Source organism: Rattus norvegicus, chromosome 6, assembly GCF_036323735.1.
Source record: "Rattus norvegicus strain BN/NHsdMcwi chromosome 6, GRCr8, whole genome shotgun sequence".
Classification (NCBI taxonomy): domain Eukaryota; kingdom Metazoa; phylum Chordata; class Mammalia; order Rodentia; family Muridae; genus Rattus; species Rattus norvegicus.
This window is the reverse complement of record NC_086024.1, coordinates 12033894-12100519: the sequence shown is the minus strand read 5'-3', so window position 1 is coordinate 12100519 and position 66626 is coordinate 12033894. Positions and strand designations below refer to the sequence as shown.

Below are 66626 nucleotides of genomic sequence, written 5' to 3'. Positions count from 1 at the left end.
AGACTTCTCACAGAGACTAGCACTGAGAGAGCAGTGCTAAGCATAAGAAACGCTCTGAGGTTCTAGGATGGCATCTAGTAGCTGATCCACCCTCAGAGTACAAACAGCCTACTGGGTCCTATCTCTTTATACATGGGTCTGTCCTTTCTTCATTTCTTATTGCTCTGATAGGGTTTCTGGGACCCAAGTGGCTCAGGACTCAGCAGAGGAACCCTGCCTACTTCTGGTATAGCTAACAATCCCTCATGTTTCCTGGTTTGTAAGCACACCATGAAGCCCCCCCCCCCATCTCTTCTTCCTCCTCCTCCTCTTCTTCTTCTTCTTCTTCTTCTTCTTCTTCTTCTTCTTCTTCTTCTTCTTCTTCTTCTTCTTCTTCTTCTTCTTCTTCTTCTCTCTCTCTCTCTCTCTCTCTCTCTCTCTCTCTCTCTCTCTCGCCCTCGCCCTCCCTCTCCCCCCCTCTCTCCACATGACCTCTGTTAGTCAGCTTCAAGTCATTGTGACAAACACTCAGGCTAATCAGCCTATAAAGAGGTGGGGCTTATTTTGGTTCATAGTTCCAAAGTTTTAGTAATGGTCAACTGGCACCATTGCTTGGGCCTCTAACTGCATATCAAGATGGGGACATGTGACAGAAAACAAACCCAAAAAACTGGGTATAGTGTCACATATACCTTTAATCCTATCACTTGGAGGCAGATTAAGATGAATTTCTGTGAGTTCCAGGACAGCATAGTCTATAAAGTGAGTTTCAGGACAGAGTGATTTGGATTGTGCAGGCCTGGCCCAAGAGGTTTCAGAGGAGAAGAATTTTGGTATGTGCTTCAAAGACTGCTTTTATGGTATTTTGGTGAAGAATGTGGCTGCTTTTTGCTCTTGTCTGAAGAGTCTGCCTGAGGCTAAGGTGTAAAGACTCAGATTAATTGCATTGACAAAGGAACTCTCAGAAATGCCCATCTTAGACTTTGTTCTTTGGTTAAGTCTCATGAAGAGCATTTTAATGAAAAAGGGGAGGTTGAGAAAGGAAAATACAAAATATATGGTTCAAGTATTAAAGGGGCACCAGGAAGTGAAATGGAGCTGAATCCTGTGTTCACTAATATTAAATTGAATTAAGGGAGTAATGACCTTGGGACAAGACCCCACTCAGCTAAGTTAGCTCCAGGCAACGTAGTGCAAACCTTTAACCCCAGGAGGCAAAGACAAGTAGATCTCTGAGTTCAAGGCCAGCCTAGAACAAAGCAAGTCCTAGGTGAAGAAAAACTTAAATCCAGGTGTGGTGGTACACACCTTTATCCCAGGAGACAAGCATATGTATCTCTAAATTCAAGGTCAATCTACAGAGCAAGAACCAGGACAGCCAAGTTTAGACAGTGAAAGAGTTAGAAAAGAGGAAGCTAGTGATAATGTAGAAGAACAAGGGGGCCATGTTTCAGATCCTGCAAACAGCAGAACTCAGCAGCTTCAGCCATGTGTCTCTGGCTTTATATTCAAGAGGAGAAGGAAACTCCTGGGACAATTGATGCTGGTTAGCTGGAGCTAAAAGAGATCAGCATCACTGAGGTGAAATCTTCTGGGAAGTGGTTTTTTTGAGAGCTGTGTTCCGGAGATGCCAAGGTTGTACCTTGTGTTGTGTTTGGACTTGGTAGTGTGTAAGAGTCACCCAGGTGGTATTGGTTTTGAAGGCATGCAGGGGTCATGAAGAGCAACTGAGGCTGGGCACTGTGAGAGGCCATGGAAGGCCATTGGTGAAGGTGCAGCCTCAGTTGCAATTGATGGCCCAGGACTGAAGGGGTCACACAAAGGAGTTGAGGCTTGGCACCATGATGAGCGCCAAGGAGAGGCTACTGGTGAGGCCTAGATGCAATGGAAGACCCGCGTGTATTGGAGACACCAGTACCATGGGATGGTCACCAAGAACAGCAACAGTGTAGTGTGGATTAACCTGAAGCTAAACTGCTACAGAGGGCAGAGGTGGAGAAGTGAAGCCAGCCCTTTGGAGGATCATGTGTGGATCCCAGACATGGAAACAAGTTGTAACATTGAAGCTGCCTTGGAGACCCAAAGATGTTAAAGATGCCAGAGTCACAGACTGTGTGCTGAGGAAAACTGCTAACAGGGAGTGGAACCAGCTCAGGAGAACGAAGTTTGTTACAGTCAACAAAGATGAAAAAGGAGTTGAAGATCTGAAGGCCGCTTTGACATCAGACGTGGAGATGGCGGAGTGTGAAGTTTGCCCAGCTGGTTGCCTGTCTTCATTCAGGGATTGCAGTTAGGTGATTGGATGGATCTCAGAAGAGACTGAACTTTGGACTTTTAACAGCGTTGATACTACTATAGACTGTGGGGACTCTGGAAGTTGGACTAAATGTTCTTTTTTATTATATTATGTTTAGGTATGGCCTCCATAGACTCATGCATTTAAACAAGCCTATGGAGGCCAGGGAGTGGAATGTGATGGTTTGCATATGCTTGGCCCAGGGAGTGGCACTTCTAGAAGCTGTGGCCTTGTTGGAGGAAGTGTGTCACTGTGGGGTGGGCTTGGATACCCTCCTCTAGCTGCCTGAGGATGCTCAGTCTGTTCCTGGCTTCCTTGGGAGAACTCAGCTCCTCCTGCACCATGCCTGCCTGGATGCTGCCATTCTGCTACCTTGATGATAATGGACTGAGCCTCTTGACCTGTAAGCCAGCCCCAGTTAAATGTTGTCCTTTATAAAACTTACATTGATCATGGTGTCTGTTCACAGTAATAAAACACTAGCTAAGACAGAAACTATTGCTGAGTTCACAGACTGGAGTTCCAGGAAGGAAGGGCTGAGTAGGGGTGAAGGTGCAAGACAAACCCTCTGAAGGTGTTTGCTAGTGTGTGAATGACTCTTCGGAAGGGAGTCTGGGCCTTTGGAAGGGCAGCTCTCAGTTGCCTTTAAGCTTTAGGCATCTTCAAAGACAGCTCGGGTATTGCTAAGGATCAAATATATCTGGGTTGTGCTATCGATGTCACCAGACTCCTGTTCAAATGGCATAAGGTAAGGGTAAGATGTAAAGTCATCACCAGGGAGGAATGCCTCTGTGTGATGGGTCTCAAGGGACGGCACTGTGGTGGCTGATAGAAGAGCAGCTCCTTAGGCTCATGTATTAGAGTGCTTAGTCAGCAGGGAGTGGCACTGGTTGGGAAGGTTAAGGAGGTGCGGCCTTGTTGGAGGAGACACGTCACCAGGGGTGCCAGGCCCAGTGTCAGTCTCTCTCACACTCTGCTTACAGACCAGGATGTGGTTCCCAGCTTCCACTCCAGTGCCTGCCTTCATGCTGTGCGCTCCCCACCACGGTGATCATGGACTAAACTGTAAAGCAAGGTTCTGATGCTAACCCTGTTCCCCAATTGGTTGTTGATTTGTCAATAAAGAAATCGGGGGTGGGGTCAATTGCTGGGCAGAAGGTACAGGTGGGACTTCCGAGTTCCAGGAGGAAGAGGCAGACACAAGAAAGGAGAAAGTTTGTTTGTTTGTTTGTGTGTCTTTTTCTGCCATGCTTTGGAGGAAGAAGAACGCAACATCATGTAAGGCCTTGGGGGAAGTTAGGGCCTGCGGTCTCCGCTTCAGGCAGGTGGTCAAGGATGTTTGGCAGGGCTAGGCAGACCAAACAACTAAATTTAGGGCAGAGGGAGAGACAGAGATGATGAATTGGTAAGGACACGCCTGTCCAGGTGGGAGATATCTGTGCCCGCAATTGTGCCTCGTAGGCAAGTTATAAAGTAACAAGGCTGAGTGTGTCTTCAAGGGCCTCAGGAGTGGGCTGGTAACTTGGTCACCTCCTGGAGCTAAGCGGGGTTGGACAAAGGGGAAGATGGGAGGAGCCAGAGTGAAGTCCGATCCTGGGCAAAGGCTTTTTAAAACTACATGTAACGCTAAACCTCTGAGACTGTAAGCAAGCCCCCAATTAAATAAATGCTTTCTTTCATAAGAGTGGCCATGGTTCTGATGTCTCTTTATAGCAATAGAACGGTGACTGAGACACATGTAGAATTATCTCTCTCTGAGAACATGTGGCCTCGTGTGTGTGTGTGTGTGTGTGTGTGTGTGTGTGTGTGTGTGTGTGTGTGTGTGGTGTGTTAGAGATAAAACTCAGGGCTTTGTACATGTTAAGCAAGTGCTTTACCCCTAAGCAGTACCTCAGCTCTTGTCTCCTGTTTGAGGGTGTCTGAGACTAATTCATTGAGATAAATGTGGCGGCTTCTGAGTCTCTCTTTTCAGTAATGGTAAAGGGGAAAGGAAAGTGGGAACCAGAGAGGTAAAGAAAGAAAAGGCCAACTTCGATAACTGACCTAATCATGCTGACCTGATGGCACATGCTTGTAGGCCTAGTCAGTCTGGGATGTGTGGGAACTCATCTTTAAACAAACAAGACTATCCAACTGAAGGACTCGTGGGAGAAGTCAGAGCGAGAATGAGCCTTTGAAAGTGTGACGAGGTCTGAGCATCGCTTTGCCGCTAACTGAAGACTCAGGGCAAATATTTCTAACTCTTCTGTGCCTTGACTTTTGAATATGTAAGTGGGCATTCATTCATTTTGACATTTTGATTCTCACCTTACCTCCTCTCCTCTTCTGTTTTTAAACATTATTTCATTAATCTTTTCCCTCCGTATGGGCGCTCTTCCTGTACACATGCCTGTGGACCACTTGCATGCCCTCAAAGGCCCTGGAATGGACATTGTGAGCCGCCATGTGGGTGCCGGGACTTGAACCCTGGTTCTCTGGCAGAGTGCCTGGTGCTTTTGACTGAGGAAACACCTCTGCTTTTGTTGTTATTTAAAGTCTTGCTATAGCCCCATCTGGCTGTAAGCTCATTACCCTTCTGTTTCTGTCCTCAGGGCTGGGATTGTGTGTGTACCACCACTTGATACTTTGACTTCCAATATTTCTTTCTTTCTTTCTTTCTTTCTTTTTTTTTTTTTTGGTTCTTTTTTTCGGAGCTGGGGATCGAACCCAGGGCCTTGTGCTTCCTAGGCAAGCGCTCTACCACTGAGCTAAATCCCCAACCCCCCAATATTTCTTTCTAAGTTACCCAGAATATGTATTCATATTTTTGATCCCTATTCCTCACATCCACATGCTCCCTCTTGATAAAGAGGCTGCTGTGAGAAACTGAGGTTTCTGGATGAACATTTCAGAGACATTTCAGGCTGCCATAACCAGGAGAGTGAATTTGGGAGATCTGCCCTCTCCAATCAAGTCTGGAGCAAACTATTGCCCCGGACAACAGCCTGGCCCATTACCTTCTGAGAGGCCTTGTGCTAGACAGCAATGAACCTGTTCCCAGGGTTTTGACCAACAGAAATTATGAGATAATGCATGTTTAACTTGGTTTTATGTTCAGAGGGATTTGACATTAAGAAGTAGAGAAGTCCTAGCTGGCTCAGACTCATCTCACAGTGGACGCAGTTTATCCCTAAACTGTGGTTATTTTCCTAGGATTAGAATGCATGCTCAGGATAATTTAGCAGCTAGTGACATTCCCCATTTCGTTTCCTGAGGCGAGGAACAAGGGCTATTATGATAAGAGACAATGGCCATTGTGGATGGCCTCTTGTGAAGCAGCACTCTGAAGACAGTTCTGCATCCCTGGAGGAGTTACCTGAATGGTGCTCTCTAAAGACACAGAGGCCATGACTCCACAAGAGTGTCAGTGTTCTAGGCACACTTTATGTGTGGGGAGTGGGAGACAAACTCCATGGGAGTTCAAGGACTTGCTGCTTTGGTGAAAGTCAAGGGGGTCCAATTATCTGAGGTATGAAGATATTTCTTTTCTCTGGTGACAGTTAAGTTGTTGGACGGAGATTTTCCCACCACTAAGAGGCACAAGGTCTCCTGGGTCTCTTGGGCTTTTGGTGGTAATGTATTTCCCGTTTGGACATTAATCTTTGACTTATTCGCTTAGTGGCTAGAAAATGCCTATTTTGAGTAATGCTCAGAATGAGAGCAGCCCCAGAGCAGGTCAGGCTGCTGCACAAACTGTTCCTCATTTGGGTCACGTGACTCATCAGATAGAACGGTTCTGGAGGTGTAAGGATGGATGCTCTAGGAGTCCTTGGCAGGTTGCTTTGGTGAATCATAACCCAGATCCTTGGAAATGTTTAGTTAAGTGATGCCGCATGCTGAGAATAACCCTTCTTCGGAGAACAAGCTGTGGCCTGCTTCTAGGCCCAACATGGAAAAGCTGTTGCTTACACGGGTGCTGTCTGGCCTTCGGAGGCTGAAGTTGTGAGTGGCTTTGTTGAATGGCTTGGAAGCTTTGAGGGAGACTGGAGTGGGGAAGGCCAAGTTGCAGGAAGAAGTAGGTCAAATGCAAACCCATGCATGGGAGCCAGCCCATGCTACCTGTAGATCTACGATCTCAGTTGACTGTGGGAGAAAATGCTCGAGGCCGGTTTATAATCGGTCCTGATTCGAGGTGTCACCTGAAAGACAGACAGACCACCCTAGAAAGGTGACAGCAGTAAAATGGCAGCCTTCCATTGGACTGGACTTTGAGCAGAGCAATGAAGTGGTTCTCTTTGCCTGAAATGCTGGCTGGCCAGATGTTTTGAGCCACATTAATTCATTGGCTATAGTTAAGGGTTTGTTTAGACAGTCAGGGACTTGGTGGGTACACGACTGGAAAACGGGTGTGTGAGGAAGCAGTATTTATATAGACCTCTCCAAGTGAGCCCAGGGCATGATGGCATTTGTGCATCGTCTGGAAGTCTGGAAAGGGAGGCTCGGACTGTGCACAATGTCAAGCAAGTGAAAAGAAGGTTTCTGTGGACGGCAGCCGTCCTTTCCAGTCACTGCTGGTATTGCCCAGTGAGCGCAAAGCCGGGAAGTCCTGGATGGAGGAAGTACTGAGCTAAACAGCACACTAATGAATACACATTCACCAGCTACGTGGTGGCAAGTTAATTACAGGGGCCTCCTCCTATCAGGAAAAGCCTAGTACTCGTAGAAAGTAGATATGGAGTTGTTTTTACTGTTTGCGAGATCTCTGACCTACCAGTTGTGTCAGACAATTTCATCCCGAGCCATTGTATTTTATATGTCATTGCTTTTGACCACAGAAATTCACTTCCCACAATTCAGTGGGGCCCTGGGCCCGTGCTCGACGCCAGAGCAGTGGAACAGCCTGGGGAGGTTCAGCAATGGCCACCTAGTTGGTGCTGCTGGGAGGATTCCTTGGGTTGTAGCAAATGCTGTCCGCCCATATTTGTGACTGCTGCTCCTTCCTAGCTGGATTCTCGAGCCCAGCAGTGAAGGGGAGAGCAATGGGAGTTTCTGCTCTCGCAGCCATGGTGACATGCAAGCACATGCTTTGTTTACCATGACCTCAATGTTAGGTTGCTGTACTACTCAGGGTTCTCCATCGGGTTAGACCAATAAGAAGAATGTGTGTGTGTGTGTGTGTGTGTATTCACATGGGTACATATATGTATATTCATATATGAATACACACACACACACACACACACACACACACACACACACACACACACAGGAACTCATTAAGGGCTACAGAGGTCGCTCAGTGGTTGAGAGCATTGGCTGAATTCCCATGTCCTACATGGCACTTACGATTCTCTAGGACTCCAGTTCCGGGCGATGCAGCGTTCTCTTCTGGCATCATCCTTGGGCACAAGGCACACAAGTGATGCGCAGACAGATGTGATGGCACAACACCCATGCACATACAATAAAATGTAAAGTTTGTGTGTGTGGGTGTCCTGCCAGCATGTTTGTCTGTGTGCTACATGGGTTCATTGCTCACAGAGTCCAGAAGGCATCGGATACCCTTAACTGTTTCTAAATTTTATTCCTGGGAGATTTAAGCTGTAAAGAGTTCTTGGACTAGAAGCGGTTATAGTTTTCCATTGGCTTACTCTTCTAAAATGTGGATGTATCGGCTGCTGCCTCGAGGGCCTCCTGCGTTTGCCCTGATCTGAGTGACTCCTACAGCAGCACGGCTCAAACATTCCTGCAGTGAAGTTTAGAAACAGGCAAAGGGAACTTCAAGGAACAGCACGAATGGGCACTGGGAGAAAGTAGTTAGCAAGATCAGCCGTGAGCCAGGCTCTGGTGGTGGTGCACACCTTTAATCCCAGGATTGGAGAGGGAGAGACAGACAGATCTCTGTGAGTTCGAGGCCAGTATTGTCTACAGAGCAAGTTTCAAAATAGCCAGGGCCACACACACACACACACACACACACACACACACACACACACACACACAAAACAAGTCTAAACAAAACAAGCAAACACCCAAACGAAGAAAGATCAGCTATGGCCACATCGCAGCTGTAAAAGGAGGATTGTAATAGAATACATTTTCCATACGTTTTCAAATATAGTAAGCAAATATTTTTATTTTCTTTGTTTTCTCATATCCTTTTTTCTTTTTTTAAAAAAGATTTATTTTTATTTATTTACATTTTCTGAGCATCGGTGTTTTGTCTACATGTGTGTCTGTGTGAGGGTGTCTGATCCCCTGGAACCGGAGTTACAGACAGTGTGAGCCACCATGTGGTTGCTGGGAATTGAACCTGGGTCCTCTAGAAGAGCAGTCAGTGCCGAGCTATCTTTTTAGGCCACTTTTCTCATATCTTTATCTAATTCTTGACTTCTATGTTTTTTAAGTTATAATATATATAAGCTGTATATGAATTTGCTTACAGAATGATAAAGATCCACCAAATAATATATATTATATTACTGATATATGATATATGATAATATATAAAATGATAGGATATATGGTAAGTATGTGAACATATTGGATGCTCTTTACCTTTCATATTTATATACATTTTAATATCTTGTAACTTGCAGAGCAACGTAAAGTCAACATCCCATTCTGTCTGATGAGAGAATTACACAAACACAGGAGGTCAGAAACCTATGGTTAGGGCTGCCCACCTGCCTTTGCAGATCGAATTTTGGCGGAACACAGCTATGCTCATGTGTGCATTTACTGCCTATGGCTGTACTGTACGCTGTGCTGAACAGCTGCAATGGAAACTGTATGTTCTGCAAAACCTCAGGTATTTACCATTTGGCCCTGTAAGAAAAGCCTTCTGTTCCTCTGGCCAGTGTGGTTTCTGTTTGAAGTGACAATCGTTCGATGTTAGGCAGAGCACAGATTTCTGATTATTATTGCCTTTATTTAGAGATTGTATACAAAGTCATGTGTAGGTACCCTGCTATCAAGTGATAGACCTTGGTGGCTAACACATCACCCTGGCCAGGCTGAACTGTGTTTCATATTTCTGTATGTTTCCAATTAGGCTGGTCCACCAAATAGAGCCTCACTGGCAATCTGACGAGTGCAGCCGTGCTTGTCTGGGAACTCGCATATGTGGTCTGCTGGCTCTCCTCGACGGTCCTCACAGACTGCAATGGCTTCGTCTTCCCTGGCATCCAGTTTCAGCTTGTCGAACTCAAGATCGAGTGTGTGTCTAGCTTGGAGAGGAAGGGTGAGAAGCAACAGGAAGAGATACAGCTTCCAGACTGTTCTCATCGGCTCCAGCTCGTGTCTGCTCGTCCTGTTTCACAGGCCTCACCTTTGCTGAGGACTTCAAACTCTCGCATCGTTGGATGAAACAGCCACAGCCCTGCAGACTGCACGGAACCAAGAGTCACACAGTATTAGGTAATTTCTAATAGAAGTGTGTGTGTGTGTGTGTGTGTGTGTGTGTGTGTGTGTGTGTGTGTGTGTGCATAAGGGTACATGTGTGTATGTAAGTGTGTTCTTGTGGTTTTGAGTAGATTTTGTTGTGGTTGTTAACCTCTAAGTTTTATAGCATTTTAGTTGATAAATGTATTTCCTGGAGCCAGGTGTCATGTTCTTGTGTGGTATCCACCAGAGACGACCACTCAGACCTGGGTTCAAGCCATTAAAGTGTTTTGTTAGCTGGCCAGCCACCTGAGTAGAGTCCCGAGCCTTTCTCAGGGTGTGCTTTGAAACACAAAAACCACATCCGAGGTTGACATACTTCAGTTAGCAGAACAGTTAGCCAGAATCAGAATTACAGAAGCCTAAAAGCAAAGTGAGTACACTTAGAGAGACTTTCCCAGAACCATGAACTCTGATGGATCGGGGCTTTTTCCTGTTTTGTCATAAGGTAATGCTATACGCTGGGTTCCGTGGCCTGAATCGGTATGTGTGTCATGGTGTCGAGCTTGCTCTATGACTAACATCTTGGGGATTGCTACAGTGCCTGATACTTATGCTCTCAGCACTCGGGAGGCTGAGGCAGGAGGATAGAGAGTTCAAGGCTACTCTGGGCTAAATGGTTTCTCAAACATATCATATATGCATACAAGTGTGCTTGTTTTAACACTTAATATATTTTTGTGTCTGTGTGTTTATGTGTGTAGGCGTGCATGCATGGAGGTCAGAAAACAACTTGTGGAAGTTGGCTCTCTACTTCCCTCACGGGACCTGGGAATTGAACTTACAATTTCAGGCTTGGCAGTAAGCACCTTTACCTTCTGAGCCAATTTGTTGGCCTAGTTTGACAATTTTTAATAAATGTGCTTCATGAAACTCCTTTAACTTATAAACAATTACTTCACGATGGGACTGGAGCTCAGTGACTGAAAGCATTTGCTGCTCTTGTGGAGAACGGAGTTGGGTTCTCAGAATCCCCGCCGGACGGCTTACAAGTACCTGAAAGTCCTTGTCTTAAAGTTCCATTACTGCGAAGAGACACATGGCCACGGCAAGGTATTCTTTATTATAAAAGAAAACATGTAATTGGGGCTGGCTAACAGTTTCAGAGGTTCAGTCCATTATCTTCTTGGTCGACAGCATGGCAGTGTGCAGGCAGGCATGGTGCTGGAGAAGCTGAGAGTTCTACGTCTTGATCTGTAGACAGCAGAAGGAGGCTACGAGCCACACTGGGCATAGCTTGAACATAAGAAACTTTAAAGGGACACATTTCCTTCAATAAGACCACACCCACACCAACAAGGCCACACCCACTCCAACAAGGCCACACCCACTCCAACAAGGTCACACCCCCTAATAGTGCCACTCCCTATGGGCCAAACATTTACACATGAGTCTATGGGGGCTGTAGTACCTATTCAAATCACCACACTTCAGACACACACACACACACACACACACACAAAGGCACACATGCACAGTTTATATACAAATAAAAATATAATCAATCTTTAAAATTTACTCCTTATGAATTAATAAATGATTAATTATAATAACTGTTTTCATATTTCAGAGCAATGTATATGTAATATTTATATAGAGTTGATGTAATATTTTATTATTATAAGTCCTCTATATACTTAGCCTTGTTAATTTTATCTAGTTTAGGAGAAAGGTGTGTTAACATCTATGATAGTTTGTTGACTCATCCTTATAAATTACTGGAAACATTTTTATTTATACATTTTTGAAAACATTGTTAGGTATATAACAACACAGTGTAGGTTCTTGGTACGTAGAGTGTTTTATAGGTATGAAGTCATTTAATGCCTTTGTACATTATCATATGGCATGTTAGCATTGGTCATTCCTAGTAACAACTGACCTAATATATTAAATACCTGGTCTCGTGCCTGGGAGTCAAAAGCGTCAGCAGCAACACCAGAGCTCATGCTGAAATTATCTTTATTGCTGTTCCTGCCGTTGGGATTGCTCTTCTTCTCTTCCTGGGCAGGATTGCTGCTGTCTGCTGGAGACAAAGAGGAAAAGAAGGAACAGAAGGACTTCAGGTGACAGTGGGATAGGGACACAGCTCGGTGATGTGGAGCTTGCCTGGCCTGCTCAGGTCATGGTTTGACCCTCGTCTGAAAGAACAAATCACCTCTCTGACAGCACATAATGCTGCTTAGATCCTTTTTCTTCAAACAAGGTGATGGAAACTCCAGGAAGGAGAGGCCCCAGGCTTGGACAAATCGACAGAGAGCCTGCCAAAAGAAGTCTCCTAGGCAGCCAAGATAATACAACAGAAACAGATTTCTTGTTGGATGATAGCCTTTGTGTTTTTGAGGCCTAGCTGAAATGAGGAGGGGGAAAAAAGCAGAACGAGGCCCAGTCCAGAGGCAGCTGTCTCCTTGCCATTGGGAGGTCAGCATGATCTTTTCAGAGGTCCCCTTGGATTTTGGTTCATGTCCATGAGGGTCATATACACAGCAGTGACCATGCTCCACTACCAAGGAGAGTCTCAACTCTGCCAAACCTGGATATGCTTAACATTCTGGTCTCCCTGCCTCACTCAGCAACTGCCAGTCCATGCTGAGTATGAACACCTTACTATTTTGTTTTGTTTTGTTTTTTTCTCAGAGCTGAGGACTGAACCCAGGGCCTTGCGCTTGCTAGGCAAGCGTTCTACCACTGAGCTAAATCCCCAACCCACACCTTACTGTTTTATTAGATGTTCTTGTTCTAGATGAGATGTTCACTGTAGACTGTCAGTGTAACGTGTGTGTGTGTGTGTACATGTGCTTGTGTCTATGTATTTGTGTGTATGTGTGTACATGTTTGCGTGTGCATTTGTGTGTATATATATATATATATATATATATATGTGTTTGTGTGTATATGTGCGTTTCCGTGTGTCTTAGTCAGGGTTTCTATTCCTGCACAAACATCATGACTAAGAAGCAAGTTGGGGAGGAACTCAAGTGGGTCAGGAAGCAGGAGCTGATGCAGAGGTCATGGAAGGATGTTTTTTACTGGCTTATTTCCCCTGACTTGCTCAGCTTGCTCTCTTATAGAACCCAAGACCACCAGCCCAGGGATGGCACAACCCACAATGGGCTGGGTCCTCCCCCTTGATCACTAATTGAGAAAATGCCTTACAGCTGGGTCTCATGGAGGCATTTCCACAATTGAGGCTCCTTTTTCTGTGATAACTCCAGCTTATGTCAAGTTGACACACAAAACTAGCCAGTATAGTGTGTATGTGTTTGTGTCTATGTATGTGCTTGTATATGTGTGTGTATGTGTATGTTTGTGTGTGCGTTTGTGTGTATGTACGTGTGTGTTTGTGTTTGTGTATATGTATGTACGTATTTGAATGTTGCATTATATGTGTATTTATGTGTTGTAGTTGTGCGTGTGTGTGCAAGCATGGGTGCACGAGCACATGCACATGTAGGTAGGTCTATCTTTGAAAGGAAAATCCTTTGGCCTCCAAATGACTTCCTTCAAAGCTTCACATTCCTCTGAAATGCTTTGCTGACTGTAATCCACAGAACGTTAAGAAATTAAAGCTTAAAGCTGTTTTAGAGATTAACTATCCTTTGCCCCTTGTTTGACTGAAGGCAGAGTTGGAGTTCAGAGAGATGAAGTGAGAATCACAAACTTGTGAGAGGCAAGTAGGGTTGAACTGACCTCAGAGTGACAGTGCCAGGAAGGAGATTCAGCAGTGGGGTGGTAGCAAGGGGAAGTGACTTGGGAATTCAGGATGTAGGATGTCTGAATGAGTCAGCTGGGATACTGTAGTGGTTTGAATATGCTTGGCCAATAGGGAGTGGTACTGTTAGAGGTATGGCCTTGTTGGAGGAAGTGTCACTGTGGGGGTGGGCTTTGAGATGTCCTCCTAGCTACCAGTGAGACAGTCTTTTCCTGGCTTCCTTTGAATGAAAATGTAGAACTTTCAACTCCTCCAGCACCATGCCTGCCTGGATGCTGCCATGCTTCCTGCCATGGTGATAATGGATTGACCCTCAGAACCCGTAAGCCACCCCCCATTAAATGTTGTCTTTATAAGAGTTGCCTTGGTCATGGTGTGTATTCATAGCAATGAAACCCTAACTAAAATAGAAGTTGGTACCAGGGACAGGGGTATTGTTGGGATAGGCTTGACCACGTTTGTGTTTGGAGAATTGTGAATTTTGCAAACTTGGATTTGGAAAGCAGTGAAATACTTTAAGTGGGATTTGAAGGACCATCCTAGTAGGATTCCTAGTAGGAATATGAAAGACATTGGTGCAGAGCGTGATTGGAACTGTGGAGGTCTGGCTGAAGAGGGTTAAGAGAAGAATGTTAGTATGTAGCCTAGAGACTGCTCTTGTGGTATTTTAGTGAATGTGGCTGCTTTTTGCCCCTCTCTGAAGAGTCTGCCTGAGGCTAAGGCTAAGGTGAAGAGACTCAGATTAATTGCATTGGTCAAGGAAGTCTCAGAAAAGCCCAGCATAGACTTTATCCTCTGGTTTACTCTCCTGAGGAGCACTTTGATCAAGTGTAGCAAGCTTAGAAAAGAAAAATACAAAATGTATGGTTCAAGTAATAAGGGGAAACCAGGAAATGAAATGGAGCTGAATCCTGTATTCACAGAGATGAACAGATTGAGGGAGTGATGATCTCAGGGCAGGATCCCACCCAGCTAAGCTTATTGTTTGTGTTTGCAGTTGAACAAGGAATAGTGATGTCATGATAGGTGTTATTACCTGGTTATTGTTTTCTGTTGGATTTTTTAAAAAAAAAATCTGGAATTAGAGTTCAATGTCTGTCTACAAAGCAAGGTTCAGGACAACCAAACTTAGGCAGTGACAGAGTTGGAAAACAGAAAGCTGGTGATGATGTAATAGAACAAGGGGGCCATGTTCCAGCCACAGCAAACAGCAGAACTCAGCAGCTTCAGCCATGTGGTTCTGACCTTAGAGTCAAGAATAGAAGAGGTTACTGGGACAGCTGTTGGTAAGCTGGAGCAAAGAAATTAGTGGTGATTGAGAAGAGACCAGTATCACTGAGGTGAAATCTTCTGGGAAGTGTTTTCTGAGAACACAAAGAATCTGTGTTCCAGAGATAGCCAAGGTTGTACCTCATGCTGCAGCTTTACTTGGTAATGGGTAAGAGTCACCCCAGGTGGTACTGGTTTTGAAGGCCTGAAGGGGTCATGAAGGGCAACTGAGGCTTGGCACTGTGAGAGACCAGAGAAGGTCATTGGTAAAGGTGCAGCCTCAGTTGCAGTTGAGGACCCAGAACTAAGACTGAGGCTTGGCACCATGAAGGGAGCCTATGAGAGACCATTGGTGAAGCCTAGTTGCAGTGGAAGACTCCAGTGCATTGGAGATGGCATGTGGTGGATGATCACCAAGAGCAGCAGCAGCAGTGCATTGGAGTCAACCAGAGGTGCTACAGAGAGAAGTGTTGGGGAAATGACCTAACCCTTTGGAGGAGCCCAGAAGATCATGTGTGGATCCCAGACACTGGAACAAAAAGCTGTAAAGTTGAAGTTGCCTTGAGTACCCCAAGACGTCAGAGGTTCCAGAGCTGTGGGATACCTGCCCAGGAAAGACGCCTACAGGGAGTGGGAGTAGCCAAAGAGAAAGAATTATGTTGCAGTGAACAAAGATAAAAGGAGTTGGAGATCTGAAGAGAGCCTTGAGTTTGGAGTTTGTCCAGATGATTTTCAGTCTTGCTTTGGTTCAGTATTTCCTCACTACGACATTTTGGAATAATAATGAATACATATCCTGTTATATTGGAGATATGTGATCTGCTTTTTTATTTTGATTTTATGGGGGATTACAGTTAAGTGATTAGATGAATCTCAGAAGAGATTTTGAACTTTGGACTTTTAACATTGTTGAGACTGCTACAGATAGACTGTGGGACTTTTAAAGTTGTACTAAATGTGTTCTGCATTATGCTATGGCTAGGTATGGTCTCTATAGATTTAAGTGTTTAAACAAACATGGGGCCAGGGAGTGGAATGTGGTGGTTTGAATATGCTTGGTCCATAGGGTGTAGCACTGTTAGGAGGTGTGGCCTTGTTGGAGGAAGGTATCACTGTGAGGTTGGGCTTTGAGACCCTCCTCCTAGCGGCCAGTAAGACAGTCTTCTTTTGGCTTCCTTTGTATGAAGATGTAGAACTCTCAGCTCCTCCAACACCATGCCTGCCTGGACGATGCCATCTTTCCTACCTTGATGATAATGGACTGAACCTCAGAACCTGTAAGGCAGCCCCAATTAAATGTTGTCCTTTATAAGAGTTGCCTTGGTCACGGTGTCTCTTCGCAGCAGTGGAAACCCTAAGACAAATACCAGGAAGAAGTTGCTTTGGGCAGGATCAATGCAGCATGAAGTCTGAGGAGTCTGGAGAGTTGGAACTGATGGGTTGATAGGTACCAAGTCCACACACCTTTGCAGTCCTGGCCCTGACAAGTAAGCTCCATCTACACCAGCAGCACAGCCATCAATAATGCCAACTCGGATTTACACTGTGTTTAAATCTTCCCATTTGTCTCACAGACAGCTCATATGGATATCAGGAGTTCATTAGTAGCTAATACCGCTATTAGCGTCAACCCCAGCATAAAGAAGTGAAGCCCAGAAACAAGAACAGATGAAAAACACATAAATGTACCGTTGAAGTGTGCTGGGCATTGCTGTCCGTCTTCCAAGTTTTGGGAATGGCTTGGTAGATTTAACAATAATTCTACTACTGCCTTAGCATGAACTGGTTTGAGAATGGGCAAATGGTTGCTACTGTCCCACTGAACATGCCTGAGAGTTGTGTGTGGCATACAGTTTCAGGAAGCCTTCCTTCTCTCTTCTGGGAGAGAAGAGGGAGCCCCTTTTCCTCTTTCATTGGGTAACAATGAAGAACCATGCAGTTCTGACCACTACAAGATTAGGATACAAGCCAGCTTCAGAAGGAAACTGGTGTAAGACAGAAAACCAGAGAAATAGAGTTCATGTCTTCGGAGCTCACAGAGCAAGAGAGGCAGCCCGCCTCAGTGGTGCCTCACAAGCTGGAGGGTAGTTCCTATTGTACCTGAAAGTATCACACAACAGGGAGGCTGAACATCAGGGTTATAAAGAGTAAATTCAGCTTACACACACACACACACACACACACACACACACACACACACACACACACACACACACACAGACACACAGACACACATACACACACATACACACATATACACACACAGACACATACACAGACACACACAGACACACACAGACACACACATACACAGACACATACACAGACACATACACAGACACATACACAGACACATACACAGACACACACAGACACACACACAGACACACACACAGACACACACATACACACAGACACACATACACACACATACACACACATACACACACCACACACACACAGACACACACAGACACACACACGACACATACACAGACACACACACAGACACACACACAGACACACACACAGACACACACATACACAGACACATACAGACACACACACAGACACACACAGACACAGACACACACATATACACACAGACACATACACAGACACACACAGACACACACACGACACATACACAGACACATACACAGACACACACACAGACACACACACAGACACACACATACACAGACACACACACAGACACACACACAGACACACACAGACACAGACACACACATACACACACAGACACACACACACACACACACACCACACACACACACACAGTATAACCCTGGCTGGCCTGGAACTTACAGAGACTTGCCTGCCTCTTCCTCTGGCTGTATAGCTTTTTTTTTTTTTAAATTTATTTATTTATTATATATGAGTACACTGTAGCTGTCTTCAGACACACCAGAAGAGGGCATCAGATCTCATTACAGATGGTCATGAGCCACCATGTGGTTGCTGGGATTTGAACTCAGGACCTTTGGAAGAGCAGTTAGTGCTCTTAACCACTGAGCCATCTCTCCAGCCCTGTATAGCTTTTATATATTCATTAAATGTACTGAGCAAGCTTTCCTGTATGGTCCTTAAAGGATGTCAGCCTTGAATCACATGGTACTCAAACCCTGGCTCTATAACTTGGCTTTAGGCAGGTTACACACCCGTCCCTTCATGTCTCCCTTTCCTCATCCACAGTGGCAGGATCAATAACACTTACACAGTCCTTGAGAGGGCTAAGCCAATTAATAAGCAGGACAAATTTAAGTAAACATGTACTGTTATGGTTGTGTGCAGGCAATATGGGTGTGGGCATGAGTGCATATGTGGAGGTCAGAGGGCGACTTTATGTGGTCTTAGCAGCAGTGTCACGTACCGAAGACTGGCGATCTCGGAAATGCAGCCTCTAGCCTCCAGCCTCCAGCCTCCTGGAGTAGCCACGAGCTCTCATTCAGATTAAAGGAGAGGAAAACTAGACCGCACAGTAAGAGATTAATCCCACTGCCCAAGTGTAAAGTAGGAATCCCATCAAGCTACATTTCTGCTTAAACCAGTCAGTGACCAAGTGTGGCCCTTTAGACGTGGGTCCCCTCTGAGATACCAGAGATAAATGTCCCCAGGTACCTGGACCTTTGAATTTCCAAGGGGTCAGAAACGGAGCGGTGGAAGCAGGAGTATTGATAGTGGTGGATACAGTGGGCGACATGAGACTCAGAAGCCATGCAAGGGCTGGATGCTGCCTGAATCTCAGACGACCTATGTGAAAGGTAGGGACCATCCCAGGGCCTTAAGCCAGTGTAGTCTGTTTAGGAAGGGAGTGGCTTGGTGCTATTTGTATTTTATAAAACTGCTCAAGCTCACCAGTGAACTGTGGCTTCAAAGAGACAGAGTGAGTATGCTGGCTCATGGGGGAGTGATGTTTATGCCCATGCAGAGAGATGATGTTGGGAATGGAGGCTAAGAGGCCACTTGGGGGTTGACACAGAGGAACCATAGAGGAGCACTGTCTAAAAGTCAGGTTTCTTTGTCCTGGCAATGGTGGGTGACTGGGGCTCAGTCAATTCTCCATTCTGCTTTAGACATATTAGGGACCTGTGAGATATCCAAGTAGAGTGTTGTAAGGGCAAGAGCGGAAAGGGCCTGAATTACCACTGCCAGCAGAGTGGGGACATACACACACACACTGCAGGTAATGTGACTGTGTTTCAAAACGGGGAGGGGGGGAGGAGGGGAGAGGAGGATGAGAAGGGAAGGAGGCAGAGGGGGAGGGAGGAGGAGGAGGCAGAGGCAGAGGCAGAGGCAGAGGCAGAGGCAGAGGCAGAGGCAGAGGCAGAGGCAGAGGCAGAGGCAGCTGCGGCTGGGTGTGGTAGCACATGCCTTTAACACGCCTTTAATTCCAGCACCAGGCAGGCAGGTAGACACATGTGGATCTTTGAGTTCAAAGCTAGCCAGTCTGGTGTACATATTGAATTCCAAGCCAGTCAGGGATACATAGTGAGACCCTATGTCAAAATAAACAAAGAAGTTCCTAGGACTGGAGAGATGGCTCGGCAACAGACTGTCCTTCCAGAGGACCTGGGTTCAGTTCCCAGCACCCACATGGTGGCTCACAACCATCTGTAACTCCAGTTTCGGGAGATCTGACAACTTTTCCTGACTTCCGGGGGCACCAGGTATGCACAGGGTACACAGACATAAATGTAGGCAAAGACTTACACATATAAAATAAAATAAAATAATAAATCTTTAAAAGCAGTTCTGGGTGGTGAGCACCCCAGACAGCAATGAAAACACAGCAGAAGGGAAAGGCATTTGGGGGAGCATGGTATCACCAGGCAAGGGGGTGCTGTTTGTGGGAGAAGCTGTAAATGGAATTACTGCTTTAATTAGGGCAATTACAGTCTGCTTTCATAAGACTCAGGAGGATTAAGTGAGATAACACATTATATTTTCTTTTTAATTTCATCGTTGCTTGTCAGTTTTGGGTGATCCCTTCAGCAGGCCCTGAGTTAAAGCCCAGGGCAGAGAGAAGTCACCATGCCCCTTGTGAACCAGTGTCCAGTGTCCCAGCACCTATTGGACCCAAGTTTCTTCCCAGCATCTTATGCATCCAGTGCCAGTGGCCTTTGATCCAGTGTGGCATAACCTGCAGCACCATGACACACTCTGGTGAACATTAAAAAAACAAGAAAGCCCTCAGTGCAAGCATGCTCTCTGTGATGGCTTGTATATGCTTGGCCCAGGGTGTAGCACTATTTGGAGGCGTGGTCTTGTTGGAATAGGTGTGTCACTGTGGGTGTGGGCTTTAATACCCTAGTCCTAGCTTCCTGGAAGTCAGTCTCCCACTAGTGGCCTTCCGATGAAGATGTAGAACTCTTAGCTCTGCCTGTACCATGCCTGCCTAAATTCAGTCATTCTCCCTCCCACCTTGATGATCATAGACTGAATCTCTGAACCTGCAAGTCAGCCTCAATTAAATGTTATCCTTATAAGAGTTTCCATGGTGTCTGTTCACAGCAGTAAAACCTTAACTAAGACACTCTCCCTGCCTAACACTTTGTAAAGCTCTGCAGAGAAGCCCTGTGAAACTATTTCTTTCCACAGTAAGGCGGTGGCAGTAATGCCAGGAGATGGTTAGGTGAATTGTTTTACCTCGTTCTACGTCGGTTATTTGTAGACTGCAGGAAGTTACCCAGGAAGCTGCTGTGAGGAGAGAAGGGAGGGCTTGGCCACTGAGAGGGAGATAGACTAGAGATACTGTCTTACCTTTCTGTTGCTCTGATGGGACACCATGACAAGTCAGCTCATTGAAGGACGTGTTTATTTGGGCTTACAGCTGGAGAGGGGCAGTCAATAATAGCAGAGCTGGGGCGATTGGAGTAGAGGCAGAGGACCCACGTTTTGAACCCCAAACAGGAGGCAGAGAGAGTGAACTTGACATGGTATGAGTCTTTAGACTCCCAAAGCCCTCTTCCAGTCTTTTTTTTTTTTTTTTTTTTTGGTTCTTTTTTTTTCGGAGCTGGGGACCCAACCCAGGGCCTTGCGCTTCCTAGGTAAGCGCTCTACCACTGAGCTAAATCCCCAGCCCCCCTCTTCCAGTCTTAAACTTTCTCCAACCGCAGACCCCTTGAAACTTTCCAAACAATGTTACCAAGCGAGGAACAGACATTCAAAGGCTAGAAACTGTGCAGGATGTCTCATTCAAACCTCAAGCCTCATAGACAACCAAGACAAATTCCACTGAAGGCTCAGTTTCACAGGTTTGCTCCAGGCAGAAGCTGTTTATTTTCTTATTAGTTCAGAAAAAAAAAAACACCCAAAACAAACCCCAACTTTCTGTGCAAAAAGTCCATTATATATCTAGAGCCAGCCCCTGACTTTGTAGAAACTGTATCTTTCTCATGAGGTCGGTAGGAACATATTCTGCTCTGTCAGATGTAGCAACTTATAAATAAAACAGTATCTACAGTTCTCGAAAAGGAATGGCGCTATAGACTCACCCCTTTGAATGCTCAGTTCATGGGGAGTAGTGCTACTAGGTGGTATGGCTTTGCTGGAGTGGGTGTGGCCTTGTGGGAGGAAGTGTGTCACTGTAGGGGTGGGTTTTAAGGTCTCATGGGCTCAAGTGAGGCCTAGTGTGGCACACGGTCACTTCGGCTTCCTGCAGATCCAGATGTAGAGCTGTCAGCCCCGTCTCCAGCACTATACCTGCCTGCGTGTCTCCATGCTTCCCACCATGATGATAATGGACTGAATCTTTAAACTGTAAGCCAGCCCCATGAAATGTTGTCCTTTGTAAGAGTTGCTGTGGTTATGATGTCTCTTCATAGCACTAGAACAGTAGAGTTACTAAGACACCAGGCCAAACTCAAGTTCATTAGTGTCTTAGTTAGGGTTTCTATTGCTGTGAGACAATCAGGCTTCCAGGCAGCCCACCCCGACAGTGACACACTTCCTCCCACAAGGCCACACCTCCAAATAGTGCCACTCTCTGGGCCAAGCATATTCAAACTACCACAAATAACCTTTCTCCTAGTTTCCTTACTTTTTTGTGTGATTCAGCCATCCAGACCAAACATCCAGTATTAAAACAAAAATGAAGGCACAGAGCCCAAAGATTGATCATGTGAGAGAAAATCTTGTTGCTAAGCAGAGTGGTAACAAAATAACTACCCAGAGTGTAGTCTCTGAGAAACGATGTTGCGGAAGGTCACAGGTCATCCTGTGTCGTGGATTTCAGGTCTCTGGAAGCACCTTGTTGGTCAATGTGCTGGTTTCCTCAGGTAGGGCTGGCCAGACTGGGAGTGAGTCATGTGTATGAAGTACTCCCCTTTGGGGTATTGGCACACGTTGCTCCTGCTACCCGCCTAAGCACGCAGTTAGGATGTGGCCCTGGGGAGCTGTTCCATTGCCACCTGGGCTGGTTACATTTTTGCCAACTTGTTACAAGCAGGAGTCATCTGGGAAGAAGAAATGTGAACTGAGAAAATGCTTCCATCAGACCTTCCTGAAGGCAAGCCTACAAGGGCGTTTTCTTACTTAATGCTTGTTGTATTTCAGATTAACCCATTGCCACCCATGGGCAAGTGGGTCTGGGTTCTATAAAAAAGCAAACAGGAAGCAGTGCTTTTCTGTGGCTTCTGCTTCAGTTCCTGCCTCAACGTTCCTTCCCTGCTTGAGCCCTGCCGTGGCTTCTGTCGATCAGGCTGTGTAAGGTGGACTAACCCCTGGGGCATGGTGTTTATCACAGCAATGGAAAGCAAACTAGGACGATGACTCACAGACCTCCTTCCAACCAGTCGCCAAGACAGCGACTCAGTGTTATCTTTTCATTTCTCATATTCATCCCTGCCCTCCCATATTGTCTTTAGACACTCGCTCATACACTTTTTAACCCCAGATCCCTCCCACATTTCCCCAAGTGGCATCTCCTCCTCAGGGTGTGTACACTTTCCCCTCCCAGGGCCTGGCTTACTGTTCCCACCAGTTCATCAGCCTGTCTTCCTCCACTGGACTGTGAGAATTAGATGTTTCTATACCTTCTATGCCCAGAAATAAGTGCAATGTGACCTGCCATAAGCATTTTAAAAATAAACAGGAATCAATGTGGACCTTAGGTGTCCCTTCACACATGACATTACCACCTTTCCATCATTTATGTATGTGAATAATCACAGTGTGCACTTGGGGACCTCAGTTACAATCCCAGAGGGTAATATTGCAAATACTGTGCAATCGGGTAAATAATTTCTCTTAAGCTTGTTTTAACTTATTTTCTTTATCAAATAATTGGATAGTCATTTTTTATGACACACGAATCCTTTTATATACATTTTTTCCCCAGAGAAAATTTGGAGAAAGTATTTTCAAATGGAAATTAATTTTCCTGCTTTATCTTCTCATTGAAAACAGTTCTGACATGTTCACTATCTCTTACTTTGTGGACGGTTTTACCCAATATTTACTTTGAACAATTCTGCTCAAGTTATTTTGTTCACACAAAGAAATACATCTCCTCACATTTAAGAGGTACAAATTGTTTCTCCCAATTTCAAAAGAGATGTGGTGTTTCCAGATTTAGAAAGACACTCTCCAGCTGCCAAGCTCTGTCAGAGCCTGCCTTGGCTAACAAGAAATGTTTCTTTCTTCTTCTTTTTTTTTTTTTTTGAAAAAAAAAAAAGCCTTCAAAATTATTCAAGTGTTTTTCAGTAGGATTAGAGGCAGAGCGGGGCAGGTATATGAAAATGTGAAGGGAGAGGTTTGGGTTGAGGACTTGGCCTCAACTTCTAGATGCTGGTCCATTTTCCCAGCCTGGTTATGCCTCCAGGCCTGTTTCCTTGTGTATATGCTGAGGAGACTGGACTCCGTGGTCTTGGAGTCTGTCCTGGTTCTACGGTTCTACAGTTGTACCAAAAATTCATGACTCTTTTGTTCTTAACCAGTTCGGTGTGTGAATGACCTCTCCAAGGTTGACAGATAATTGTTTTATTGTCCTGAAGTGGCCATGTACAAGGGCAACGTATCACTGGAGAAACTTTGTTCGATAGAGAAGGGGTGGGGGCCAGTGGTTAATGATGGGCCAGGAAGTGAAGCCAACCTGGGGGAGGGACTTCCTCTCCTCTCTTGCAATCTAATTGGTTGCTCATGGAAGAGGCCTACTGCCTGGTAACGGGTTCCATGGCTATCATAGGTGGAGAGGATTTGGGTATATAAAAATATTTACCTAAAAATCTTGCTGATATCTAAAGCACCAAAGGTAATATATAACATGGGGATGGGGAATAGGAAGGAGAGGAGGAGCAAGGTATTTTTATTCTCTTTCTACTAGAAGATGACAGCCAAATTGTTAGCGAGCCTCACATTCAGTGGTGATTCTTAAAGTACTCCTCCTCCTCCTCCTCCTCCTCCTCCTCCTCCCTCTCTCCTCCTTCTCCTCCTCCCTCCCTCCCCCTTCACAGTACTAGAGACCTCACGCATGCTAGGCAAGTATTGTATCACTCTACTACACATACAGCCCCATTTATTTTGGCAAAAGATTTCAATAGATTCCCTGATATTAGCAGTTTCACTGTGAAGAAATGAGCAACATTGTTAGGTGGGGAGTGGCTTTTTCCCAGCAGACAGACAGGATGGACTTTCTTTAAATGAGTGGTTAAACACACAGCTCAAGAGCTCTTTGGGAGTCACATGTCACACACCCAGCATGTCAGACATTTACATTACAATTTACAATAGTAGCAAAATTACAGTTATGAAGTAGCAACAAAATAATTTTATGGTTGGGGGTCTCTATGGCATGAGGAAGTGTATTAAAGGGCCACAGCCATAGGAAGGTTGGGAACCACTGCTTTAAGTGAATGTGCAAGCTCCGTGAATGCATCAAGACAGAAAATCCTTATCCTTGGGATGGAGATGTGACCTTTTATTGAAACAGGTACCTTATTTTGTGTTCCAAGAAGGTGAAGTATATATTTCACTAAAGTATATTTCTTAGTTTTTCCTGCACTTTAACACTTAATGCTTCCTAACTGAATGAGTAAATCTATGAAGCTGGTGTCAGAAATGAACTGGAAAGAAAGGAGCTCTGTTGGCCCATTCACTGCTTGTCTTGACTTATCCTCTAAGGTGGGGTTGGACTGAACAATGGGCAACATTTCTTAAGTGTGGCTAAAGGTTAGATCATTTCTTCACAAGAAGGATTTGATTTTAGCCTAACTTCTGACTAGGTACCAACCAATCTGAAGCTGCCTCTTCACTGTCTTTCCACATGACATTCTTTCTCCTCTCCATGGCCTTACTAGTGCATATTTTAAAATGATGACCAAGGGCAAAAGGTTGGAGTTGACTAGTCAGTTTCTATTTGAATCAGAGAGGCAGCCTTTGGGTGTCATTACTACATACCCACCCTTGCGACTCAGATGGTGAGCAGGGAAAATAGCCCTGGTCATGTATAATCTCAGTGTAAGAAAGGGTCCAAGGTACTGAGTCATTTCAAATTCTTAGGGCTGTGTGGGCCCTAACACAGGCACTTCTAAGGGCAAAATTTTACTTCAGGGTCATTTATTGGTATTGAAAAAAAATAAACAAAACTACATTCTGTGTCTCAAAATAGTAGCCATTTTGTATTTCATTGTTTTGGGGTCACACACCCTCTGCTGTCCGTCAAAGGATTCTTCTATTCAACCAGGTGTTGACTGGAACTGTTCGGTGGTGCTCAGCCACGGCTGCTCTGGTTGGGAGGCCAGGACAGATTTTCTCACATTCCTGGGTCTTTAACTGGACTGCCTGGATGGCTGACTTGGCTGGGTCCTCTTGTTCTCCATGTAGTGTCATGGTATCTCCATGGGATTGGAACTAGCATAACTTCCCTTCCATTGCACTCTGCCGGGTGGCTCGGAATCAAGGGGAGGGGAACTGGAGCTTGTTTCTCTATTGGAGGAGGGTCAACCAATTTGCAGCCCTTCCCTTGCAGAGAGGGCCATTAAACACACACAACTGTGATGCTCTCTGCTGGGTGCCTACTGCCTGAAAGTGGGAGGGTAAGGATCAACCTCTGTGTACTCCAAGAGAATAATGGAAACGTCTGAACGCACGGATTCCAAGTCCAGATTCTCTGGATGGAATGGAGCAGTAGTTCTGTGCCAATAGATAGTAAGCAAATGTCTGCAGAACGTTCTGCTTCTCGTGGCTGCAGTTCATAATCTCTAGCGCCATCCCCAGTATTAGAGTGTTGGGTGGTTTTCATTCTGATCCCAAACTCGGTTTCCCTTTCAATGGCAGAGGCAGAGGACACTGTAGTCTTAGTGTGAGACATCATCCAGGAGGTCCCTGGATCTTTCACTTTATACTTTTAAAAACCATGAGCCGGACCTAGGAATTACCACTGCAGCATGGCAGACACCCTGTGCACTGTCTTTTGTCCTCCCGATAACTGTGCAAAGTCCATCTTCTAGACCGACTTTGCACACGATGGAATATCAGCTCAGAAATGTTTCAGAACCAGTTCAAGGTTACGGAAAGCTTGGCATGTTTGCAAGTTTGAATCAAGGCTTGCTTGGCTCTAAAACCTCTTTCCCCTACCACATGTGATCGCTGGAAACCCAGAACAGTTTCAGAAACATCCCTAGAGAACAGTCTGAGGAATCGCAGAGCAAGCGAGCCTGCCATGAGCAGTCAGGAAGACCCACAGCTTAGCATTGTACTCCTGGTGTCCCAGACAAGTTAATATAAAACCAACCAGCACAACTTGCTGTGCCCACCGCATCCTCTCAACAGGATCCAGGGACTCCTTTCTCCAGGTACGACGTCCCGTGCAGTGCTTATGGCTCCGATTGACTGCAAAGCCGACCAAATAAAGCCCATTTCATTTTAAGGTTCTCCAGAGGACCTGGGACAGACACATTCTCTGGAAACAACAGCAACACAAAGTAACTGGACTGTCGCCTTTGAGAACGGGATTTTCATGTCCCTGTCTAAACTCTTTGAGAGTTTAGGATTGATCTTCCGGCCTCCATGTTCAAGAAGTGGCCCATTATGTCTGGGTGGAACAGTCACCAGTGTGTAGCCCAAGAGCAGAGCTTCCTGGGTTCTGGGAAAACCAAAGCCAAGGAAGAGACTCTGAGAAGTTAAGGAAGACAGCATTCATAAGGGCCCGGGAATGCTTGTGCCCCTGTGCACATCCTATTGTAGCATCTTCTCAAGCTCAGAGTGGAAGAAGAGAGGCCCACAGAAGAGTGCATCGAGGAAGGACACAGGCCCAGTGCTCTCCCTCTGGAGCCTGTTTACCTTCCCACCCAGCAGAGCAGACAGAGCCCGTGCCCCATCTTTTGTCCAGGCAGGCACTCACAGAGTTCATTCCGTCTTTAGGGACCTTTTCTCCCTTTTCACGTAGCCTCTCTGTGAAATCTTTCTGATTCCACAAGACCAGAGCGCAGGATGCCCTTGGGTCCCATCTGCGCATGTGCACTGTCCAGAATGAGCAGGGCTGAGGAAAGCAAGAGCCGCCATGTTGGAAGAATTTAATCCCCCGATCAGGATCATATTCACTTTGGAGTGCTTAATTATCGCTTATGTAGCCTTGGTAAATACACCGAACACGTATTTCTCTAGTTTTATTTGTCAAAGATGAAGCAGTCCCCCAGGGAGACCTGTTCCCCTCAGACCATTTCACGGTGTTGCCAAAATTGCTTCTCAACTCTTCTCTTTTTCTTCATACTAACTTGAGGACAGCTTTTTAATATACTGCACTATTATTTGATATTATATCCAAAACAGCTGTTTCTAATTTTCTAATACACAAGAATGAATGGATGATTTTCAAAGACATTCTTACTAAAATTGACTCAGATTTTTTTTTTTAAACGCAATTTGTGGAAGAAATTGACAGGGCTGCCATGGACTACTTAGTCTCAGATCACTCAACAAGTTACTAATTTTAAACCTTTGAGGAAGAAATGTTCTTTTTGTGATTTAACTTATCCAGCGCATAAGGTAAAAATCTACTCATTGCATGAAGCCAGCACAGCCTTGGTACCCTGCCTTCCCAGGGATCAGGCACACTACACACTACACATAAACACAGACGTGCCTTCATACATACATGACCCACACTCTTGTGTGCTTCCTTGACAGCCACCGTGAGAAACATTTTGAGTTCGTTTCATCTATCAAAGGGTACATGGATCACACTTTTATACAGTGGGTGTCAAATCTTACAACATCCCTCATTTAGAAAAATGTTCGTTCACACAAAGGCCCCTCTGAACTACTAGAACTTGATGGCCTAAAGCAATCTCCACCCCATTGCCCTTTTCTTCATTTTCTTTGCTGCTATTTTAAAACTAGCCAATCTCAAAAACTTGTGCTATTCGACCTAGGCAGTGGGGAAAGACAGGGAGTAGAGTTCCTGACCCTGTGTGCTTTGTAGTATGGTTGGTCATGGAGAGCCCCTTTCACAAGAAGTTGCCTTGTTGAGTTAGTTCTGTTGTGTCCTGTGTTTTGTGTGACACTAAGGAGATTTGTTTCCATCACTGTTGCAGAGTTGCCCTGAGCCAGTGGCTTGTGACCATGAAGAGCAATGACAGAAGAGCATACAAGCGAGGCCCACTGAGCAGTGCAGAGACAGCTTCCTTGTGGGGAGGGTTGCTAAGCCATACTGGAGACCCAGGGAGGGAGTCTGACTGGCTCCTACTGCATATAAAGAAGGCATGGATTTGGGACGAGCCTTACTATTTAGCTTGAACCTGTGGTTTAGGAAATATTGATTGGTTGCTGGATAGGTGGGGTAAAAAGACACAGGGGAGGGTGAGCCAGGAAGTGAAAAGAACCAGAGCTGGTGATCACCCCCCCATCTTGATGAGTCAGAGCTCATCAATCAGATAGTTTGTTATCAAACTTCAGTTCTTCGGGAGCTGTCTGTTGGTTCTGCCGGGACATACAGATACTTTAATTTTCCTTGGGCCTGGAACCCTGACTGCCTACAAAAGTAGTCTTACTCCTCATGCTTCTTGATACTACAAATACTCATTGTACATACATCAGACACACAAACAGTGGTGGGTTGAAGCAGAATGGCCCCATAGGCTCAGAGATTGGAATGTTAGGGAGAGGCACTATTTGAAACAATTAGGAGGTGTGGCCTTGCTGGAGGAAATGTGTCACTGGGTGGGCTTTGGGGTTTTAAAAGTCCAAGCCAGGCCCAGGGGCATTCTCTTCCCGCTGCCTTCCTTCAGCTCTTTCTCCAGCACCATGTCTGCCTGCCAAGACGGTAATGGACTATGAAATTATAAGCAAGTCCCAATTAAATGCTTTCTTTTATGGGAGTTGCTGTGTTTATAGTATCTCTTCACAGCAGCAGAACGTTGACATATACATCATTCACTGCACAAATTTGAACATACTCATACACACCTGGCACCGCTAAACAACAGAGTAATCTTGTTTTTAAGCATAATGTAAAAAAATCTAATTAAACTATTAACAAACGGAGTCCATTAATCCACTATGACAAAGTGGGACTCATTTCAGGCTGATTCAATTTCAGAAAACCTATTAGTATAACTCACTGTATGAATAGTCAAGGGGGAACAGCCATGGTTGCCTTCAAAGATAGATAATGAGGATGTAATACGTTTGACCATTTATCCATGGTAAAGTAACACTTGCGGGGACGTTTGTTTTTGCACTTACTGTGTAATGGGAGCTCTGACATGTTCGTATGCGTCTTCCCACTCAGGCCTCTATCACCCAATGTTCCAAGGCCTATCTACCATTTTCATTGTATACAGGAGGGCGCTAAGGAATCTTGCTTCAGGTCTCACACAACCTAGGAAGCAGGCTGCATATAGCGAAGTTCTTGATGCTTTTGTAAAAAATACTAGAATACTAGAATCCTTCCACTGTATGACCGGAACATGTGACCCGAGTCACGTTATGACTCGACATCACAATCAACAGAAAACCGATGGAAATGTTACCATTAAGAGCAACAAAACAAGCCAGGTGATGGTGCACACCTTAAATCCCAGCCCTGGAGGCAGAGGCAGGGAAATCTCTGAGTTAGAGGCCAGCCTGGTTTACGGAGTGAGTTCCAGAGAAACTGTCTAGAAACAACAGCTACAGCAACAACAAAAACCCAAAGTCAACCAAACAAAATCAGCAAAACAAGATTATCTGCTATGATTCCTTTTGATCGACATTCTTTCTTGGGGTTGGGGGGGGGGGAACTGAAGCCAATACAATCAGATTAAAACAGCCAATATAATTTTGGGTGTAGTGACCTGTACCTGTAATACTAGGAGGGTGAGTAAAAGGCTCTCCTTGCTCCCAGGAGTTAGTGACTAGTCCAGGCAGACAGAGGGCCTCTGTTTAAAAAAGCATAGAAGCGAGGGAACCAATCAAAGTCATATGTATTGCAAGAGGGTGGAAAATTCTATGTAATATGAAAATACACTTGAAACTCTGAGAGAAACAAGTGAGGGAATTCACAGAAGCAGCGGGGGAAACTGTTAGCATTGCAAGAAATCAGCAGTGTTCCTGCATATGCCCAGCCATCAGGCAGGGAACGCACTGAAGCCATGTTAGTCAGGGATCTGACATTGTGACAAGATACACAGAGAATGAACTTAAGGGAAGAAGACAGCTGTGGACGTATAGTTTCAGAGACTGCTTTGCTGTTCAGTTGGCTACATTGTTTTAGGTCTGAGGCAGAGTATAGGAGTAGAAGGATATGGGGAAGAAAGGTGCTCACTTCAAGACAGCCAAAGAGCAGAGAGGCAGTGGCAGTCAGACAAAGAGAGCAAGGAAGGGGATGGGGAAAGGAAGAGGAGGGGAGGGGAGGGAGGAAAACCCTGTTTAAGTAAATTGTGGAACTTCTTTAATGGAATACTAAGTTGTAGCTAAAAGTAATTAACTAAAAATAAGCTGATACACAAAATATTTAAGGTAGATTAGTATATTGAAATATGAAGTTGGGGCTGGGGATTTAGCTCAGTGGTAGAGCGCTTACCTAGGAAGCGCAAGGCCCTGGGTTCGGTCCCCAGCTCCGAAAAAAAAGAACCAAAAAAAAAAAAAAAAAAAAGAAATATGAAGTTGTAAGACATGAGCAGATCCTAATTTATGCTCTTAAAAGTCACAACATGCCCATATGTGAATAGCAAACACACCTGTATACTGTTCATGAATTCTTATATAGGGTGGCAAGAGAAGAGGGGAATGGGAAGGGATTTCTTTGCAACATTGTACGTATGTGTAAAATTTGGTTATTTAAGAAATTGGTACATATCAGATTCATCATTAGAAAAACAGAAATTCTTATAAATTATATCTCACCTTACTGCCTTACCTTTGCTCTTTTTAAATGATGTTGGAGTTTGAACCCCAGGTTTCAACATGCATGGCTGCTGCTCTATTGCTGACCTCCTGTGGTTTGAATGAAGTGCCCCGCATGTCTCAGGCATCTGAACACTTGGTCCCTAGTTAGTGGCGCAGTTTGGGGTCTTAGGTGTGGCTTTGCTGTAGGAAGTAAATCACTGTGTGCGGGTTCAAGGTTTAAAAGCCAGGCTACATTCCTAATTTGCTCTCTGCTTCCTGCTCGGTGTTTGAAATGTGAGCTCTCATCTGTTTCTACCACATGTCCACGGCCACCATCTTTCCTGCTACGATGAACCATAAGCCCAAATAAACTCGCTTTTCGCTCCTGTAAGTTGCCTTTGTCATAGTGTTTTATCTCAGCAACAGAGAAGTAAAGAGTCCAGGCACACCCCATCTGAGTTTTTGGATCAATCTTCCCAGAGAAGCTACAATAAATAATCTCTCAGTTTTCTCAAAGTCAGCTTTCTGACAAAGTTCCTATACAGACAGTTGGCAAGCATTAAGAAGCTTGGTGGGACACGTATATGCCCTACTTTCTGTCCCTGTATCCACCGTCAAACCCTGCCAACACGGGGTAGAGAGCTTAACTGTTCTAATGTCCACAGAAGCTGTACATCAGGATGGGAAAGAAATGGCTGATGGCAGGTGTGTTGAGGCCATGATAGAGATTTTCAGAAAGACTGTAAAAAAATCACTGAAGGACACACACACACACCACACACACACACACACACACACACACACACACACCATACACACACACACACACCATACACACACACACACCATACACACATACCATATATACACACACACATCATACACACACACACACCATACACACACACACACACACCATACACACACACACCATACACACACACCATATACACACACACATCATACACACACACATACACACACACACCACACACACACATCATACACACACACACACATCATACACACATGCACACATCATACACACACACCATACACACACATCATACACACACACACATCATACACACACACCACATACACACACATCATACACACACACACATCATACACACACACACACACACACCACACACACACACACACACACACACACACACAAATCTGGGTCACTTAATATAAAAATAAATCAGCTTTCGTGTCTCTGCAAACGGGGAGGTCATCTTCATATTACAAGTCAATGTGATAAACTATCCTTTTAAAACCTAGGTAGAAGCCTTTGAATTATGTCCATTGTTTAAGAACCCAAGGAAGGATGTGATTCATTTGGCTTAATTTTCCATCTGAAATAGTAAAAATTAGAAGTTGAAAGCTGAGAATCAGAAAGAATTCTTGGTTACGTGGGAAGTCTCCACTGACATCCTTTCTGTCCAAGGGTTCTGGATAATTAAGATTTCTCTCTTGTCTTTCCTTCCTAGAGCATTTAATCAAGGCCACCCACAGTCAGCGTTCAAGACGTTCCCAACTAAGTGATGACCGCCCCAACAAAGTAAACAGAGGACACCAGCCTGCTGGGGTGGGGAAGTTAGGTGTGGCTTCACTGGCAGCCCCTCCCCTGAGGCCTGGGGAGCAATGAGGGGGTTACAGGCAAGGGGGCTTCCCCGGAGTCTCTGTTCCCTCATCCCCCACAACTTCAGCTAAGCCCAGAAAAGATTGGTTGGGTCATAAAGTAAGTAATGCTTATTAAGCCCAATTACCGTGGGACACAAAGCAATTATGAAAACCACAAAGAGAAAGAACTACCTACTTGCTTCTTGCCTTTTAAGGGTGCTCAATGCTCAAAATCCATTGTTCCCCAGCACTAGCAGGCTGTAGCCGGTTTCCATTTAGGGGCAGGGAGAGGGGAAGAAGGAGCTGGGGAGGGGAGGTGGACGGGAGGAAGAAGGGGAGAGCTGGAGGGAGGAGGAGGGCAAGGGTGAGAACTGTCCCGAAGAATGTGTCTATCGGCAATGGACCTACTAAGTGGGGCACCATAGCCCCAAGGCTGCTGTCCCCGTGTCAGGCCCAAATGCTCTCATGTCATAGACCTCCTCCTCTCCCTCTAGACCTAGAAGTAACATTCAGAGTTCAGAGTGAGGCTGAAATTTCATGCACCACTTACATCTTGCACTCCCCCACTTCTATTCCCCTCCTCCTTTTCCAAAAGCTGGTAACCAGCATTAAAGACGTTGTGGTTGCTATCCTTCTAACTAAAATACAGCTTCATTTCTGCTCACGGAAATATGTAGTCAATTAGCTATAATGTGGTCCAGACTCCCTTTGATATCCTAAAATAAAAACATTCCAAGTTATTTACTGGAGAAGAGTCATTTCTAAGCACGCCCAGTAGCTGCTGTTTTTAATAAGGCTGCTTTTAATGGGTGTGGGGCATTCTGGGGGGACTGGTGCGTGTAGCTCAAAGGCCTCCACTATTACCTCTGGATTTAGAATAATAACCACGAGAGTTTACTTTGAGATACTTGTACTGAAGTTCATTCATGGGTATTAAACAATTTTTGTATCCCTTTCTCTTTTCAGGCCAGATGACAGGGGCACGAGAGCAGGTGTGGAAGCAGCAGGCAGGGCACCCTCCTACCTTTCCCTAGAGATCTTGCTCCAAGCACAGGGAGAGAGAGTCGGTTGTCCTTTTATGCAGCCTTGTCTCAAAAGTGGTTCCCGAATCCTTGTTCTTTGACCTCGTGGGGCTGGATGCCCTTGAATCTCCTGGGGAACATTAATTACAAAAGCCAAGCAAATCAGAACAGCTGGCCTCCTGCTGATTGGAGGGGTGCATGGGGCGCTGCTGGGGTCATGGGCCTTAGCGTACTGGGCTGGTGTCTTGGTCTGTTTTATGTTGCTGTAACAGGATATGCAAGACCGAGTCATTTATTTGAAAATACAGATTCTTTCTTACAGTTCTGGAGGCTGGAAAGCTCAAAGCTGAGGAGCCTGCGTCTTCTTGCCGTATCATTCCAGCAGGGACGAGGGAGAGGGCAAGGGTGCAGGTGGAGGTGTGCAAACAGAGAGGTGGGGGTGGAGAAAAGGAGCCGTGCTAATCCTTTAAACAGGAAGCTGCTCCAGAGACATCAGTCTACTCTCTCAATTAACAGTGTAAATTCATTCAAAAAGTCAGGGCCCCTGAGAGCTGGTCACCTCTTAAAGGACTCACCTCCGGGGCACATGGAGTCATGGGAATTAAGTCACCGACACAGGGATGTCCACGCCACAGCAGGTGACACCCGTGGATTTGGAAGCCATGGCTCTCTTTCACATTACATCTTTGGCAATTGCGTGGTATGTGACCTCAGGCAGTGATTGGCTCCTCCAGGCTGTACGCTGATTACGTAGGAAGCAAGGAACTTGCCTATTTGCTAGATGTATTCGTTCTTTGCAGTAAGACTTTGCCGTGTATCTCCAGCTGACCTTGAACCCCTCATCTTCCTGCCTCTGCTCCTTGGTGCTGGGATTACAGAGATGTACCCCTAAAGTGGCAAGACTACTGATGTGCCAAAAGACTGTTTCCCACATCAGATGGGACTAGACATGCCCAAGTACTATCTGTATGTATCCCCCAGGGCCAACAAAAGCAGATATTTAAGAAATAGTAGTATTTGTGTTAAATGGTAAGGAAATCAAACATACAAAAAGATCCAGAATCTAGATTGATTGGGGTGTTCATCTAACTGGAAAGATACAGTACAAACAAAATGTCATAAAAACTACCTGTATCCTGAGCTACATGAAATACTGTCTCAAAATAAATGAAAGAATTAACAAGATAGAGACACAGAGTATACATTTGTCCCAGCAGCCTACAGGAGCCTCTGCAAAATAAACCAGAGTCTAGGCCATAAATCAATATTTACCTAATATGAAATAATTGGAATAATTTATTCATTTTATCAGATTATAGGACAATATAACTATAAATTAATAGCAATGAGAAATTACACAAATATATAGAGATTGGGAAATATCCTCAGGAGATTTGTGGGTCATTGAAGGAACTGTGAAATTTAAAACTTACTATAATGGAATAAAGATAAAACCACAATTTTCAGGTCTGGCTCTCTTCTTTAAAAATTACTTATTCATACATATTTTATATGTAATAAATTATATATATTATATATATGTGTGTGTGTGTGTGTGTGTGTGTGTGTGTGTGTATGATGTTCTTGGATCAAAGTCACCCCCAGTATTCCCTATTCCCACCAAATATCTTCTTTCCTTTAAGTTTCTCTTTTACATTGTCTTTGTGTGTGTACCTGAGACTCACTGTGTTTAATTAAGACTGCTGAGTGTAGGGTAATATGCTTGAGTTGGAGAGTATCAGTAGTTATGTACCATTACTTATACCAGGGGTCTATGGTTCTTCTTCCCCCTGCAGTCTTTGACTATCTGGGGTTCCCCTGAGAGGGGCTTCATGAGCCCTGCCCCCATCCATGATGGGGTGTTGATGGGCCCAGTTCTGTGCCGGTCCTGCACAGGTAGCCACCACTGCCATGACTCCATGGATACAACAGCTACATCATGTCTGTAGGACACATGTCTTTGTTGTTATTGTTTTGAGACAGGCTTGTAAATGCAACTTTTATCTCCTCAGGTGAAGGGAGGAGAGGGAGAGTTGTACCCAAGCTTTACCAATACATAGCTTGGACTGAGCTCAGAGTATGTCTACCTAACTATACCTATCCCTAGGGATAGACCTGGTAGCTTCTAGCCTCTGTACAATCTAATCTTCCAGCTGCTAGCCCCAGTCTGCTAACCTAGGATTGTTTTAGTTAGGGTTTTATTGATGTGCAGAGATACCGTGACCAAGGCAACTCTTATAAAGGCAAACATTGAATTGGTGCTGGCTTACAGGTTCAGAAGTGCAGTTCATTATCACGGCGGGAAGTATGGCAGCATCCAGGCAGACTTGGTGCTGAAAGAGCAGAGGGTTCTACATCTTGATCCACAGGCAGCAAAACAGGACTGTCTTTGGTAGGCAGCCAGAAGGAGGCTAATTCCACACTGGGCAGAACTTAAGCTTAGGAGAACTCAAAGCCCATCTACATACATGGTGACGCACCTCCTCCAACAAGGCCACACCTGCTCCAATAAGGCCACACTTCCTAATAGAGCCACTCCCTATGGCCAAGCATTGGAATACATGAATCTATGGGAGACAAACCTATTTAAACCACAGAGAGGACTAGAATGTTTCAGCCTGAGACTTACTGTTGAATAAGCTCAGTCCCCCTTTTTTAAATTTTATTTTTCTTGGATATTTTATGTATATGTATATTTCTAATGTTATCCCCTTTCCTCCCTCTCCTATACCCCTTCTCCCCTGCCCCTGCTTCTATGAGGATGCTCCCACTCCCACTACCCACTCCAACCTCAATGCCCTGGCATTACCCTACACTGGGAAAAAGAGCCTTCACAGGATGAAGGGCTTTTCCTCCTCTTAATGGTGGACAATGCCATCTTCTGCTGCATATGTGACTGGAGCCATGGGTCCCTCCATGTGTACTCATTGTTTGGTGGTTTAGTCCCTGGAAGCTCTGGTAGGGTCTGGTTGGTCGATATTACTGTTTTTCCTATGGTTTTGAAAACCCCTTCAGCTCCTTTAGTCTTTTCTCTAACTCCTCCATTGGGGTCTCCTCATTCAGTCCAATGATTAGCTGCAACCATCCTCATCTGTATTAGTAGGGCTCTGGCAGAGCCTCTCAGGAGATACCCATCTCTGGCTCCTGTCAGCAAGCACTTCTTGGCATCAAGCTTACCCTTTCTAGCTCTTTCTAAATGCTGGCTGGCTGCTGAATGTCCTTATGAAAATCCACTGATGTGATGATCCTGATCCCAGAACTGCAGTCCTGATGTCCCATAGACAAAACCTCTTCCTCAATGGAACACATTCCCCGAAATCCATTCTGATGTTAAAACATCTTTAAAGTACACAGATTGATCTAATTCAGTATTTTTCTACCTACAATCCAGTGTCCTTCAGCAAATGTCCATTTTAGCATCAAGGTTTTCCAGTCTATTCTCCAGTCAGACCTGTAGTGTGGAGTTTTAGCTACACGGCTTTATGCTTCTAGCAGATCATGTGCTTCCAGCCACCCATCCAGGATGGCTGGATCCATGAATGGAAGAGACACATGCATGCACACACGCATGAGCGCGCGCGCGCACACACACAGACACAGACACACACACACACACACACACACACATACACACACACACACACACACACTAGTTAATTTTAAAATGCCTTGGCTACCTCAAATGCTGGGCACTCCTCAAACTTCCCCTGATACCCCAGGACCACTCAGGGAATTGTCCAGTGGCCACTTATTTGAATTTTTACATGGGCTGTTGGCTTTATCTCCTGTAGCGCCTACATCCATCCATATCTCTCTCCTGAATCATGGCAATTCCTTTCTCCTCCCTTCTGTGTTTCAGCCTGAGCAAGACTAAGGGTCCCGCCCCATCTCCTTCTGTTCAGTCAAGGGCATCTTTATTGATTGATCAAAAACCAACTGGACAAGAACCTGATAAAAAACCAACTGGGTCAGGGGCTGGGGATTTAGCTCAGTGGTTAGAGCGCTTACCTAGGAAGCGCAAGGCCCTGGGTTCGGTCCCCAGCTCCGAAAAAAAAAAAAAAAAGAACAAAAAAAAAAAAAACAAAAAAAAACAACTGGGGACAAAGACCTGATCAAAAACCAAGTGGGGACAAGGACTTTTAGTGGTTGGACATGCAGATTCCAGATTGAATTAAAGCATTAGAAGCAATCTCCCACACAGATCTTTATCTGTTGATGGAACCCGTAGTCTTTCACAGCCAATGTAACACATTCCCAGAATTCCATTCTAATGTTAAAACATCTATAAAGTACATAGACTGATCTAATTTAGTGTTTTCCTCCCTATAATCAAGTGTCCTTTAGCTAATCTTATTTACCCCAGGCTGCTGCCTGCTAGGAGGAGACAATGAGAAGCAAACAAAATAAGGGTGCTGCCAGTCACTAGATAAATAAAGGATAGAGATTTATAAATCTGATTTTTAAGGATAGATGGGAATATACAGATTTTGCCAGAGCCACATGAGGAATTTTTCCTGTGGTTCAAAACTGATACAAAGGGATTGAGAGGAGAGCAGAGAGCCAAATAGTAGACAGCTCCACAGAAGAGAGAAGTTAGGGGAAATGAATAACAAATGGTTTAAAAGATATGTTAAAGTCTTTCCAGGACAATTTCTTGGGATCTTTGAACATGGTCAACATGGGATTTCTGGGATTGTCAACCTAGTATGATAAGAATTAGAGCCTCTAAATGGGCTTATACAGTAAGTAGAAAGGAATTTAATTAAAGTTAAATACAGAGATATATAAATATTGAGGTTTCTCATTTTAAAGAAGAAAATTAGGTCAAAAGCAAAAGGTAGGAAGCCTCGCCTATCTCAAACAGTAGACATTTAGGCCTTGAGAATTATATATAGAGAAAGGGACATACTACAATATGTACCCACAGAAATATTAATCTTCACAGTAAGGAGGATTCAAGTTTACACAGATATATAAATAATTTAGGCCTTGATCCCATGAAGGTTGGGGCAGGGGACAGTAGAAGCACCATCTCAACAGATGATATTTGCTTAGATTGTTTTAATTGCTTTGAATTGTTCTTCATTATCAAAATGAGTATAATTATGAGTTCGGTGGTTGTGTTAATTTCCTCTTAGCAAGAGGTCAAGCTATACCATTAATGAATTCCTTTTACTGGACCAAGGACATGCTATTCTGGGAGAAATAGTCTGCTATTCTGTGTTTGTGTTGACCAGAAAAGAGAATGGGTTCTGGACCCCCTCCAGAGTAATATGGATCAGATATCATAGGATTAGACCCCCTGAAGGTCTCAAAAAATTCGAGAAAATCAAACAAGATAGGTAAATTGATCTACTGATTCTTCAACATGGGAACAATTTATAACTAACTTGGATATAAAAATGTCTCTAGCCAAAACTCCAGCTAAAATGATACAATAAATCTTATTGGTTATGGAATCCTTGAGATTCTTCATGCCCTCCTTCATACGGCATGAATGAAGATTTATTATAATTGGTTATTGCTCAAATTAACTCATAAAAAGGCAGTTATGTATTACCTGCTCAAACAGGCAGCAGAATTTCACTTTAACTGACCTGTTCACGCTGCACAATTCATATGAAAACCTTAATGGTACTAACATTTTGGTTGTGAGATTCATATATTACAGAATATACATATTTGGCAAGATTCATCCTCAGAGATGCTGAACTGACCTGCTTGGTCCCCTTCTTCCTGATGTCACCCTTCAGGGATTGCTGTTGGTTCTACATCATCTTGCCTTTCAGACAGATATTTAATTGAGAACTTTAGAACTTTAATTGAGCCCTGAGCCTTTTAAGCACACAGAGACTGGATAACAAATGCTAAAGCTAGCTTTCTTACATCTAAACAGTTTTCTAATTTTCCTATCCTTCCTACCCCTTTAAAGAACTTCTTGTTGCCCCTAGTCAGCAGGAAGAAACTATGGAGAATCCTCAGCCCAGTTCTTTGGGATTGAGATTATTTTACAAATTACATAGGTTGTCATTTTAAGGGATAATTTGGGAATGGTCATAACTTTAAACGCAGAAGAAATAGGTGGGATGGACTGCTAAGTTTTACACAATAATCTTACATTGGTAGAAATCTTTGTGAATGATATAAAATTGAAGTTATAATCTCTTACATTGGTACAAATTTATATATTAATATGGAATTAAGGTTTTCATTAGCACGAATCTGTATATTGATACAAAATTTGAAATTAATGTGTGACTCTTAGATAGACATTGTAACAATGCGACTCATTTAAGAACAAAATGATTAAGTAATGCAAGTTAAGGGCCAGATAATAATCTTATGGCTAGGTTAGATTCTAATTTAATTATAAAGTACCTTCAATTTACTCAAGTAGAAATGGCTAAGAGTAGCTTAGGTTTAATAGTTCAATATACTTCACACACACAATCTTCAAAAACATCAGAAACCTACAGAATATGACATTTAACGTTATTTCATTATTAAGGATCATTTGACAATGAGATGTTTCTGCTCCTGACAGCTTCCCCATTCTCCTTCAAAGTGAATTGAGCCTCTTTACCTCCAGGTGAGGTTGCTTATCGTGGCTGGGTACCCACGGGGCAGAAATAGCCTATTTCATCTACAGACAAAATTCTGTCTGGGAAAAGGACACCCTATGTGGGCCGATAGCTCTGCCAAGACAGGGTAAACAGCCCTTCATAATCCTTATTTGCAAAGGTCCATCAGCTGATCCTGGACCAGAAGGCTGAAGACAAATGCTGCTCCACTGTTATAAGAAATTAGGGTGCTGTCCAGGCAGTCAGCTGCCTCTACAATTGTTTAAGATTGAGAAACTGCACTTGGTGCTTCCTATATACCCAGGTAATGTTTAATTCATTCTCGGATTTCTGGCAGGGTTGAAGACTAATTATAATCCTATAAGCAAATTTAAGTTGTTTAACACTAAAGATATGATATAGAGGTAAAACCATGGCTTTCAGATGGTGTTACAGAGATAACATAATTCGGGGTTAGAATTGTAACTCTCTCAGTTAGGAATGATGGTAAAGTACTTTATCTAATTGACAAATGTGACGGACTATATTTTACCTGTATATCATACTTTGTAATTTACAAATTTACAGGATTGCTATGGTTCTGATCAATTTATATCTGAGAGGTTTGTTTTTTTGTTTTTTTGAGGGGGGTTTTTTGCTTTTGTTTTGTTTTGTTTTGTTTTTTGAACAGAAAAGGTGACTTGTAGAGGATGGTTCTGATGCTTTGATTTAATCAAGAATTTGTGTTTACTGATACTGAAGGTACTTGTCTTCAATTGGTTTTTGATCTATGAGTACAGTTGCTAGTAGCCAATGGTTACAAATGGGGCAGGACACTGAGAGTTCTGCAGGTAAGACACAGAGAACTGGGAGAGAGGAGAAGGGGACCCAGTATTGGAGGAGATAAAGCTAACCAGCCATGTAACTAGGCCTAGAGTAGCAGGGGAAGATTTAGGAGTACTCAGTCATTGAGTCAGTCTAGGCATTTCAAAATTAACTAGTGTGTGTGTGTGTGTGTGTGTGTGTGTGTGTGTGTGTGTGTGCTTTCTATTTGCAGATCTGAGATAGCTCCTGGGCAGGTGCACACATGTGACTCACCTTAAAGCAATGTAGACAAAACTACACACTACACCTGTGGGTCTCACTTCTCTTTGGGGGCCCTTGGTGGAGGGAGCAGAAGTGGCACGAAGGCTTTGGACTAATGTCAGTATGACATAAGGACTTCTGGAGACCGCATCAGTGAGACTACTTTCTTGTTCTAGGGATTGGGTATATAAGAGCTCAGAGTGGTGTGAGTAGAAAGAGCTGATTGGTCATAACGCAGCACCTAATTATCATATGTGTGGAAAAAGCTGATTGGTCATAGCACAGCATCTAATTATCATATGGGTAGGAAGCTAGAGTGTGACTTGTGTGCCGAATCATGCATGGGGTCAGTCTTAAGGTAAGGTCAGGTATCTGTGCTCAGAGATACTCTCCAAGTAAGGTTAGACAGAGAAAGGGAGTCCTATCAGGACATGGTGGACTGTAACCTTAATAGCAGTGTTTTCCAACAATTCTCCCTTTTTGTTTATCAAAATATGATTAGATCTCTATGAATTCACACATAAACTAGACACTTAGGTGTCGTGCGCTATTGTCCCGCCAGCAAGAACACACATGGACACCAGGATCCTTCTGCAGCAAAGCGTTTATTGCATCTTGAAGAGGAGAGACCGAGCCCCAGAATGACGCTGCTTATATACACCCTAATGTGGCGTGTCCACGCCTGATTGGTTGCTTACCCATGATCTCATTAGGCACGCCCTGGAGTGGGCAAAGACCTGGCACGAAGGCACTCTTGCACATGCGCACACAGTTAACTTCCTGAAAGGAAGTCGGCTGGCACGGCGGAGGCCAGCGCCATCTTGTAATGGCGAAAGCTATCCCAGCTTTCCATGTGGGGCACAGTGGAAGCCAGCGCCATCTTGTGGTGGCGAATGTTATTGCAGCCCTCTACACTTAGGACCTTGTGTTACATGCCTGGCAACACACCAGTGAGCTGGATTTCTGTCACTGGATTATCTATCTTGATCCTCAATTTCATTAGGTACCATAGGTTTATAATTAAGCAGTTCCTTAATTCTCTTATGTTCCTCTAGTGTGCTATATGGGTATAAGCATAAATATTTAGAGGACATTTTCATGATACTTTTGTTCTGGCTGACCCCCATTCCTCCAGTTCTCCCAGTTCTCTGCCATACCATTTGTTCCCTGTGCTCACCTCCACTTTCCCTGTGTGTGCTCACCTCCACTTTCCCTGTGTGTGCTCACCTCCGCTTTCCCTGTGTGTGCTCACCTCCACTTTCCCTGTGTGCTCACCTCCGCTTTCCCTGTGTGTGCTCACCTCCACTTTCCCTGTGTGTGCTCACCTCCGCTTTCCCTGTGTGTGCTCACCTCCACTTTCCCTGTGTGCTCACCTCTGCTTTCCCTGTGTGTGCTCACCTCCCCTTTCCCTGTGTGCTCACCTCTGCTTTCCCTGTGTGTGCTCACCTCTGCTTTCCCTGTGTGTGCTCACCTCCACTTTCCCTGTGTGTGCTCACCTCCACTTTCCCTGTGTGTGCTCACCTCCACTTTCCCTGTGTGTGCTCACCTCCGCTTTCCCTGTGTGTGTTCACCTCTATTTTCTCTGTGCTCACCTCTGCTTTCTCTGTGTGTGTTCACCTCTATTTTCCCTGTGCTCACCCTTCCTTTTTCAGACTCAGGTGTGTTCTATTGCTCTTCTCAGTGCTCTTCCTATAACTCATCTTCCCTCCCTATTTCACGGCCCCTTTTCTATCTTCGGCATTTGTTTACTCCTATCTAGATACACATATTTAATAATTAGCAGCTAAGACCTGTGTATTAGGGAGAACACACAGCACTTGTCTCTCTGAGCCTGGGCTATCTTTGCATAATATGTTTTTAACTTATTGTTAACATTCTTTTTCCTATGGCTGGTTCGTTTTTGTGTCAACCCCACACAGGCTAACATCATCTGGGAAAAAGGAACATCAGTTGAGAAGCAGGCCCCCTCCATCAGATGGTCTGAGGGAAAGTCTGCAGGGCATTGTGTTGATGGTTGTGGGAGGGTCCTGCCTACCGAGGGTGATGCCACCCGTGGGCAGGTGAACCTGAATTGTAGGAGAAGGCAGACTGCGAGAGCAGGCAGCGTGGGCAGTAAGCAGCCATCTTCCATGGCCTCTGCTTTGCTTTCTGCCTCCAGGTCTTGCTTCCAGTTCCTACCATGAAGTCCTTCAGTGATGGACTGTGGTGTGGAACTCTGAGCTGAAACAAACCTTTTCCTCCTCAAGTTACTTTTGATCATGCTTTTTTTTTTTATTAAATTACAGCAATAGAAACTCTAACATACTGAAAATTTAATTCTCTTTACAACCGAATAAAATTCCATGTGCATATGTACACATTTCTTTGTATTTATTGGTCGAGTGTGCTGCATATGTGTTCCTGTACACAAGCCACAGCATGGATGTGACCATCATACTTGGGGACTCAGTTCTCTCCTCTACCATGTTGGTTCCTGGGATCAAACTCAGGTCATGAGGCTTGACGGAGACTACTTTACCCATTGAGCCAACTCACTGGCCAAAACACTATTCATTTGCTGATGTACATCGAGACTGATTTGATTCTTTACTAAGCAGTTCTAAGAGGAAAGTTTATAGCTCTAAGTCCTTATATTAAGGAAAGAGAAAGATCTTAAATAAATAGCTTAATGATGTACCTCAAAGGTTTAGAGCAACAAGGACAATCTAAACTCAAACACAGTAGCAAGACATCAAAAAGATAAGGCAAAACTGTAAGGCACAGTGGTGCATTCAAGGTTGTCTTGGTCTATACAGTGAATTACAGGCTAGTCAGGGCTACATAATGAGACCCTGTCTCCAGTGTGTGTGTGTGTGGAGTGTGTGTGTGAGTGTGTATGAGTATGAGTGTGTGTGAGTGTGTGTGGTGTGTGTGTGTGGTATGTGTGTATGTATGTGTATGAGTGTGTGAGTGTGTGTGTATGTGTATGAGTGTGTGTGTGTGTGTGGTATGTGTGTGTGTGAGTGTGTATATGTATGAGTGTGTGTATGTGTATGAGTGTGTGTGTGGTATGTGTGTGTGAGTGTGTGTGGGTGTGTGGTATGTGTGTGTGTGAGTGTGTATATGTATGAGTGTGTGTATGTGTATGAGTGTGTGTGTGGTATGTGTGTGTGAGTGTGTGTGGGTGTGTGAGTGTGTGTGGTATGTGTGTGTGAGTGTGTGTGGGTGTGTGTGAGTGTGTGTGAGTATGTGTGAGTGTGTGTGAGTGTGTGTATGTGTATGAGTGTGTGGGGATGTGTGTATGTGGGTATGGGTGTGTGTGAGTGGGTGTGGGTGTCTGTGTGGGTATGGGTGTGTGTTTGTGTGTGTGTGTGTGAGAGAGAGAGAGAAAATATTTAAGCAGAAACATACAAATAATGTGGAGAGCCGCAATAACATTCGCCACCACAAGATGGCGCTGGCTTCCACTGCGCCCCACGTGGAAAGCCGGGATAGCTTTCGCCATTACAAGATGGTGCTGGCCTCCGCCACGCCAGCCGACTTCTTTTCAGGAAGTTAACTGTGTGTGCATGTGCAAGAGTGCCTTCATGCCAGGTCTTTGCCCACTCCGGGGCGTGCCTAATGAGATCATGGGTAAGCGACCAATCAGGTGTGGATGCGCAGCGCTAGGGTATATATAAGCCGCGCCATGCCGGCGCCCTGGCGCCCTCTCTTTAAGATACAATAAACATTTTGGCTACAGAAGGATTCGTGTGTCCCCGCGTGTTCTTGCTGGCGAGATAGCGCGGGGCAAAATAAAGAGTTTATTCTTTGGAAGAATAAACAAAATTGGCAAGCTCCATAACTAAATTAACACAAGAAAAAGAATGACTCAAATTTATGCAACTAAAGATAAGAGCTGCCGAGCTTTCTCAGCTGATCAAGCCTTACTGTGCAAACTAGATTGGATTCCCAGTGTGAAAATGCCAGGCAGGTGTGACATCCTACCTTAACCCCAACATCCAGAAGGCAGAGAGGGGATCCCTGGAGCAGTCTGGATAGCTACACTACACAAATCAAGTCAGCAGACTTTCCTTAGTAAGTCAAGGGAGAATCATTAGGGAACACTCTGAAAGCTTATCATCTAAATAACTGGAAAAATCTAGAAGTAAGGGATGAATACCAAGATATACATGACCTACCAAAACCAAATCAAGGTTAAATCAATAGACTGATACTAGCCAATGAGGGACAACTCTAGATTGTTGTTGTTTTGCTTGTTTGAGGAAGAGTTTCTCTGTGTAGCTCTAGAACTCTCTCTGTAGACAAGACTGGCCTTGAACTCAGAATTGTACCTGACACTGCCTCCCAATTGCTAGGACTAAAGGCAGGTGCCAGCACACCTAACCAATGAGACTGAAGCAGTAAAAAAAAAAGATCTTCCAACAAAGAAAAGCTGGGGTGCTGGAGAGACGGATCAGTGGTTAAGAGCATTGACTGCTGTTCCAGAGGTCCTGAGTTCAAATCCCAGCAACTGGAGGTGGCTCACAACCATCGGTAATGGGATCTGATGCCCTCTTCTGGTGTATCTGAGAACAGCTACAGTGTAGTTATAGTCAATAAATTAATAAATTAATTAATTAATTAATATTTAAAAATAAAAAAAGCTGGATTCAGACAGATTCACTAGCAAATTATGCCAAATCCTTAAAGAAGAGATAACACCAATGCTCTTAAAACTGTTTCATAAAATAGAGAGGAAAAGGCACGCCACTAAACCCATTCTACAGAGCTGGTGTTACCCTGGTACCCAAACTGAATAAGCCACAAAAAAATAAACAAACAAACAACGACAAAACTGTAGACCAATGTTCCCAGTGAACACGGACACATCAACTTTCAATAAAATTCCTTCAGACAGGGCAAGTTCAAGAATGTATTAGGAAGATCATACAATACGATGACCACGTTGGTTTTACTCCAGGGATGCCTAGTTGTTCTACATTTATAGATCAATGTTTGTAACACAGCATATAAATAAACTTCAGGGAAAATTCCACGATCACAGCAATTTACACACAAAAGGCCTATAATAAATAATAATAATAATAATAATAATAATAATAATCCCTTTATAATAAAAGCCCCGAAGAAAGGAATTAAAGAAACATAACAATACAATACAGTTATATATGGCAAAGCTACAGTAAATGTTACACTAAATGAGAGAAAATTGAGAGCAGTTCTCTAAAAACTGAACCCAGAGAAGAGTGTCTGCTAGCCACTTTTATCCAATATAATGATCCAAGCCTTAGCCAGGGAGATGAGGCAGGAAAGAGATAGAGATTGAGGATCCAGGGAGCGCAATCAGGGAAGGGAAGAGTCAGATTATTGCTACTAACCAGTGCATGATATTATACGTAAGAGATTGGAAGATTCCACTAGAACACTCTTACAAACACTGTAAGAAATGAGCAGGAAACGAATTCAACACAGAGACGTTAGTAGCTAGATATTTGCAAAGAGATGGAGATTAATACTAGCTTAAAAAAAGAAAAAAAGACACCTGGGAAGTGGTGGTGTATGGATTTAATCCCAGCGCTTGGGAGACAGGAAGGGAGAGCTCTGAGTTCGAGGCCAGCCTGGTCTACAGAGCAAGTTCCAGAATAGCCAAAGCTACATATTGAGACCCTGTCTCAAAACAAGAACAACAAGAAACCAAACAAACTAACCAATCAAACAAAAACATCCCCTCCCCCCAAACAACCATCCAACAAGAAGGTACAAATTAGGCATAAGCTTAACTTTGAAAGCGAAAGTTCTCTAAAGTTAAACCTTAAAGAAGAGAGAATCTGAAACTATATCCACAGATTGGTAGAAAGTATGTCGGAACTATGGCTGTATTGCTGAAAGTAATCCGATTCAAGGCTAGGTCAGCATACCACAGAAATGCTTGCAGATCCATGCATATTGCTGTGCACTTGCCATGGACAGTTCTGGTGCACAAAAGCCAGAAAGTGGAAACACTAGTTCCCCAGCAAGGGAAAATGGATACAAAGAATGCGTTACAAGTGTACAGTGGAATACTATTCAGCCAAGAAGAAAAATGGAATCAGGACGTTTGCAGGAACATGGCTGGAACTGGAAATCAGATTGAGAAAGCAAATGCTGCGGATTTCTCTCTTGTGTGGAGCCTAGATTTAAAATTATGCATGTGAGTGTGTGAGCATTTTGCAGTGATCAAACGAAAAGGAGAATCATATCATCGTGATGGAAGAAGAGCTTTTAAAGGGGCGGGGAGAGGAGGGAGTAATGACCTTCTTTAACTACCAAAGCTAAAGTCAGTTCTTCCAAACTCCCCAGCATTTGACATGAGCTGATTTCTTGGAAAAACCATCAGAGACTATTGCCTCTGGGGTAATCTAGGGAGAGTCAGGCAGCATGTTTGGAAGTCAGCCAGACCTCAGAACGTAAGCCATTCTGTCCCCTTCCACTACAGAGTGTGACTGAGACAGTTAAAAAAAAAAAAAAAAAAAGCACAAAGGAAAACTATCAAATTAGAGTGCGAGTCACGTGTCATGGAGAAGCCATGAGGGAGCTGTCTCTGTCTCTAGAGGCTCTGCCCACCCTGATTCTGGTCAACCCTGATCAACGGCAGGCCCTGCTTCTGTAAAGAACAGCCTGTCTCCTTGGGACGGAGGCCTGAAATTTTCCAAAGCTCTTTCGGTTTTAGTAGGGCCTTGGCTCAAACACAGTAACACTGAAGGGGTGGGGGGTGGGGTGTAACCTGCCCACAGGTCTCCAGCGTACACAGCCGAGTTCCAGTTGTTGGGAAGAGAACAGACTGGAATGATCCTTGCCATGGAACGTGGGAGGAGTGGATCATGACACCGGCTTTCCTGTATGCTTCCTCATCTGTTAGTTCTGGAAGGAGCGGGCTTCTGGAATTCAGCTGAACAGTGAGAATTTTTCCCTGTTTCTTTTCGGTTCCACGTGTTAACTGAGGATTCCCACACAGAGTGCCCCAGACCTCGAGGCAACTTTGCAGTTGGCAGTGGGTTTCTGCCTGGCTTAGGCCAGGAAGAGGGACCTCAGGAAGGGGAAGGTTCCTCAACAGAGGATCTGAGGTGTCCTCAGTGAAGCTGTGTCTAAACTGGTCAGCAAGATGTGTTTACTTCAATAAAAGCCAGCTGGCAGCTATACAGTCAACACAGGCTTAAGTTTTAGGAATGTGTTGATGTAACCTTGGAGACATGTACATATGTATGAAGTCTGGATGTGGGTGAGTGTACACACAGCCCAAACTGTGTGACTGTTCCCCCTGTGTGCCTCCCCCTGCTGGTTTTCACATTAAATTAAACACTACCAGTTTGACATGATAAAAACTCCTCAGGTTATCTCTTGTATAACACTGAAAATACAGTGAATTCTATATCTCACACCTTACAACTTGGTTCCTTAGTAAGGTGATGGTAGGAGGGAGGGAAGCTGCATTTCCACAAGGTGTAGAACCTTCCAGAGGTCATCATGGACCTGGGTTGTAGTCCTCCGCTCTTTGAGTCAAGCAGATACCATCCCTTCAGATGATTAATTTTCAGAATTTCCCATTTGCATGTTTATTGGTTATTTTTCAATGCCAGTTACCATAGCAGAAAGAAAGTGAGAAACAGCATCGTTCCTGGTGCTCTGTGACATGCACAGATCAGGGACAATGGGAGTAACACCAACACTATCTATTCCTTATTTGCTTATTGTTTGCTACTATTATTTTACACTGTGCCATCCAGGCTGACCTCAGATTCTGCATTCTCCAGTCTCTAGCTCCGGAGTGCTGGGCCTACAAGTGTGTACCACCACACCTGGCTTCTAACACTGTGTAATAAAGTATCTCCTCCAGCTAAACAACCAAGTGCACTCTCACTGGGGTTGTCAGCACAGGACTTACTGAGCAGTGCTGGTTTCTGCTCTTCTCCTCCCTAGGTGTTAACTTCTTCCTACCCGCAATATGGGGCAATCATTCCTGAAGGAAGAGAAAAACAAGCAAAACAAAACCAGCAAAAACTCTGATCCTGGAAAAGGGCTGAAAACCCGGTCAAGTCCAGTATCCTGCCTGGACCCAAACGGAGTCTGCTGTCACTGGCAGTGAGACTGGAAACTGTCTGTCTTCTGCCTAGCGATCCACAGTCGCAAAAGAGAGGATGGGTCCTAGGGGAGCAAAAGAGCCGGAGCACTGAGAAGTCCCTCCCCCAGGGCCCGGACACACAGAGCCTGCAGGAAACTGAGACTGACTATCGTCACCAAAGGCTGTCAATCAAGAGTAATGTTGATAACAAGCCACACAGCAGACTATCACTGGGGAAGCTACAAGGGCAAGAGAGAGGCTGAGTAGGAAGTCCTGAGAGAAATCCTCCTGTGAGGGCCAAGGACAAGGTACCAGTGCCTGACACTGGAGTAATTTAAATCCTTTGATGTACTGAAGGTAACTAGCAACACCAAAACCCAAGCCAAGCTCAACTATGGATAGACTGACCAGACCTCCTACACTACAGCTTCACAGAGGACAGTATGGTCCTTCTTCCTTCCCTGGCCCTTTTCTTCCTCCCTCCCTCCCTCCTTCCCTCCCTCCCTCCCTCCTTCCCTCCCTCATTCCCTCCCTTCCTCCCTCCCTCCCTCCCTCCCTCATTCCCTCCCTTCCTCCCTCCCTCCCTCCCTCCCTCATTCCCTCCCTCCCTCCTCCCTCTCTTCCCCTCTCTTCCCCCCACTTTCCCCCTCTCTCCCCTCCATCCTTCCCTCTGTTTTTCCTCCTTTCTGAGATAGTGTCTTGTGATGTAGCCTAGACTGGCCTAGAACTTATAAAAGTCTCACTATGTTTCCAAAGCTGGCCTGAAACTCGTGATTCTCCTGCTTCAGCCTCTCAAGTGCTGTGATTATGTACATTTCTAGGAGTAAAGACCATTTACAACAGTTTTTGCCATTGTTTCACCAGAGTGTCTCATAGCATCACACACACACACACACACACACACACACACACACACACACACACACACACACACACAGAGAGAGAGAGAGAGAGAGAGAGAGAGAGAGAGAGGCAGACACAGAGACAGACAGACAGGGAAATGAAAGCAAAGGACAGACCCAGGTGTATGCTTTATCAGACCACTTTGAAGTAACTATGTGTTCTGTATTAAGCAATCTATAGCGATCGGATGAATACATGGAAAGTGTCAGAAGATAGATGAAGAGTACAAAAGAATCAAGAGAAATGGTAGAATTTTAAAAGCGTACTGTCACAACTCCTTCAACAGCCTTATCAGCAGTTGCACAAGTCCCAAGCATGAATAGCACAGTTAATTCAACTGAACTGCAATGCCAGGAGTCAGGGAAAATAATAAAACACAACATATAAAGAGTTACACAACAAAAGCAAGCAGCTGTACATATGAAATAGGAAAGAATAAAAATTTGAAGAGATAATTGAAGAGAAGAATTTCCAATTTGATTGGGGAAAAGTCACAAGTCCGAGAAGCTTAGCTTTATCTAGGCTGGAATGTATGGGAAAGACACTAAACACATCATAGTAGAAGTGTTGAAAACCCAAAATAAAGTTTGAAGGAAACCAGAGAAAATAGATCCCAAATGTCAAAGCAAGCTAAAATGACAAAGCATCACACACAGAGGAACAAAGACTAACAATAGGTTTCTCATGAGAAACAGTGCAATAAAGAAAACAATGTAGGGGCTGGGGATTTAGCTCAGTGGTAGAGCGCTTACCTAGGAAGCGCAAGGCCCTGGGTTCGGTCCCCAGCTCCGAAAAAAAAGAACCAAAAAAAAAAAAAAAAAAGAAAACAATGTAACATTATCTTCAAAATAGAGAAAAGAAAATTGTGAATTCTGAATTTCATGCTTGAAAATATTTACCAAAAATGAAGCTAAATGAAATCTATTCCACACACATAGCAGCCAAGCATGTTCAAAGCAGGTTCAGTTCCTGGGAAGAAAAGTCATATACAAAGTCTGAGACTATTTATTTAGCAAGCCTAAAATACAAGATACATTAGAAGAAAAATCTCAGGGCTGGGGAGATGACTCAGTTGGTAAAGTGATTATTGCATAGGTCTCACGGTGGGGAAGGGGAAGGCTGGGGCCCTCGTGCCAGCCAGAGAATGCTGACATCTGACTGGGCACAAATGCTTGGTAAGGCACTCCTCATCTGAATCTAAATCTCCCCTCAGAGCCCTGATGATAGGTTCTGAGGTCACTGGATCTCTCTTCCTTCCTCTTCCCAACGTGGCCACATCAAATATATCTCTCTAATTGCTGTATCGAGGGCAAAGCAGCCCAGCCCAACTTGACCCTAAAAATTAATAATTAATATATTACTATGAATTAACAATACCCATTAATATAGAATGTGTATGTTCATACACAGAAAGAGAGAAAGAAGAAAATGCCCATACATGAACTTTGAAAGCCTAAAGACATGTAAGTAAATAAATTTAAGTATACAAACATACCATACATATTTATTCATGACTCATTCACTAAGTAAATACTTACCTTTCTAGTAGGTCCTATGCTAGGACCTAGGAATAATAAGCCAGAATCAGTGCTTGATTTAAGAAGTTCACGATTGCAGGGTGGTGGTCATTCATGCCTGTAATTCTAGGCAGAGGCAGACAAGTCACTGAATTCAAAGGCAGTAATAATAATAATAATAATAATAATAATAATAATAATAATAATAAATCAACACTTTTATAACCAATGAAGAACCAGCCGCTTCCATTTCAGATTTAAAAACCATCTCATAGTAAACACAAATTAGGTTCATCCCTGTTTATGATGACACCTCTGTTTCTCACGGATTGGTCGCCCATCTGTTCTAGGAATGCCAATCGTATCTTTGTTTCAAAAGTTGCTTACACCCATCTTGCAACCCCACCTTTGTTTTAAAAGGTTATATGACCACATGACCACCTACCTTGTTAGGCCTACCTTGCAACCACATCTTTGTCTGAGGAGGAAGTGACTTGTTACTCTTATGTTCTGCTCCTCCTGTAAACCTGCCTGTTTTGGCCAACAAATCCTCCATTTGGAAACTCCCTACCCCCTACCTTGTCTTCCTCACATCCAGTGCTGATCTCTCCAACCCCACCTTAGGGGGAGGCAGCCCAGGTTGAGTAATTTTTAAAAGCTTGCTTTAATTAATTTGGCCATGTCGATTTGAGTCTGTGGTCTTTCTCCTCCCATTTTTGGTATTAACACCAGGCAATCAGTACTACAGTGCCTTTGTACACCAGACCCTGCAGTTGCACAGAGAAGAGTTGAATCAAGTCTGTCCTGCTGACACATGGAGGGACATCCTTTCCATTGTGATAAGAAAAGTCATGTGTGTGGTGGTGCGCACTGGGATCACCAACACTTGGGAGGCTGAGACCAGTGGAGCTGTGTGAGTTCCAGGACAGCCATGAATATATGGTGAGACTCTGACTTGGTTGGGTTTGTTCCTAGGCTTTCTAATACTTGTGGTGTTGTTGTAAGTAGGATTCCCCGAGTCCTTTCTCAGCATGTTCACTATTACAAATGCATGAAATAGTTATTGCTCTATTGACTTTATTTTGCTACTTTGTTGAATTTTTGCTGTCAGTGTTTTCAGGGAGCCAGGGTCTTCTGAGTTCAGGACTATGCTCTCAGCAAGTAGGAATAACATCTTCCTTTCTTATCTGTATTCTTTTCGTTGTCTGCTTGCTCTACCTTAGCTAACATCGCAAGCACTATGCTGAGTAAGACTGATAGAAATGGACATCCTTGTCTCATTTCTAATTTTAGAGAAAATGTTTAACATTTCCCTTACTCAGTATGCTGTTGGCTCTGGGTCCGTCATGTTAGTGTATAAACTTTACTGTGTTGAAGTAGGAACCTTTTAGATCTAGTTTTGCTTTCTCCTTCCTTCTGTCCTTTCTTCCTTCTTTCCTTCCTTGTTTCTTTCTTTCTCTTTCTTTCTCTAGCTTAGGTTGGCCTTGACATCAATATGTACCTTGGACTGGTCTGTCCAGCTCTCTCTCTCTCTCTCTCTCTCTCTCTCTCTCTCTCTCTCTCTCTCTCTCTCTCTCTCCATGCATGTGCCACAGCATGTGACATCATGTGGCTGTCAGAGGCTGACTTGTAGGAATTGTCTCCTACAGTGTGAGTCCTGAAGATCAAAGTCAGGTCATCGGCTGGATGATGGATGTCTTTACCAGTTGAGCTGTATCACCAGGCCCTGTTGATTATATTTAGGTTTTCCGTATCCTCTTAGGCCAATTTTAGTAGTGTAGATAGTCCAGATGTGTATTCATTGCTCATTGATTGTTCAACTTACTGGAGTATATGTCTTTACAATAATCCTTACAGACATACTGGATTTACTCCTTCTGTCGTCACAAATTCTTTTTAACCCCTAAGTTTATTAATTTGGGTTTTCTCTTTATCTGGTTAGTTTGGCTAAGGGCTGGTTAATCTTGTTAATATTAGCGCTCACAGCTTTAAATCTCCCTAGATCTGCCTGTTTTATCTCACGGATTGTGATATGCTGTCTCCATTCTCACTTGCTTCCAATGTTTTGTTTCTGAGACAGCATCTCATGCATCTCAGCTGACCTGAGGTTCCGTACACAGTCAAGGTGAGCGTGAACACAATCATCCCAACTCTATTTCCTGAGCCCTGAGATTACAGGCATGCACTATCATGCCCCAGCTCTGTAGTGCTGGGACCGAACCCAAGCTTTCGTGCATGCAGGGTAAACACCACGTTATAGCTCCAGCCCCTGGTTCTAGGAATTTATAATTTCTCTGCTGGTTTCTTCAACAACCCATTCAGATGGGTATTATTCAGTTCCTATGGGCTTGTATAGTTTTTCTGGCTATCAGTTTATAAGTTCATCAACTTACAAAAGCAAGGAGTATTATCTGGACTGTTTTGTGTTTGTTAAGACCTTCTTTGTACCTAGAAGATGATCTATTTTATAGAAAGTTCCACAAGCTGCTGAAAAAGATGTCTACTCTGCAGGTGATGGGTGGAATGTTCCGTTCAGTCCATTCGATCTTGATCTGCACCACAATTTAACTCTTAAGTTTCCTTCTTGAGTTTTATGTCTATATGACTTGTCTTTGTGAGAGTAGGGTTATGGTGTCACTATTATTGTAATAAGGCCTAGTCGTCCTTTTATGTCTGCTAATGTTTTGACGTTTTTAATTTTTCTAAATTAGATATCAGATGCACATATGTTTGCAACCATCATATGTCCTTGGTCAACTGCTTTTCTTTTCAACACAACCGGACCTTCTTTGTCTCTTCTGACAAATCGTGGCTTGAAGTCTGCCTTATTGGAGGTGAACTCAAAACCAGCCCAAGCTCTGAACTGCTACGTTGTCAGCCCAAGAGATGAGTTGGCTGTCAATAGCAAACAAATGGAACCTTAATTTTTAAAAATAAAGTCAGCCAAGTTGCCTTTTGATTGGTAAGCTAAGACCACTTGCATTAAGTATCACAATTGAGAAGTATGAACTAATTCTTGTCACTTTGCTTTCTCTAATGTTCCATTCTTTCCTAATTATTGTTTGTTTATCTGCAATATTTATGTTCCCCCATGACTGTATTTGTCTCCCCCTGCCTCCCCACGCATAGTATTCCTTTAGTATCTTCTGCAACGTTAGCTTAGTGGCTATGGGTTCTCTTAGTTTATGCTTATCTTGGAAAAATTTTGTTGCTCCTTTGATTTTGAAAGATAATTTTGCTGGGTATAATAATACAGATTGGCAGGGTTTTCTTTCAAGCCTGGAAATACATCATTCTATATTCTCCCGATCTTTTAGGCTTTCTGCTGGGAAATAAGCCATTGTTCTAATGAGGTCGCCCTTTTTGCCTTCACTGTCAGATTCTTTGGTCTATGCTCTTGGTGCTTTAACTATGTTGTAGTGTGAGGGCATTCTTTTCTGCTCATGTCTGTTCAAAGTTCTAGAAGCCTATCCTGGGATATCTACATGCTCCCCAAGATTTGAGAGTTTCTTGCTACCATTTCATTAAACAGGGTTTCTATGCCTTTAGTTTGTACCTTGATTAGTTCTTATATCTAAAAAAAAAAAAAAGTAAGTTTGGGACAAGGAAGATGGGCCCATGAGTGAGTGGAGGTGCTTACCCCAAAGCCTGACAACCGGAGCTCAAGTCCCAGGACCCACATGGTGCAAGGAAGGATATATACATATGTATATGTATGTATGTATGTATGTATGTATGTATATATATATATATATACACACACACACACATACACACATATATGGATAATTATTTTAGAGATTTATTTTTGTATGTATGAGCACCACGGAACTCAGAAGAGGACATTGGATCACCTGGAACTGGAGTTATACAACATTGTGAGCTACTTCGTGGGTATTGAGAATCAAGCCCAGGTCTTCTGCAAGAACAGCCAGTGCTCTCTCTGGCTGAGCCATCTCTCCAGTCCTTCATCTCTGTCTTGATGTTCTGTTTACATTTTTTTTCTTTGCTACTATCTGAATGTCCCGATTCCTCTTCAAGCCCCTAAATTCTCATCTGCTGGTGAGGTTGTTTTTATTTGACTTACTACGTCTTTCATTTCCAAGATTTCTCTTCCTTTTGTAAAAATCTCTCTATTGAGGATCCTTCTCACGCCCTGTACTGTTTCCCTTTATCCACTCGTTTCTCCATATTTTCGGGAAGCCCGCCCACCTGGAAGGAGAGACAAAACTACTTGGCAACCAACACCTTCAACCACTGAGCCAGCTCTGCCAGCTCACGGCCCCATGTTTTTCCTTCAAGTTGAGAAACACAGAACCCTCTCAAGAGCAGCTCTAAGTTCCTCCAAGTCCAGAGGGTTTTTCTGTTCCTGTCTCTGTTTTTCCCCCACTATGTGACTCTCTTTCCCTTTTGTTAACACTCCACCACTGCTGTGCTATTTGAGTCGAACTCCCTTTGCCCTGATATCCAGAGTTTCTGCGTCTCCTGGAGTCTGTGTCCAATCATGGATTTCAGTGTGCTTTCCTGCCTCTCTGTGAAGCTTGTTCCTGCGTATTTCCATGCTGAAGTGTGGGGAGATTGAAACGCTCACTTCTATCTACCTTGCTGACTCTCAGGCTGTTCTCCTTAGCCCCATCCTCCGCCTCTGTCAGATGTCATGTGCTGAGCAGCCTGGCTTCATGAACCTTTCCTCCATAACACTGTCTCTCCTCAGGCCCACAGCAATGGACTGGAACCTCCCAAACCATGAGTGCAAATGAACAAATTAAAGTTGTTTTTCTCAAATATTTTGTCACTAGCAAGATAAGGAAGAGACATGGTTATTTTAGTTCTGTGGCCTGCCAGCTTGATTTGGAGGCAGTACCAACCCATACAAACAAGGCCCTGGTTTCTGGGTGGGAGTAAAAGAAAGATAGGTACACAGTTGCTAACAGAAGCCCATTCAGGGCCTAGCAAAATTCTGATAACCCAGATTTTCCAAGTTTCTTTTCATACCCCATGTCTTAGTTAGGGTTACTATTGCTGTGATTAAACTCCAGAACCAAAGCAATTTGGGTAGGAAAGGGACTATCTGGCCTACCCTTCCACATCACTGTCTATCATTGAAGGAAGTCAGGACAGGAACTCAAACAGGGTGGGAACCTAGAAGCAGGAGCTGATGCAGAGGCCATGGAGGAGTGCTGCTTATTGGCTTGTTTCCATGGCTTGCTCAGCCTGTTTTCTTATGGAACCCAAGACCACCAACCAGCCCAGGAGTGACCCCATCTACCATGGGCTGAGTCTTCCCAATCAATCACTAAGTAATTAAATGTCCTTTAGGCTTGCCTACAGCCTGATCTTATAGAGAGGCATTTTTCTCAATTGAGGCTCCCTCCTCTCAAATGACTTTTACTTGTATCTGTTTGACATAAAACTATTCAATACACCCTGTCTACCAGGAAGGGGCCTGTGATTCTGCATCCAAACACGAGTGTCTATACAAATCCAGATTTTTCCAGAAAGTGACAGGAAAAGATGTGGAAAACTATCTTCAGTCCAGCATAAATGAAAATGAATGGCAACCAAGACTGAATACCAAATTGGCAAGAAAGGCACAATTTGTTACTGTCTCGCAAGAGGCAAGTTCTCAAAAGTCTATCAACTCCCCAGTACGGAAATTGTCATGAGCTGACTTGGTGGAATGCTGTATGCCATGTGTAAACCACGACTGTTTAGTGACAGAAGCCAAGGACAAAAGAGGACATAGTACATGATTCCATTTATAGCTTGTGTAAAAATGTAAGTTAATTTGTGCTCTTACAGCCAAGATGGTGTGAACCCTAGGGTAGTGAGTGACTTACAAAGACAGCGAGGACACCTCTGCCTGCCTGTTACTATGTTTATTGTGCACTGCAGAAACTTGTGCTTTTCAGGGTGTAGTCAATTCTTCAATACCAAGTTAAAACTATAAGAAACTTACAAATGAGGTCTAATTTACATGTTAATTTGTTCTTGTCTAGCTACGGTGTGTAACAACGCTTGCTCAGGTGACCTTAATATTAATTAAATATAAACTTAATCTTTCAGATCTACACGTATGGGAATGAAGATCCAGAAAAATTAAACAACACACTGTCTCACGGTTGTCGGGAAACGGAACTGAGAACACTTGAAGTGTGCAACCTTCAAATCTCTTGCCAGTAACTGGCTGTTTCGCTAGGCAGATTCACCAAGCTTTTGGTTTGTCTCAAGAGCAGTGGTTCTCAACCTTCCTAATGCTGTAACCCTTTAATATAGTTTCTCATGTGGTGGCCTCCAACCATAAAAATACTTTGAGGTTACTTCATAACTGTAATTTTGCTACTGCTATGAATCTAATATAAATATCGGATATGTAGGACATGAGACATTCAACTCATGTGAAAGGGTCTAGACCCACAAGGTCAAACAAAGGGTCTAGACCCACAGGTTTAGAACTATTGTTCTGGAGCAAAGCTGCACTAGGTAATGAGGCTTGGCTCTGAGTGGTCCAGGACTGGACACGTGGCGGAGTCTTAATGATGTTCCTCTTTTACAGGGAATTGGCATGGGTGGAGATGTTTAGGACATTAGCGGGCCTGCTGCAGACACTGCCCATCCTTAGACAGGGTGACCAGGCGACAGTTACCACCTTTCCAAAGCGTCTGTCTCCCACCACTATATCAAAGCCAGTTAGGATAGGATGAAAGACATCAAAGTTAGGTTCCTGACTTGGGTCCACATTCCTTGCTGACCATTTTTTGGGCAAGTAGGGAGCAGAAAAGTAGAGATAAAATGTGGCTAGAGACCGATTGTGTAAAGTTCTCAGCAACCGATGTCCAATATTGTGCGCGTGCGTGCGTGCGTGCGTGCGTGCGTGTGTTTGTGTGTGTGTGTGTTGCCTCTGTGCTCCCAGCTTACATTCTTGTCGGCCCTTTATGTCATCTGAGTCAGTCTGACCTAGGAGAGTGTTTGTACTGGTTCCTGCTTAGATCCAAGGCAACCCTGTCTGAGCTCCCCTGCACTTGGAAGGCTCTAGATCTGGAAACCAGCAGCGTCCATTTACCCACAGGAATTCCGGAGGTTTTTTCCAGAAGCTTCCCCATCAACCTTATATCACACATCATGGCAGCGATGCGACACCTAATGGCCAAGAGAGAAACTCCAGCCTGCGCCCCTCTCAACAGGGGGCTTAGGGAATACCCGGAGGAGGCTGTTTCTTTCCTTCCAAACTCAGGCTCCTTGTACTGGGCTTGCAGAGCCCATGCCCTGGTGCTGCCAAATCCACTCAGCTCAGCCCTTAATCACACCCTGTCCTGGGGTGCGCTCAGTTTCATGTGTAATCACTTTAAACCACTTTACCCAATAAGACCAAGGTTTCCAGGTGGGCCTTCAATCTGGCCTGCTTCTTTTTCAGACGGAGAAACAGACGCCAAGGGCCGAGGGAACTGCCCAGCCACTTAAAGAGAGATTTGGATCGGAGCCCAGATCTCCTGAACATTCCAGCCGTTTCTTTGTATCTCATACAGTGGGGGTCGGGCACGCGGCAGGTCCTCCACAGATGCTACGTGGATGATAGCTTCCTTGCCACATAAGTGAATTTCTAGTAGTGATCTGACCCACCACCCACGTCTACATCTGTCCGGATTTCTGACCATTCCAGTGGCGCTCTCCCTACAGGGTGCCACCATCTTTCCCTCTTACAAAGCATGCAGCATAGACTCAGGAAAGACAAAAGGGTCCCTCCCAGAATCAGATTAGCTCGATCATAGAGGAGCTGTGAGGATCCTCTGCTGCAGTGTTACTCAGACTTGGACCTGCCGCCGAATCTCTAGGGAATCTGGCTGAAATGCCTACTCTGACTCAGGTCCTGGGCGGGGTGGGGGTGGGGGTACTGAGAACTTGCACATCTAACAAGCTCCTGGATATTGCTGACACAGCAATATTACTAACTGAACTTTGGGGAACAAGGATGTGGACCGGAGGCCTACCTGGCTTCCTGCTTCCCAGAGGGTCACGTGCCCTGATTGGAGCACCCTCCCTTTGGCTTCAAAGGAAAAGGGAGGATGAAAGCACCATGGCTCCTTGGAGAGCCACGGACTCCCACTCTCACCCCAAGGACCCAGCCCTTAGTAGGACTGAGGAGGAAAGCAAAGGCTGAACTTGTACCGTAACGGGGAGACAGACTTGCTATTGATGGGTCTCAAGGTTTTCCCGAACCACAGCCCCGGTGCAGTCACCAGTGTGAGGCTGAGAGTTTTGGATACCCCAATCAGCCACAGAGTTTTGTTTTCAATTATGTTTTTTTAAAAAAAGTGCTGGAAATGGCTCAGCACTTAGAAATACTTAACTGCCTGTGTTGGTTAGTTTTTGTCAAGTTGCAAAAACTAGGGTCACTTGGGAAATATCAACTGAAAAATTACCTCCATGAAACCAGCATGTGGGCACATCCGTGGGACATTTTCTTGATGAATGATTTATTGGGATGGTCCAGCCCACTGCTGGAGGCGCCACCCCTGAGTTGGTGGTTCTGAGTTCTATGTGAGAAAGCAGGCTGAGCTAGCTACAAGGAGCAAGCCGGTGAGCAGTACCCAGGATCATCTAGCCAGGGATGTGGCTTGTTTGGTTTTAGAGACAGGGCTGCTCTATGTAGCCCTGGCTGTCCTGGAAACTTTCTATGTAGATCAGGCTGGTCTTGAAGTCACAGAAACCCACCTGCCTCTGCCCCCAAGTGCTGGATTAAAGTCAAGTACTCCTCTGCCTTGGTTTCAGAAACTTCAATCCAAAGTGTCTTTTGTGATCTGGGCATAGTAACTCACAGCTGTAAACGCCAGTGCTGTGGGATTGGGAGAAGGATCTTAAGGCCAGCCTACACACACACACACACACACACACACACACACACGTTTGTGGTGCTGCTGGACATCATGTGCCTGTAACAGACTACCTATGACTTGGGGGCTCTCCTGGCATTCAATAAACGCTGCCTTTCCCTTGTCATCCCCATTGACTGCAAAGCTGAAGGAGTTTAAAAGAGCTTGGGGGAACCCTGAGCTTTTTGCTTATCTGTCACTCTTTCCATCTCATCTGATCACTCTAAGACCAATGAAGCTCAAAGGCTCCCAGTTCACCTGAGCAGGGAACCCTGTGGGAGACCCTTGGTGGTGTGAATCTACAACCCCAGTCCATGCTGGGTGTGCACATAAACCCTTTTCCTATTCCTGGGTGGTTTGTTCTCTGCGTTACAACTGACCTGTAATGGTAGTAAAGTTAATACATGCTTAACTCCCAGGAGGGTGCACATGTGCTTCTCGATACCACCCCAATGATGTGGGTTCTTGAATAAAAGACACACTTGTAGCCTTATTTTTAATATGCCCTAAGCAGTTCAACAGCTGGACCACTACGAAACTTCCACATTGCTAATGCCTCCCTCTGATACTCCTGAATTATTACTTACTAAACTAAAAGTCTTTAGTCTAACTTTGCTGCCCCGACCCAGTAAGGGGAGGGGCCCCTGAGGCCGCTCTTCCCCTAGTCTTACATGGCTGTACACTCTTGCTTCTCCAGCCCTCAGGCCTGATCTTTCTGTTTCCGTGACATGTTGATTCTAAAACCCCTGTTCTTCCCATGGTTCCCTTGCCTGGGAAATCTAAGGTCTATGTCTCTGTTGTTGTAAAATATAAAAAATAAAAAAAGTATGGTTGTCTTTTATCCCCCACTAGGTCCAGCACTGCAATGCCCCAAGATATCTGCTGGATATCTTGCCAGAAGCACACATTCCAATTCCGTGGCAGTCCAGACCAGCCGCCCCACACTCCATTATACTTAAGTCTACACATGAAAGAACACACAACACAATAATCTTTGACCCAATTGATTGGTCATAAGATATAATTGTCCACCTAAACATACAAAGCCCAGTACCATCCATCCCTTAAGAACATTAATAACAACCTGTAAATACACAGAGCGGAATCTTAACGTCACCTGCCATGGCTTCTCCCCCTATCCCTCCTCTCTTCCTCCTTTCCGTTCCAGTCTCCTACTCTTTCCTCAAACCTCTCTCCCGCCCATCCTTCCTTCTCCTCCAATGACAGGCCTCACCTGTACTTTATAAATTCAATGGGGAGAAGGTTCTGGTGAAGTCACCTGAGTAGGAGACTAGGCAGCTGTCCTTGGTGCAGTGAAATTAGCATCAAAATACAGATAACTCCAGGGCAAACCACAACATTTCCCCCTTTTTGACCAGTTAAAAGGCCTTTTCACTTATCTACAAATTGAGTACAATTATTACCATTCTAGAATTTATAAAACATATGATACACTCAACACCCAGTCCATCAATTTTGTCCATTACCAAAAGCACCTTGTCACCTATCCTAAAAGACTATAATTCTATACCTGACTTATATCCTGGTTTGAGATCATATGCCATCTTTCAAATTTATTATCCTTCTCAATGCTAAACAGCTTGGGGTGTTTACAAAAGTCTTCAACCATGTCAGAAATCTTTGAATGACCAAATATCTATAAACATAGGAAGCCTAACATGGCTTCCAGAACTGAGAGGTTGTAGAGACAAATCTCTACTAGTACAGTCCTCTGTTAGCAACATGTGAGCACAAGTCTTCAGCTTTCTGGCCCCAAATCAATTGACAGACTCTTGAAATGCAGATTTTTAAGGGCTGTTCACCCTGACTTGGTAGGGTTTATCAGTCAACTATTCTGCATAATTTGTCCTTTTCTGGACAGTATTAGTCTGCAGATGAAACAGGCAGTTTTGTCCAGTGGCTGCCTAGCCACAAAGTATTGCCTTACCTGGAGGTAGAGATGTTCACATTCTTCGTTAAATCCACCAAAGGGGAACTGTTAGGACAGATGTGTCTCAACAAAAGATAAATAACTTTAAATCTCAAATTTTGTGGATTTCTGACATTTTTGAAAACCATCTATCTATATAAGGCAATCTAGACTATTGTCTTTATATCTTAAATATTATCTTGAAAGTACTCTAACAAACTCAGAGTCATGAATTTGCTATTTGGCCCTTAAATCACATGTGTAATCAACTCAGAAGTTTGTAATGACATCAATAGAAGGACTGGCTCTCAACCTTGTACTTTTAAACTTTTTCAAATAAATTCTATACCAAAGCAAATATATGATTTTCACTTAGTTACCAAATGAGATTATGACTGTATAACTCAATCTAGCTGATTCCTCCCTGTTAAAATTACAACCAATTTTAAATTCCTCATAAAAACAACTTTAGAATAGGCCACTTTTAGCCCCCCCAAAGTCCAGGGAATTGGGGCGATGACTCCTCCATAACTTCTTCAAGCTGTACATGGGCATTGAGAGATCCTTTGGGGTAGGGAGTAGGAAGAATGAAGCAAATGCTGTAGCCAATGTGTCCTGACTAAACCCAGATGAAAGTCCTTGAGACCAGGAATCCAAGTAGGCACACTCTGTAAAATACAACTCTCAAGACAAAAGTTTAGAATCGAGGTATCCTTTTGTTTGATTCTCCTGAATCTAATTTTTCAGGCGGTCTACCTCTATCAAATCTGATCATTATGACTCTGTGAGGTTACTTTTTAAAAACACAAAGACAAAAATCTTTCTCCCAAAATACTGTGTTCCTTAGTCTGTAACCAGAAAAGCTCGTATCTTGCACTCTCTTCCAGAGTAGTAATATAACTATAAAACTCAAAGTCACACCCATTATGAAGATTAAACAATTTTTAAAAAAGGAAGGAAGCTAAACAATGAGCCCAATAGGCTTTTGTACTCTATGATATCAGGAAATGAACCCAAAATTCCCGTGGGGCCCATGTTAAGAGAATCCGAGCTTCCCATTGTGGGAAATATCAAAAGAAACCACAAACCCTTGCTAGCCGGCATCAACGAGCCATGTGGCCTTTAGTGGGGTAATTCATAAAACAAACCAAATACTTTCTATCAATTCCAATATCAATAAGCCACATATCAAATCAGGACTTTAGCCCAAAATATATCCATCTGTTAAGCTCTCTACCTGGAGCCACAGATTTTTACTTAACCTTAATAACTTGTAAATATCACAATACTCTACTTAGAGCCAGTGACTAATTTTTTCCTATCTAAGGTCTGAACCGTGGATGAAAATCGCCACGTGATTCGGGTAATCTCTGTACTCTCCTTAAAACAAACTTAAACACCTTCTACCAATTCTAATACCAATAAGCAATGTATCAAACCAGGACTCTAGCCCAGAATATATCCATCTATTAAGCTCTCTACCCGGAGCCACAGATTTTTCTTTAACCCTAATAATTTGTAAATACCTTCTATCAATTCCAATATCAATAAGCAACTTAAAATCAGGACTTTCGTCCAAAATATACCCATCTGTTAAGCTCTCTACATGGAGTCACAGATTTTTATTTAACCGTAATAACTTCTATAATATATGTCTGCATTCACTTTTCCTGGTGTTACAGACATTTATCACAACTCTCTACTTGGAGTTAATGACTAATTTTTCCCTATCTAAGTTCTGAACCGTGAGTGAAAATCCCCACCTGATTTAGGTAATCTCTTTACTTTCTTCTTTCTATGAACAAACTTAATCACCTTTTACTAATACCTGTCATTAAGAAGTAGCTTGTCTAACTAGGATTCCAACCCAAAATTTCCGTTAGAAGGAATATGAGTATCCTGAAAGACTTTCTAAACAACTTTCTTTAAAAAGCAGCTTTTAATCTCTAACTCTCTGATCTGCCATTACTAATCACACAGTAGGGGACCTATGGCCTGCCAGCCCAGGCTACTTCCCTGTTTCTTTGTTTGAATTCCTGCCCTTGAGATATCACATGACTTAACATGGCGCTGGCCTCCTCTTAGAAAATAAAACTTTCTCTCAAGTCTTAGGATTGCTGGTGGATTCTTGCCCACAGGTTGGTTCGCCATCTGTTGTTGTAAAAATATAAAAAATAAAAAATGTATAGTTGTCTTTTACCCTGCTAGGTTCAGCACTGCGGTGCCCCAAGGTATCTGCTAGATATCTTGGCAGAAGCACATCCCAACTCCATGGCGGCCCAGACCAGCCACTGCACACTTTCCTATACTCAAACCAAAACATAAAAGAACACACAACACAATAACCTCTGACCCTATTGGTAAGATATAATTGCCCACCAGTACCATCCATCCCTTAAGAACATTAATAACAACCTGTAAATACACAGAGCGGAATTTTTTTTCTCTCTTTTTTTTGGAGCTGGGGACAAAACCCAGGGCCTTGTGCTTGCTAGGCAAGCGCTCTACCACTGAGCTAAATCCCCAACCCCTACAGAGCGGAATCTTAAGGTCACCTGCCATGGCTTCTCTCCCTCTCCCTTCTTTCTCTTCTTCCTTTCCGTTCCAGTCTCCTCCTCCTCCTTCAAACTTTTCTCCTGCCCATCCTTCCTTCTCCTCCAATGACAGGCCTCCTTCTATCCTGTACCTGCCTCACCTGCATTTTACAAATTCAATGGGGAGAAGATTCTGGTGAAGTCATCTGAGACCTGAGTATGTGACTAGGCAGCTGTCCTTGGGGGAGTGGAATTAGCATCAAAATACAGATAACTCCAGGGCAAACCACCACATGTCTCCATGCCCAACCATTAGCAGTGGGCATCTTTATTTACCAAATAGAGCCAACTGGGAGTAGGGACCCATGGCATCTTACATGCAGATGTGAAAATTCCCATGTAATTTGGAAACCCAATTAACATAATATAAGCAGTAAACCAAATTTACAACCTTTCATACATTAAAAAGGCCTTTTCTCTCAGATATACATTGAACAATGTAATAACAGTTACATAAGCTATAAGGTATGATATACATTAATAACGTCCAGTCTATCAATTTTGTCAATTTAGGTACATTACTCTAACATCTATCCTAACTTAAAGAGTTTACAATTTTATACCTGAATTATGTTTTGATTTTAACTTGTATTACCATCCAAAATCCATCTTCTCAAATCTACATCATCTCCCTCAATGTTAAACAGCTTGAGTTTGATTACAGACTCTAACTATTCTCTAACCCCATCCGAGGTCTGAGAATGTAGTAAATATTGCCTGAATATAGAGAACACACAGAAACATGGCTTCCAAAACTTAGCCAATTTGCAGAGACAGCTGACGACCCGGACAGTCCCCCATATTTCGAGCATCTGTCTTCAGACTTCTGGCCCTTAGCCATCTGACAGACCTTAAGTGAAGCAGGAATTATTATGAAGGATCACCTTACTCTGTCTTGGCAGAGCTAAGCTGTCGATTATCCTTATCTTGTGTCCTTTCCTGGACAGTTTTTTGTCTGTAGATGAATCAGTGCAACTCTTGCCCAGTGGCTACCTTGCCACAACTGGAGCAACTCCATATGAAGATTGTGATGCTCAGTATCTCTTCGAACCATGGAGAAAGCGTAATCAGGAGCTGACACGTCTCTTAGTCAAAATTCTAATAATAATGAAATTATTACGAATGCCATATTCTGCAGACTTCTGATGTTTCTGAGGACTACATATAAAGTATATCTGAGCTGTTGAACCTTGACTACTTCTAGCTATTTCTACTTGAATAATATTGAAAACACTTTATTATAATTAAATCAGGATCGAACATAACCATGAATTTACTGTCTGGCCCTTAACGTGTTTTACTTAATCATCCTAAACAGTTTGTAATTGCAGCTGTTAGAAGGGTTGGGTCAAAGCCCTGTGTTCTTAAATGAGTTGCATAAGCACAATGCCTATCTAAGAGTAGCAACGCTAGTATCAAATGCAT

At 44.0% G+C, this 66626-nt stretch overlaps 1 long non-coding RNA gene across 1 annotated transcript; it reads right to left on the bottom strand.

Moving 5' to 3' along the window:
* Nucleotides 1–10741: 10741 nt before the first annotated feature.
* LOC134479305 (uncharacterized) lies at nt 10742–34057 on the bottom strand. Its single transcript, XR_010052444.1, has 3 exons — nt 33664–34057; nt 11596–11723; nt 10742–10948 (listed from the first exon to the last, which is right to left on the bottom strand). It is a non-coding gene; the product is annotated as an uncharacterized LOC134479305 (long non-coding RNA).
* Nucleotides 34058–66626: the final 32569 nt, after the last annotated feature.